Source organism: Macaca fascicularis, chromosome 1 (genome assembly GCF_037993035.2).
Source record: "Macaca fascicularis isolate 582-1 chromosome 1, T2T-MFA8v1.1".
Lineage (NCBI taxonomy): Eukaryota > Metazoa > Chordata > Mammalia > Primates > Cercopithecidae > Macaca > Macaca fascicularis.
The window spans coordinates 19,384,097-19,440,938 of record NC_088375.1 but is presented as its reverse complement, the minus strand read 5'-3'; the positions used below and the strand labels follow the sequence as shown (position 1 = coordinate 19,440,938).

At 42.2% G+C, this 56,842-nt stretch overlaps 2 pseudogenes; both read right to left on the bottom strand.

The window, feature by feature from the left end:
• Positions 1-14,356: 14,356 nt before the first annotated feature.
• LOC102129863 (putative monooxygenase p33MONOX pseudogene) lies at positions 14,357-15,661 on the bottom strand (annotated as a pseudogene).
• Positions 15,662-31,460: 15,799 nt separating this feature from the next.
• Positions 31,461-31,978, bottom strand: LOC102129489 (high mobility group protein B1 pseudogene; annotated as a pseudogene).
• Positions 31,979-56,842: the final 24,864 nt, after the last annotated feature.

Below are 56,842 nucleotides of genomic sequence, written 5' to 3'. Positions count from 1 at the left end.
ATGATAGCATGAATGTCCAAGGCTGGTGCCTTACGTGTGCATGCAGCAATTGCTAATGGTTTCCTCCAGCTTCTTGAACGCATATTCATCACAGATGGGGCATCAGTCTGGGGGATTCTTCTTCCCTCCTTAGAAGACAATGGGGAGAAATGCCAAGATTCCTTTCAAGGTCTCCAAAAAGGCAAACGTTTCTGTCTTTGGAATACTCACTTTGGAATGCTTTATGGAAAACTGTCCAAATCCCAGGTGGTATTTTCTTTTGCTGTGTGGTGGGAGCAGGTGCAGTGATTCAGATGGCTGCATGCATTGGACAGACACCTGCAGCAGGGCAGGCAGAGCTGTGAGCTGGGGAAGTAAATAGCTGTTCTTGCCTGTGGGCTTCTGGAGTTCGCAAGGTTTTGTAATTAACCTTTTGTTTATCTTTTGGAGCAATTTTGTTGCTTCTTGCTAAGATGCAAAGGACTTTTTGTGAAAAGACTGTGTAAGCAGAGGTTAGGAGATGGCTGCTTAAAACCCAGAGAGTGGTGGGGGTGAAATGCCCTCTCTCATCTCAGAATGCATTTTAAATCTTCATCTAGTTCTTCAGTAATCTGACGGCTGCCTCACTCTGGCCAGGCTTGGGCTTCTGGCGAGTGTTTGAAGGCTGCTGTCTGCTGTGTTGAGCTCCCTTCTCCATGCTTAATTCTTGAGCTCTCTCAGAATCAGCGACCTGGGGTGCGTCCAGGAATAAGAAAAAGCTAACATGCTTCTACTGAGGAACTGTAACTTCTCCCTTTCTCCTCAAGGCTGAGGTTTTAAAACTGGCCTTCAGGGGAGCCACAAACCCACTGAGACCCCATGTCAGTTTCTGCTTGTATGTATACTTTTCTGGGTGGGCCCCTGGCTTCCATTGATTCTACCTTAGTGTAGGCTTCCAGAAAACAAAGTGAGATACGGAGGACATAGGTGCTATTACTTTATTATGGAGTTCAATCTCAGAGAGCAGGAGCGAGGGGCGTGGGGCACCAAGCGTAGAAAGAGCTAATAGGAGGGCATGTTCTACCCTTGCCCTGTGGGCTGCACCTGCATTGTCTGGGTGCCTGGTGGGGGAGTGGGGAGGAGGCCTCCGTCAATAGAAGAACGGGGTAAGAGGTTTGGTGCAGTCAGGTTGTGTCTGTAGGAGGTCACAATCCACACAGCTGGAACGAGAGACAGGTGAGGTCCAGAGGCTCTGCAGTGGGACAAAGAGGTATCTGATGCAAATTCTCCAACTGCCTGCTTAACTTCAAGTCTGCTTCATACAGTTGTATGGTTTGTGCACTGCCCAAAGGTTCCTGGCTGAGGGAACAAGTTGGGACCAGAATCTGACCTGAGCTCTCTTTACAGAGGCTTGTACCTTTGTCCACCCAGAGCAGGTGCCTTTTCCAAATTAGCTCAGGGGGAGCTCTCTTCAGCTGGTTTTCCAAAGTGGCCGGTCAGGGGTAGGTTGCCCCCTGTATTAGTCCATTTTCATGCTGCTGATAAAGACATACCCAAGACTGGCCAATTTATAAAGAAAAAGAGGTTTAATGGACTCACAGTTCCATGTGGCTGGGGAGGCCTCACAATCATGGCAAAAGGCAAAAGGCACATCTTACATGGTGGCAGACAAGAGAGAAAATGAATACCAAGCAAAAGCACGTTCCCTTTATAAACCATCAGATCTCGTGAGACTTATTCACTGCCACAAGCACAGTATGGGGAAAACTGCCTCCATGATTCAATTATCTCCCACTGGCTCCATCCCACAACATGTGGAAATTATGGGAGCTACAATTCAAGATGAGATTTGGGTGGGGACACAGTCAAATCATATCACCCCCTCCAGCCTCTTTTTTCCTTAGCTCCCTTCACATTCTAGTTTCTACCCGTGCCATCAGGCCCTGTGGCCCAGACCAGGCGTCTTGGACAATACCCCAGACCCTCCTCACGAGCAGAATCATTGTTCATAGGTGCTCCTTTTTCCACCTGCCCTGCGCTCTCGTCTGGATTCCGATTTCTTGTGGTGAGTTGGTGTTGCCTTGGATTTCTTGTGCCTGCTCAGATCTGTGGATTCAGCCCTAGGTCCTTTTTCTTTCTTCCTGTTGGCCTCAGCTCCCTCCCTCCTTTCTGGCAGGTGCTCCCTGCAGTCCTCAGCATCAGGGCTACCTCTATTGACAGGGGATCCTTGGGCATTGAGGCCGTAGGTTTTCTTTGGTGAATAAATATGTATGGCTTATAAAACATACGTGTTTCTAAATTTATGAAATTATATGTATGTGTATACATTCATTCATGCTTTCATTTAACCAACATTTATTTTTTTTACATAGCAGAAACCACTTCATAACTGTGAGACTCTGGATAAATCATATAGTTTCCTGAGTGTCATTTTCTTCTCTGTGAAATGGAGGTAATAACGATTGGCTCCAGTGTGGTCCTGCACCTTGAACAAGATAGTGAATTTTAAAGGGCTTCATCAGATGCCAGCCCAGAAGGTGTCCAGTGGGTATGAATGTCCCCCCTGACGCCATCCCCACACGTGGTTCCTAGTGGGGAATATGATGAAGCGGCTGCTACCCAGGAGCTCATGGCCTTTCTGCCCAGTTCCAGTGCACACGAGCTCCCTGGGGATGGCACCTCTCACTCTGCCATGGAGTGGTGAGAAGTAAGTATTCTGGAATTGTTTTATCTCAGCACTACATACTATCTTCAGCATCTGTGTTTCATTTTTCTTCTGGAACATGCCTCCCAGAGTTGTTGAAAGAATTAAGCTAGGTGCTGTATGAAGAGAACTTAGAACAGTGTGTGGCACATAAACAATAAGGGTTCAGTAAATAGTGGCTGTCGTCATCCTTGTCATCCTATAGCCAATGAGAGAAGTGAGTTGAAATAAAACCTGGCTTAAGAGCCAGTCGTATTTGAAATTATTTGTGTTGGCCTGTTGCCTGTGGGTGGCTGGAGAAAACCATCGGTTCCAGTTCCTGGAAACAGACCAAGCCAGTGCAAAGGTTTCTTGATGTAAGAACACAGTGAATCTGGTCCTGCAAGTAGGCAGCTGCCTTGGACTACCGTCATGGTATGTGGCCTTGTCATCTGGGGTCTTGAATTAGGGTTTTCTTCTCTCTGGGTTCACCTCGCACTGCTGCTTGGTCTTTAGAATAAAGATTGAGGTTATCAAGACCTAGAAAAATGACTTTTCTGAACTTGAGATATTTCTTTTGAATGCTCAGGAGGCAATATACTTTTGTTATTCAGAACACGAATTCCAAGTTAGATATACTCAATTTGAATCTCACCTGTCATTGATAAAATTATCTGTGTAACTTTGTGAAAACCACCTAACTTCTCTGTACCTTAGTTTCATTGTCAGGAAAAACTGGGGTAATAATTATAACTACCTTGTATTGTTGTTTTAAGGATTAAATATGAAATGCACAAAAATCCTTTAGTACAGTCCTAGGTAGAGAATAAGCACTATTATTATTTAAAAAATTTTGTCCCCAACTTTTTATTGTGAAAATTTCAAAATTATAGAGGTTGAAAAAATAGTGTAATAAACATCTATACACTCTATCTATGTTAAAAACTTGTTACTATTTGACATATTTGCTTTATTTCTTTCTCTCCACACACACACACACACAATATGTTTTGCTAACGCAGTGTGAAAAGAAGTTGCCAACATATTTCACTCCTAAAAACTTCATCCTGCTCCTAGTGAAAAGGACATTCTCCTACATCCCATAATGCCCATCTCTTACCTAAGAAAAATCAAATTCCATAAAACCCTCTATTGTCCAGTCTATAGTCAATTTTTTTCACTTGTTCCAAAAATATTTCCATGGTACTAAAGAATTACCCCAAGGATTACTTGCTGAGTATGATTAGGGAAGAAAGTATCTTTATTATAGAAATATCGGTCCATGTTAACAATAAACACTACCGTTAAATAGTGGTCTGTGGCAGTATAACATGAAATGCATACCACCATCTAAGATGTATCACAGCCAAAAATTTTACCTGTCATCTAATCAAGCCTGTAGACCCGCACTGTTCAATATGGTAGTCACTAGCCATGTGTGGCCATTCAGTGTTGAAATGTAACTAGTCCAAATTGAGATGTGCTGTAGGCATGTAATATCTAAGTTTTAAAGACTCAGGATGAAGAAATAATGTAAAATCTCTCAGTGATTATTTATTTTGAGATGGACTTTCACTGTTTCGCCCAGGCTGGAATGAAGTGGCACCATCTCGGCTCACTGCAACCTCCACCCTCCTGGATTCAAGTGATTCTCCTGCCTCAGCCTCCCAAGTAGCTGGGATTACAGGAGCACACCATCATGCCCAGCTAATTTTTGTATTTTTAGTAGAGACGAAGTTTCATCATGTTGACCAGGCTGGTTTCAAACTCCTAACCTCAGGTGATCCACCTGCCTCAGCTTCCCAAAATGCTAGGATTACAGGTGTGAGCTACTGCACCCAGCCTCTCACTGATAATTTGAAAATGTTGTGTTGAAATCAGCATTTTGTGAGTTAATGTTAATAATTATTAAAATTAGCTTTACCTATTTTACATTTTTTAAAACGTGGCTACTGGATAATTTAAAATGTATGTGGTTCACAGATATTTTCTGTTTTTTTTTGACACAAGGTCTTGCTCTGTCACCTGGGCTGGAATGCATTGATGTGATCATGGATCAAAGGATCCTCCCATCTCAGCCTCCCGAGTATCTGGGACTACAGGTGCATGCCACCACACCTGCCTATTTTTTTTTTTTTTTTTTTTTTTACTTTGTACAGATGCAGTTATGCCATATTGCTTAGGCTGGTCTCGAACTCCTGGGCTTAAGCAATCCACCCACCTCAGCCTCCCAAAGTGCTGGGATTGCAAGTGTGAGCCACTGCACCGGGCAGGTTTACAGATTTCTATTGCACAGCAATGCTGTAGACCTAACTTTGAGAAAGTCAGGGGGTGGAGGAACAAGGCAAATGATATCACAAGGAATCAATCAGATAAAACCAGAATGTGGGGCATTTTGAAACTCTTCAAAACATCAATGTCATGAAAGAAAGGAAAGAGTGAAAGGGTTATTTTAGATTAAGAGATTATGAGATAAAACCAACAATATTTAAACCTTAATGGGAACCTTCCCCTCTCCACCATCACTAAATCAAAAGCCATAGGAAATGTTCTTAGAAGCTGTTATTATTAAAGATAAGCAAGAACTAGATGGTGAAGGTTAAGTTGTGCGCTTCAATGAGGACATTCCAGGCAGCTTAAGAGAGGGTTGTTAGTAGGTACGGTTCTTCCGGAGGTTTTGATTGGAAAGTGCGTTGTTGATGTCTTAAAATGTCAAGGTTGGAGTGATTCTAGGTAGTCAGACAAGCTCTATTCCGCCCACTTGGGACAGAGTGGCGCAGGAGAAGGACATTTGTGTTGAGACATCACAGAGCTTGAAGACAGGGTTTGGTGGGTTGTCTCTGTGGACACCGAAGTTGGTCTCAAAGGTCAGAAGTTGGGGTTTATAACAGAATCAGTGATGATAAAATACATAATGGAATTTAAGAAAAACCCCGACCTTAGCTACTATCCTTTTTGTGGTCTTTGCCATTGGTTCATTAAGCTTTAGTTGCTCTCCGTAGCTGTAGGCAATAAAGAATGTTTTGGCACAGGAAAAGAAAAGAAAAGAAGGGAAAAGAAAATAGAAAAGAAAAGAAAAAAGAAAAGGCTGCCTTTTGGAGTTTCTAATGTGGACACAATCCTACTGGAATCAAAATCTCCACCACCGAGCCTGGAAGCCAGAGGCTGATGATGCCGTACATGTCTCTGCAGGATTTGCAGGTGTTTCATTTTTATTTGCTACCTCTTTGAAACAGCTCACTTTCTCAGAGCTTTGAAATTGTTTCTGCTCTATTTCATTTTAGAAACATCTGAAAACCTACCGACAGAGATGAGTTTTATGCCAGCTCTGGGCTTTTCTCCACCCAAATTACACATTTATTGAGAATAGCTATGTTTATAATTTCCATAGAACATGAAAAGATCATTTAAGAAAATTGATAGGCAGGGTGCTGTACACCTTTTATTATATTTGCAATGTATTTCTGACTTGGGTTTTTGGTAAAGTTTCATTATTTTATTTTCAAGGTATCATGCTGGCATGAGATCTGTTTCTTTTTTCTCCCCTGGTCAATGAATTTCAAATCAGATGTTAAATCAGAACTACTGGAATGGTCCTATTTTTCAGTGCTGGGGAAAAGGCATTTGGGAATTCCTGTGTATTTGCCGTAAGAGTTTCTGTGATTCTTGGTGATGTCAGTAGTGCTTCCTATCCCAAAGGGATGCTGCTGTATGAACATGCTCTGCCTCTACAGTGCAGCTTCTGGTTGGAAATCATGCTGGTGTAGACATGTGTTTTCAGGCTATGAGGTTGCACAGTATGAGAATAACCTGTTTCTCTGAGACATGCCTGCAATAGAAACCACTTAGAGGGAAGTTAGCTGGCTGCATGCACAGGCAGGGCTCACAGTGTGGCAGGCCCCTGATTCAGAGTCCCTATGTCCTGGGGACTCGATTAAGCTTATTAGCAGCTTTAGAAACTTACTATATCAGTAAATCAGCATCAACTAGATACTTAGAGCTAACTTACAATCTCATGATAACCAAATAAAAAGAGTTTTCACCGTGGACAAGATTCATCAACAGTGACCGTGCTATTTAAGCTCTTAACTAAGGCACGAGCTCTACCTGGTTTCATAATCTTCGGGAAGCTGGACTCATCATCTGGGGGGTTGCTTGCAGAGGATGACGTTATGTGAAAGGAGCTGCATTGTTCTAAAGGGTATTTCATGTAGGCCTTTCCACCAAGATTAGGTTCATTTTCTCAAATGTGCTACCTGCAGCTCTCCTCTTCCTTCAAAACCATATCAAAATGAAACACGATGAAAGATACATAAATCGCAAATTGCAAAAAACCATTCACAAGCTTCAATGTTTTAACTTTTATTGGTGCCACATTACCTGGAAAACACCTTACAAATGATCCCAACATACCTGTGACCAATGCTACACACTGTCCCTGGATCTGTCCCCCTCTTCTTCCAGTATAATGAAGTTTAAGCCAGGCACATGGCTACCAAACATAAAGACTAGATTTCCTAGTCTACCTTGCAGCAAGTGATCATGTGGCCAGTGGGATGTGAGGTGAAGTAATGCACACACCTTCGGGGTCATTCCTTCAAAATGAAGGGAAATACATTGTCCTTCCTGCTTTCTGGAGTGCGGCCACCTTGGATCATACAGATGAGGCAAATGCTTGGGGGATGGTCGATGACCAGGGAGAAGGAGCCTGGGTCCCATGCCTTGAGCGCCATACCTGCTGAGGCACTGACATTGATTACAGTTTGCTAAACACCCTCGAGCTCCCCGACTCCCCTCCAGCAGTCAGGCAGAGCTATGTTCAGTTGTGACATACCATGGCTTCTGGGCTGCAGCACACACAACTCTCCAGCCTGATCCTCTCCTCTGAGACAGGTGGGGATGATGGAGATGCAGGCGTAGGTAACAGCTCCACATGACACCCCAGTGAACTTGCACTATCTACAATGACCACCTAGGCACCAGCTTGCCCTGCAGTGAATCTGAGTCTTGCCAGAATGCCTCATGGCCCTTTCAGAACACAAGAAGTTGACAGGCTTGTGTGAGCTGCTCTGAGCCCCCCACCCACAGCCTCCCTCTGCTCCTGCTCAGCTGTTATACCCTTTCCCATTGCCTCCTGGGTTCTGAGGAGGTGTGGGGCTTTGTGCACTATCTCTCTCAGAATAAAGCTGCAGACTATAAAACCACATGGTTAGAGGTGGGAATTAGCTCCTCTGCAACGGGGTGCCCTACAACTCGTGTTGTATTCACTGGGCCTCTTGTTTCAGAGTCATCCTTTTGGTGTGTGGGACAAGGACTTCTGGAGTGGGCACCTTTGGCTGTGTTTCGTTTCACGGCCTATGTACGTAGTAAACTGTCAAAATCAAAAAGGGGCTTCTTGTTGCTTTCCTGGCTGAATTTGCTAGGGGTTTGGCCATGTCTCTAAGCCTGGTGCTTGATAAAAAGGCGGCATCAATGTGAATCCTTGCACCACTATTGAATGAGCTTCCCAGAGGAGCAGTCAGATCCACAGCAGCCACTGGCATGAGCAGGGGAAGAACCAAAGAGTGTTTCATTGTTAAGACACTGAGATTTCAGGGTTGTTTTTCCCGCAACATAGCTTAACTTAACCTGAAGAGCACATTGACTCTTTGTGGAGTAACTTCATGGAGCAGAGCCACCATACTATTCTAGACATGCACACAGGAGAGAAATACAGTTCTACCCTCTTTAGACCACTCTTAGTATTGTTTTAATCACAGCCAACTGGTTCTGTATCCTAATGACCTCCCATGAGTCTTGATATCTCATTTGAGAACTATTCAATAGCAAGTGCTCAATAACTGTTTGTTAATAGAACCAAGGCACGGTAAAGTCCAATGACTTATCTCTCTTTTAAAATAGAGTATATCATTCTGGTGACCAGAGCCCTCTGCCAGATTTCATAATTTTCTCCTGAATCGTGCTGGATTAGCATGGGCAAGTTCTTTGATACATGAATAAATGATCAAATAAATCTCTGTTCATCCACTCATCCCTCCATCCCTCTTTCCCTTCACGCTTCTCTCCATCCACCCACCCAACCATCCATCCATCCATCCACCCACCCATCCACCTACCCACCCATCCACCCATCCATCCATGCATCCATCCATCCATCCAAACAGGAAAAAAAGTATATCTGCCTTCATGGAGCTTATCTGTTTACTAGTAAAGGAGCCAGGGAAATAAAAAAATTTCATTTCTTATTCCCTATTCCCCAGGACTCTTCCATTAGATATAGTCTTCTAACAACATGTAAAAAATTAGGCTTTTATTTTCTTGGTTGCAATCATGTTTATATCATGACTCACTGATACAATATCCCATATCTGATTATACTCAGGAGCCCTAAGTTTCCTTATTTTCATATATATAGATAATCTTTTAAATTATTTAATTATATATATAGATAATCTTTTAAATTATTCTTTTAAAGACAGATAGCTATCGTCTTTTCGTATGTCCTACTTGCTATGAGTTTTATTCTCAGGGGTTAACCTTATTTCCCAGTTTTGGGGACATTTTACTTCTGTGTCTAAATGGCATATCTTACAGAAAATTCACTCATTTATTTAACAAATACTTCTAGAGCAACAATTACGCACCATACTGTCATAGGTGCAAGGGGTATAGTAGTGAAGCAAACAGACGAATCTGCCTTCATGGAGCTTACATTCTAGTGATGCCATGAAGATTAATGTGCCATCCAGCTATGTAATTACAAAGGTATTATGTGAATGAGGCTATAAGGAAAGTATTTTGACTAAATTATTTTAATGCTAGTAAAACTGAATTTAAGGAATTCATCTAAAATCAACATCATAATTTTTTATTTTATTTTAATTTTTTGTGGAGTCTCACTCTGTTGCCCAGGCTGGAGTGCAGTGGTGCAATCTCAGTTCACTGCAACCTCCACTTTCCAGGTTCAAGTGATACTCCTGCCTCAGCCTCCCAAGTAGCTGGGATTACAGGCACCTGCCACCGCGCCTGGCTAATTTTTGTATATTTAGTAAAGATGAGGTTTCACCATCTTGGTCCGGCTGGTCTTGAACTCCTGACCTCGTGATCCACCTGCCTCGGCCTGCCAAAGTGCTGGGATTACAGGTGTGAGCCACTATGCCTGGCCAAATCAGCATCATAATTTAAACATAAATTTATAATTACCATACGCAACCGCAGTAAAAATGTTGCTTAAAAAGTTGATACAGGTTCACATTTTTCTTCAATGAACTTTCTCTGGTTTCTGTAATTAGTCCTATCAAGACGTCAGCCCATTCTCCCTAATTGTCATTTCATTTTCTTTCTCATTAAGATTTGCACTCAATATATTTCACTTTTGTGGAGCCCTTGGATCTTAGCTACCATTAATTTCAATCTATATTATGCAAACCATTTCATGAACAAAAATGATCATAGATGATTCTCAAATGAATTTAATAGTTTTGCTTTTATGTTGAAACCCAGGGATATCTTTTGATGAGCCAAATTGTGACTTTTTAACTTTTTGGTGGTAGGCTTATTAGTTATTTCTGACTTAAATAGAAACATCTGAATATTTTGTTCTATATTTCAAGCTGCATGATGAATATTACCTGGCTGACATTTCAAGTAATATTTTATTTGACAACTTCATATATTTTGATGTATGTATTACTAATACTTCTTTCTCACCAATCCCACTTTATTCCAAATTCTTTTTATTCTTACTGCTTTATTTCAATACCTAATAAAAATCTTCATTTATAAGGCACTTTATTTCCATTATAAAAAGAGAGAAGAGCATCTTTCAAACCACAATGCTGTATTGCGTAATCAAAGCTATAGTTTAAAGGGAGCCGTCTCATGTGCTTTTACCCATAATATGATTTCAAGTCCTGGTCATTATTCACGAGATTAAAATTCCTATTTACAATTAAACAGTAAGAGTCACTCCTCTTTATATTTTGAAAACAACAGAAGGAACACAAAATAGCACTGGCATATGGGTTCACATTTTACATATTTCTCTTAAAATTGGTTAGAATAGGTTAGAATTTTGCTTATTGACATTTAAAAATAATATTTATGAGATAATGTTGATTCATGTTGATCAAAAGCAAATTATAACATTTAGGTAGGATGACCCCATCCAAGTAAATTTTTTTTTTTTTTTTGGGCAATTTCTCAACATGTTAAATTCTTTAAAAAAATTTTTTTTTATTATACTTTAAGTTCTAGGGTACATGTGCACAATGTGCAGGTTTGTTGCATGTGCCATGTTGGTGTGCTGCACCCATTAGCTCGTCATTTACATTAGGTATATCTCCTAATGCTATCCCTCAACAGGCCCTGGTGTGTGATGTTCCCCTTCCTGTGTCCAAGTGTTCTCATTGTTCAGTTCCCACCTATGAGTGAGAACATGCAGCGTTTGGTTTTCTGTTCTTGTGTTAGTTTGCTGAGAATGATGGTTTCCAGCTGCATTTATGTCCCTACAAAGGACACAAACTCATCCTTTTTTATGGCTGCATAGTATTCCATGGTGTATATGTGCCACATTTTCTTAATCCAGTCTATCATTGATGGACATTTGGCTTGATTCCAAGTCTTTGATATTGTGAATAGTGCCACAATAAACATATGTGTTCATGTGTCTTTATAGCAGCATGATTTATAATCCTTTCGATATATACCCAGTAATGGGATAACTGGGTCAAATGGTATTTCTAGTTCTAGATCCTTGAGGAATCGCCACACTGTCTTCCACAATGGTTGAACTAGTTTACAGTCCCACCAATAGTGTAAAAGTGTTCCTGTTTCTCCACATCCTCTCCAGCACTTGTTGTTTCCTGACTTTTTCATGATCACCATTCTAACTGGTGTGAGATGGTATCTCATTGTGGTTTTGATTTGCATTTCTCTGATGGCCAGTGATGATGAGCATTTTTTCATGTGTCTGTTGGCTGCATAAATGTCTTCTTTTGAGAAGTGTCTGTTCATATCCTTTGCCCACTTTTTGATGGGGTTGTTTTTTTTCTTGTAAATTTGTTTGAGTTCTTTGTAGGTTCTAGATATTAGCCCTTTGTCAGATGAGTAGATTGCAAAAATTTTCTCCCATTCTGTAGGTTGCCTGTTCACTCTGATGGTAGTTTCTTTTGCTGTGCAGAAGCTCTTTAGTTTAATTAGATCCCATTTGTCAATTTTGGCTTTTGTTGCCATTGCTTTTGGTGTGTTAGACATGAAGTCCTTGCCCATGCCTATGTCCTGAATGGTATTGCCTAGGTCTTCTTCTAGGGTTTTTATGGTTTTAGGTCTAACATTTAAGTCTCTAATCCACCTTGAATTAATTTTTGTGTAAGATGTAAGGAAGGGATCCAGTTTCAGCTTTCTACTTATGGCTAGCCAGCTTTCCCAGCACCATTTATTAAATAGGGAATCCTTTCCCCTTTTCTTGTTTTTGTCAGGTTTGTCAAAGATCAGCTGTTGTAGATGTGTGGTATTATTTCTGAGGGCTCTGTTCTGTTCCATTGGTCTATATCTCTGTTTTGGTACCAGTACCATGCTGTTTTGGTGTAAATCTTTATTAGTTGCTCAAGTTTAACCTCTGTCTCTCTCTGGGGCTTTGTTTTTTTTGTTTTGTTTTGTTTTGTTTTTTGAGACAGGGTCTGGCTCTGTCATCCAGGCTGGAGTACAGTGTAACCTCTGCACTCCCAGGCTCAATCCGTCCTCCTACCTCAGTCTCTCGAATAGCTGGGACTACAGGTGGGCACCACCATGCCCCGCTCATTTCAGTATGTTTCATAGAGACGAGGTTTCACCATGTTGCCCAGGCTGGTCTCGAACTCCTGAGCTCAAGCAATCCACCTGCCCCAACCTCTCAAAGTGCTGGGATTACATGGCACTGCACCCGGCCTGGGACCGTGTTTTAAGTCAGCAATGTAGACTACCTGTACTCCAGGTTTTACCTCAGAAATCACAGCCATGGCCCTCTATATAATTCTTATTAAAATATGTATGGTAAGTTCTCCGAAGAAAATACAATCCATTTTTTTCTTACACAGACACACACAGCACAGAAACACATACATACACATACATACAACCTTGGTTCAAACCAGTTCTCCAGAGAGCTGTGAATGAGACGACGTTTGTTTGGCCTCATACAGAACTTCCTCAACTCACATTATTTGACTTTATACTGACTGTGATTAAGTGAGTGAATTGCAAATGCATGAGTATAAAACGGGTCATGGTATTTTTTTGTAAAGATGTTGTCAAAGACATTATCTATGACATCACATACTGTTCTCTTTATAAAGACTCATGGGGTACTGAGAGGTATCAAAAAAATTGGGGCCATCCTAAACTTTTATTAATCTTAACAATATCACAATTTTATAATTCATTTTCTTCCTTTTTTGCATTGGCCACTAGGAATCTTTAATTTTTTGGTATATTCTTGGCTTCCAATCAAGACAAAATGAGATATAATTCTAGAGGATAATCCGACTGTAATTTCTTTTTTTGGGTGGGGGGTGGGGGGATGGAGTCTTGCTCTGTTGCCCAGGCTGGAGTGCAGTGGCGTGATCTCAGCTCACCACAACCTCTGCCCCCTGGGTTCAAGCAATTCTTCTGTCTCAGCCTCCCAAGTAGCTGGGATTATAGGCGCACACCACCATGCCCGGCTAATGTTTGTATTTTTAGTAGAGATGGGGTTTCTCCATGTTGGCCAGGCTGGTCTCGAACTCCTGACCTCAGGTGATCCACCTGCCTCGCCTTCCAAAGTGCTGGGATTATAGGTGTGAGCCACCATGCCTGGCCCAGACTGTAATTTCTTAACCATGTTTTTTCTTCATCTTGACTTCTCAACTATTTAGCCTAACACTTAAGAGCTTAAGGCTATGGGCTCAGACGTAACTACTCTAGCTTTGTCATTTACTAGATATATCACTTTGTGAAATTACTAAAAGCTTTCCTTCCTTCCTTCCTTCCTTCCTTCCTTCCTTCCTTCCTTCCTTCCTTCCTTCCTTCCTTCCAATTCCTTCCTTCCTTCCTCCTTCCCTTCCTCCCTCCCTTCCTTCCCTTTTTCCTCCCTCCCTCCCTCCCTCCTTTCTTTCTTCTTTCTTTTCTCTCTCTCTTTCTCTCTTTCTTTCTTTGACAAAGTCTCGCTTTATTGCCCACGCTGGAGTACAATGGCCTGATCTTGGCTCACTGCAACCTCCGCCTCCTGGGTTCAAATGATTCTCCTGCCTCAGCCTCTAGAGTAACTGAGATTACAGGTGTGTGCCCCACATGAAGAACTGGCTGCAGGACAGTGATCCATTAGGTCTACCAAAAAGCAGGGGGACTCAAGGTTCAGCCTAGAAAGAGGGGTCCCTGCCAAGTCTGGCTTTTACCTGTACCCAGGTCCCAAACAGATCTTGGGTTCCCTAAGTGACAAGGCTGGAGCCCAGTACCAGCCATCAAGAGGGCCAGAGTCATCTCAGCGAGTCAGTGAGCACCTCTTAAAGTTCTTATCTAGGGTAAATGATGAAAAACTAGGTAATGAGGTCCCCCATACATCCCTGCCGAGATGATTTAGTCTAGCTTTAAAGCAGTACAAAAGGGCTTCCACACAAAAGCAAGCTTTGTACTAATGTTTCTCAAAAACCAATAATGTCTCCAGCTCTAGCCTCTAATTAACAGGTTTTTAAAAATATACCTTTCCGGCCAGGCATGGTGGCTCATGCCTATAATCTCAGCACTTTGAGAGGCCAAGGGGGGCGGATCACCTGAGGTCAGGAGTTCAAGACCAGCCTGGTCAACATGGTGAAACCCTGTCTCTACTAAAAATACAACATTTGGCCAGGTGTGGTAGTAAGCACCTGTAATCCCAGCTACTCAGGAGGCTGAGGCAGGAGAATCGCTTGAATCTGGGAGGCAAAGGTTGCAGCGAGCCAAGATTGCACCACTGCACTCCAGCCTGGGTGACAACGCGAGACTCCGTCTCAAAACAAAACAAATATATATATATATATGAAAGATATACATATATATTTCCTGTGTCAGAGCCAAGTTAAAAGGGGAATGGGGCAAGAAACCATCTTTACCAGAGGACTGGAAGAGAAAGCACTCCAGAAGCCGGTAGGTGTGAGCACATTCAAGTCACCGGGTTTGAGGTGATGGGTCTGTGTCAGCTGTGTATTCCCTTCCGTCTCTGGGATGTCCATCTTCAGTGGCTTCAAGGTTGCTGGATCTCTAGTCATGTGGTTGGTCTGGGCACGGATCAGTTCCACTGGAGAGGGCTTATGGGCTCCTCGGTAGGCCTGGGTGGCAAAACTTGCAGAATCATCCTTCTGAAGGGATCTCGGTCCAAAGAGGCTCCACTTATCTGACAAGTTTCTGTCCTTATCTCCACTTCCAGAATCCATGGTGCTGGGATCTGGGCCAGGTAAAGCTGTGGAAGAACCAGAAGTGAACCAGCCTTTGGGCCTCTGCTCAGGGGAACAGTGAGGAGTGCAGCTTGGGGCAGACTGGGCCGATACAGGCTGCCTCTCTTGTCTTGTTCTCTCTCCAGTCTGTAGCTTTAGTTGGTGGAGCACTTCTGCCATTCAAAGGTGTTTGGTTTCCTCCGTGGTGAGGCCCTCGTAGGGTGTGTAACCAGCACCTCTCAGCCCTGCCTGTCGCCCAAAATGCTGAGTACTTTCCTGGGTCTGTTTTGTGAGCAGAGAATTCGTGGTGATATGGGTAGCTTTAGACTTCACCACTGGGACCGTGCCACACTGTCATGGCAGGGGCGGGTAGGCTGGCTTCTCCTTCCTTCTCCTCGGTGAGGGACTGATACTTGCACTCTGGAATCACTGCCTTCCAGTGGATGCTGCCCATGTCCGATGGAGGAGGAGTCACAGACACAGGGTCCTTGAGGGCATTATCATAGCTGGATGCCCAGCAGTTTATCCTGATGGGCAGGGACATCTTGCCTAGAGGCCCACCAGCCTCAAGAGCAGGCACTTCTGGTTGTGTTGAAGCCAATAAAAGACTGGGACCCAGGTGCTTTTTCCATATAGAATTCCGAGCTGGGTCCGTGCCACCACAGTGAAATGATGTAACGACTAAGCTGACAGACGTTAATGAGGAACACGGTGCAGCGGCGGCAAATTAGCAAAGCTTCCCAGGAAGAGTGCATCCAGAGGTTCTGTTATCCTGCTGCTGCTGCTGCCGCTGGGCTGCCTGCGGCCTGGAGTCCATCGCTAAAGAGGTTCCGAGGGCCCACGTCTCCCGAGAGGCTGTGATGCAGTCTGGACCCAAGGCATGGTGAGAGCAGCGTGGACACCAAAGGTCTCCAGGACCCAGCAGACAACACTGCCCTCCTGCTACAGTTTTGAACGGTGTTCTTCTGGACTCAGCCCTTTACATGGTTGCTATAAACATTAGATTATTTTTTAAAGCAGTTACAAATGCTGTTTTTTTAATTTTGAAAGTTTCTGGGTTTTTTTTTTTTTTTTTTTTTTGAGACGGAGTCTCGCTCTGTTGCCCAGGCTGGAGTGCAGTGGTGCGATCTCGGCTCACTGCAAGCTCCGCCTCCTGGTTCAAGTGATTTTCCTGCCTCAGCCTCCCGAGTAACTGGGATTACAAGCGCCACCACCACCCCCCCGCCGCCCACCACGCCCAGCTAATTTTTGTATTTTTAGTCGAGACAGGGTTTCACCACATTGGCCAGGCTGGTCTCACACTCCTGGTCTCAAGTGATCCACCCACCTCGGCCTCCTAAAGTATTGGGATTACAGGCATGAGCCACTGCAACCTCCACCTCCTGGACTCAATAAAAACTTTTTTTTTTTTAAGTTTCTGCTTCAAACTTTAAACTTTAAAAAGTTTAAAGCAGAAACTCCAGCCTGGGTGACAGAGTAAGACCCTGTCTCAAAAAAAAAAAAAAAAAAAAGAAAGTTTCTGTTGGGGGAGAGGAGATTGGGGCGTCATACTCTGCCATTGTGCTGACGTTGCTCTATTTATTTTTACATTCAAACTTTCTTTTGTAATAAAATATATCTTGAAAGGCATCAGTGGTGGTGTGGCTTTCTTCATTTTTAGTTTGAGAATGTGCACATTTTCTTCCTGATATTTGGCAACTTAAAATTATCAAAAGGCTTAGGACCCAGTTAAGGGAGTTTATTCAAGTGCACTGTGAGGGTGACCATCACCAAAGAATGGTGATCAGTGTTCCTAGTGTCTTTGTGTGGGGAAAAGTGAGGGTCACTTATGAGATCAAAAATGGAGGTGCTGAACAGAATCACATTTTCCATACAGAGGCTAACATGCAGATATAGGATTTGATTGGCTACTATTGATTCCACACTAAGGGGGTAACTTAACCTCTTATTGTAAGGATATAACAACCACAAGGTCTCCAGCATCATTTTGTGTAGGTTTGAATGAAGAATGGGAAGTCTGGTTGACATATAACATCTCAACACCAAAGTCAGGAAGCAGTGGTCATACACCAGAGGAAAAGAACGGTCATGTTACATGACTCAGTTTGCAAGGCTTAACTTTTCTTCTTAGCACAGTACATTTCGAAGATCCTAAAATTTTATCTCTTTTCACATATGGCAGGTGGATACATCAGTGTCCCAGGTGGGGCTGGCTATGCTCTAGAGTACTGGCTGTCCCTGTGGTCTCTACTGTCTATCAAGTGGTACCCAATCTCCTACCACAACGGGCTCAATGTTTTCAGCCAGACAACAGTGTGTGTGCCTTTATTTGCAGTTCAGATAAATATCTTCTCACAATCAGTTCACCTGAAAAACATTTATTGAGTACTATCTGTCAAGTACAGCGGAAAGCATGGGGGTATAACTGAGGACATAGAGGCTCCATGCTAGAGGAATGTACTTCCAGTGAGAGAGACAGATAGTAGGCAAACCATTTTAGGACAATGGGAGCTGCCATGATGGAAGTATGTAGATGGTCCAGTGGGAGCCCAGAGCAGGAACTTGCTGGAGCTGAGCATTTTTGTTTGTTTGAGACAAGGTCTTACTCTGTTGCTCAGGCTAGATGCAGTGGTGTCATCATAGCTCACTGTAACCTCCAACTCCTGGGCTCAAGCGATCCTTCTGCCTTAGCGTCCTGAGTAGCTAGGAATACAGGCATGCACCACCACACCTAGATAACTTTTAAATTTTCTGCAGAGAGAGGGTCTCGCTATATTGCCCAGGCTGGTCTCAAACTCCTAGGCTCAAGAAATCCTTTTACCTTGACCTCCCAAAGTGCTGAAATGACAGGAGTAAGTCACTGGCCTCAGCCCTGGGAGCTGAGTCTTGATTAGAAGTTAGCTAGATGAAGAAGGAAGGGCCACCAAACGAAAAATTCATAGCAAAGCCTGAATGAAAACTCAGGATTTCTGAGTCCTGGTCCAGCATTTTTCTTTCTTATTTAGGTTTTCAGAATCTCATCTAGAAGAGACTCATATTCTTGTTTAATCTGGCAGGGCTTTTTTTTTCTTGTAAGGTTTGTTGGGAAATGAGGTATTTTGCCCTGCTTGACAGATTCACCTACTAAAAGGATTATATAGTCACTGCTCTCGAAACCACTTCCTCAGTGAGAATGTGGTCCAGTAGATTGTGTGTCCTGGTTTTTCACACATTATTATATATCATTCTTTTTTTTTTTTTTTTTTTTTTTTCAGACAGAGTCGTCTCGCCCAGGCTGGAGTACAGTAGTGCTATCTTGGCTCACTGCAACCTCCGCCTCCCAGGTTCAAGCAATTCTCATGCCTCAGTCTCCCAAGTAGCTGGGATTACAGGCATGTACCACCATGCCCAGCTAATTTTTAAATTTTTAGTAGAGACAGGGTTTCACCATGTTGGCCAGGCTGGTCTGGAACTCCTGACCTCAGGTGATCCACCCACCTTGGCCTCCCAAAGTGCTGGGATTACAGGTGTGAGCCACCACACCTGGCCTATTATTTATTATTCTAACCTGTGTTCCAACATACTTTGATGACTTGCTTGTTGAGTGGCTTTCAGAAGGGAGGCTTTGCCTTTCTTCCTGGGATAGAGTCATCTGAGTGCTTGTCTTGGCTCATTTCTAAGTGACTGGTCTCTTTACCTGTCATCCCCATTGCTGGGTTAGATCTAGGCAGCATCCCATGAGACTCAATCCTCCCTGGAATCAGAGGAGTGGACAGGGGGGTGGGCCCTGCCAGCCTAGCTGAACAGTCAGATGCTCTCCCTGAGAATCTGGAATAGGGATGCTTCTGATTCTGGGGACTGACTTGGTTATCTACAGGTTCCAAGTACAGTTATGTGGAGTCGAGTTTCATGATGACGCTTACTTAGGCAAAGCAATAAGCAAACTGAAGTTGTGAAGGAGCAGAAACCCTGAACAGCGAGGGGAAGCCAGTCCATAGGGAGGATATGGGAGCAGGTGTACAGAGAGAAGCCAAGATGAGAGATGATGTGGCTTGAGAAACGGTTGCCATTCATTCTCTTGGTTCCCTGGAGACCCAGCTGCACTTCCTACAGCTGGGTTGTTAGATCGCTCTGTATCTTGTACAATAAACCTTTTGCTTGAGTTGGCTTGCACGGGTTTCTGATCCTTCAGCAAAAACTTCCTGCGATTCTAGCAGTCCCAAATTGATTTCTCCCCAGATCTTTCAGCTGACGTGATTTCTTCCCCTTTTGTTACCTAGTCTGTGAGAATGAAGGAGATTCTGTGGCATCAGTGATTTTCTTTTTCCAGCTGTTGCAAAGGTATTTTACATTTGCTAGGGGTTAGAGGCAATGACTCAGTAGTTTCTCAGACAGAGGGGGAGCAGATTCATTGGTGAAGTCAACGATGGCCACTTACAAGCAGTTCCACATAAGCGGTGCATTGCAACACAGAAGTATTGAATAATTGAAAGCATGACCACACTAATAGGATCTATGCCTGGCTACATGATAGGCCATGAAAAATATCAGACCAGGAGCCAGGGAGGCAAGGTGCATAGTTCCAACCCTGCCTCTAATTGGCTGCATGATTAAAAGCATCAGGGGCGTTCAGTGCACCTTGGGGTTTCGGTGGCCTCCTCCCCTTGCTCACAGGCTCAAATGAGACAAGGTATATGAAAGCACTTTGAAAAAGTACAGAGTGCCTTACCCTGAGATATGTGAAGGACTATATTTGGTTGCTGGGAGCTGCAAGGGGCTAATATCTTTCCCACATGTCCTATCAAAGACACATGTGCAGGACAGCTGGCAAATACAGATCGGTGAAGCGTTGACCATGGCTGTACTTTGGAATCGTAGTGGTGCTTTACAGATAGAGAGGGGCTGCCTTACCCAGTCTCTCTGAATCCGAAGTTCCTTGAGCAATGCTTGGCAGCCAGGACTGAGAATCTCTTCTGCTGAGCTGTCTCCCAGTTAGGCACAGAACTCTGGGAGGCAGCAGGCCTATGTTGGCTTCTGGCGCTTGGCTGTCCCACCGGGCCCCTGGAGGTCAGAGCCCAATAAAGAGACAGCAGGAACCAGAGCACCCAGCTGAACACAGACGCTTACTCATCCTCCCCCTCGCTGGTCACACTAATGGGACTGGTTAGGAGAGAAACTCTTCAGTGCTAACAGGCTGCAGCTGCTGTTGTGGCAGCAGCCAGGTGGTGAGTCGGCACAGTGGATGCCTGGCTTAATTTGCAGTGGGAAGCGGGGCTGGGGACGGTCTGCTTCGTCTGCCTCTCTTCGTCCCCAGCAGAGCCCTGCCTCCTGGTGAGCGGTGCAGCTGGCAGAGGTAATTGGATTTGATGAACATCTAGTCCTATGGAGACAGAACACTTTAGGTTTTCCCATGAAGGTCAAAGGCAGGCCAGATGGTTTTAAGATTCCACCTCTGGCATCTGCAAAGACAAATAATGGAAAGTTTTTTTTTTTTTTTTAAATGAGTTTGTGGTTGAAAGTTTGGCTATTTCAAATGGCTAGGAGGATACACAAAATGACTGAATTTAACCCCTGAGAATAAATTCTGGACTGCTATAGAATCTTCTAGAGACTGGCCTGGGCCTTCCCACCTCTCTAGCCTCATGTCTTTTTTTTTTTTTTTTTTTTTTTGAGACGGAGTCTCACTCTGTCGCCCGGGCTGGAGTGCAGTGGCACGATCTCAGCTCACTGCAAGCTCCGCCTCCCGGGTTTACGCCATTCTCCTGCCTCAGCCTCCCGAGTAGCTGGGACTACAGGCGCCCGCCACCTCGCCCGGCTAGTTTTTTGTATTTTTCAGTAGAGACAGGGTTTCACCATGTTAGCCAGGATGGTCTCGATCTCCTGACCTCGTGATTCGCCCGTCTCGGCCTCCCAAAGTGCTGGGATTACAGGCTTGAGCCACCGCACCCAGCCTCTAGCCTCATGTCTTACACCTCACAGATACACTGGCATCTTCCAGGCATGGGCCCCCCCACATTTCCACTTCTGGAAATGTGTTTTTTTCTCTGCATAGTTTGACTTTATCCTAACTACCCGTTTTGCTGGGCCAACCGCTGTTATCCTTCCAAACTCAGTTTGAGTCACTTTTCCAGGCAGGTGCTCTGCCTCCTCCTCGTGTGAATTTCCATCGTAGAACATCCTGTGTGCAGCTTGCTTGGATCCCTTCTGCCATGCACTACTGCAGAGGGGGCAAATACTGAGCCTCTCCAAGCCACATTCTCTTTGCATGTAAGATTGGACTAGTAATATCCATCCCTTAATGATGTGGCAAGGATGAAGTTGGCTCATTTGTACCAAGTGTTTAAAACGCCATCTGATAGTAAACGTTCAACAAATGATTGCTACTGTCCCTCTTCTGTGACGGCAGGTTTCCACATCTGCCTCCGGGGACTAGCTCAGGCCCTGCACTTAGTGTGGGTCCAGTAAGTGTCTGGCAAGGAATACTTGAGGGAGAAAGAGGAAAAACTAAGAACCTGATAAGCTTGTTAAAATGATCAGTAATGATAATCGTTTTTTGAGCTGATTGTCATTTCTGCCTAATTATTAGGCAGTGCTATAATGTATGCAAACATAACATTTACATAATACTTCCTGTGTAAGTGGCATGTTCCAGGTAGAGTAACTTACTTAATATAGTAACCCTATGAGCAAGTCTTATTAACTTTAATTTCATCATTTGCATTTTGCAAATGAGGAGCAGCCTGGCTCCAGAATTGGTGGCTCTAGTTGCTGCACCACACTGTAGTTGCTAGAAACACGATGAAAGCTCATCCGAGTGAGAAAGGCCCAGCCAAGCTTAGGCCCCTGGAGGCCAGAGTGGAGCGGTCTTAGATGGGAAACACGTCTGTCAGAGAAGGCAGCACAGTTCAGGAAAATACCCCCGGCCACATTCTCAGATGAGGCCCCTCAAAACAGTCAGCCTAGGAAGGTCACAGGGCAGAGGAACAGGTGTGCGGGTGGATAGGGCTGGGCAGGGAGAACAGAGCATTAGTGCCCTCCCCTGGAGGAGGCACAGAAGTTCCCCACACAGTCCTCCCTGGGCCTCGGTCACCAGCTGAGAGCACAGCCTCTTAAAATTGCACCCCCTGCCTGCCTTTGTCTCCCATTTTGGGATCCCGAGAAGTCAGGCATCTCCCTGACAATGTCAGTGTGGCTTTAGAAACGCTGTTTTGTGTACTTGTTGTTGTTGTGTGCACTTTTTATGGAAACATATGCACTCGAAGGTGCCCCGGTTGCATGTTGTATTAACTGTGTCTTTTTATTTTCTGTATTCTGATGCTTTGCTGTTTTAGGGCCTTGCTATCTTGGCGGGACTCCCCCTCCCAGGGCTAATTAAGACAGAAAGTCAAGGGCTGGCCTGAGAGTGCACCTTTCATATGCAAACCAACCAATCTAGAATGCCCATCAGTGACACTTCCTCTATTGCACTTACACTCCCGGCCAGGCCATGATTCCTTGCCCTCATCACCCCAGGGCTAGGTAGCAAACAACTAGGCACAGTCCCTATACTCCAGAAATTACTTGCTGAAATTACTCAGACAAGACAGTCCTCAACCTGCTTGTCCTGTTTTGCATGCTCTTTTCCTTGGAAACCACAGTAGATAGCCTTGCTCACGGTTTTCCCCTCTCCCTCTGTCTTCAACCAACTCTAGTGCTTGCCTGTGTGCCCCATGTAGAGGAGTGACAGCCTCTTCCTCTCAGTAATTGCAACAAAGCTACCTTATCAATGGCAGTCTTCTGATCTGTTGGCTCCATCAGACCTGAATAATAATAAAATCTGGGTTTCAAAACATGTGTGTATTGCCTTAGAAATGCATCTGGGAAAAACTCAAACTTTCTTCTCTCTTACATCACAACAATCTAATCTGACCCAATGTGGAGGGGATTTCCTCCCACCACCAAGCAAACAGTCGGTTCTGTAGAGGACGCCAGCTGGGTGTCCTCCAATTCAATTCCCACACTGTCTACCTGGAGAGAGCGTCAGACCCCACAGGTTGAGGGCTCAGTCCCCAAGACTGCCCCCCACCCCAGATACCAGTCTCAAGTTTGGGCTTCTGGAACTCTGACCCACCAGCTTCAAGTTGGGGTTCTCATGACACCCCTTTGAGTTCAACTAATTTGCTGGAGCAGCTCATAGAATTCAGGGAAATACGAACTTATGTTCAGCAGTTTATTATAAAGGATATCACAAAGGATACTGACAGAGAGATGCGTAGGGTGAGGTATGGGGGAAGGGGCACAGAGCTTCCATGCCCTCTCTGGGCATGCAACCCTCTAGGAACCTTCACGTGTTCAGCTATCTGGAAGCTCCTAGAACCCTGCCCTTTTCGAGTTGATGGAAACTTCATTAGGTAGGCATGATTGATTAAGTCATTGGCCACTGGCCATCAGCCCCTCTCCCCTCTCCAGAGGTTACGGGGTGGGGCTGAAAGTCCCAGTCCTCTAATTATGCCTTGTTCTTTTTGGTGACCTGACTGGGCCCATCCTAAAGCTATCCATCAACATAAGCATGCAAAAATACATCACTGTGGAGATTCCAAGGATTGTAAGAGTTAAATGCCAGGAAATGGGATAAAGACCAAATATATATTTTACAATGTCACAAGTTGTAACAGCACCAAGGCCAAAAAACATTACCAGCCATTTCCAGAGCATTTTGTTCTTTTACAGTCCAACGAACATGTATTAAGTGCTTTCTATTCCTCATACCTTCACCGATTCACTACACATTTGCCAATCATCTACTGGGTGTCAGACTGTGCTTGGGAGTCACTGAAGATTCACCGGCGAGCAAAACAGACACAGTCCCTGGCTTCACCAAGCATGTCTTTTAGTGAAAAAGACAGTTATTAGTCAAATAATCACACAAATGAATATGCAATTGCAAATGATGGGAAATGCAAGGAAGAAGAATCAAGATAGATAATATTTATCATGCATTGCTCTGTGCAGGCTGCTCTGTGGATTATCTCCCTTAGTCCACTCACTCCCTTAGGCCTATTAGGTGAATCTTGTTAATATCTACTGCCTACACTGGAGGAAACTCAAGTGAGGCCTTGCCCCAAGGCCCCCAGCAGGAGACGCAGAGCTGGAATTGAACTTGACTGGCTGATATATGTCTCTGCATATCTTCACCGCACTACAAAACTGCCAAGCCCTGCTGAGCCACCAGCTCTGAGGGTATCACACACACCAGGGCCAGGCATGGTGGCCTGTGCCTGTAGTCTCAGCTACTTGGGAGGCTGAAGTGGGAGGATCACTTGAGCCTGGAAAGTTGAGGCTTCAATGAGCTATGATGACATCACTGCATTCCTTCCTGGGTGACAGAGGGAGACCCTGTCTCAAAAAAAAAACGAAAAACGGCCGGGCGCGGTGGCTCAAGCCTGTAATCCCAGCACTTTGGGAGGCCGAGACGGGTGGATCACGAGGTCAGGAGATTGAGACCATCCTGGCTAACACGGTGAAACTCCGTCTCTACTAAAAATACAAAAAACTAGCCGGGCGAGGTGGCGGGCGCCTGTAGTCCCAGCTACTCTGGAGGCTGAGGCAGGAGAATGGCGTAAACCCAGGAGGCAGAGCTTGCAGTGAGCTGAGATCCGGCCACTGCACTCCAGCCTGGGTGACAGAGCAAGACTCCGTCTCAAAAAAAAAACAACAACAAAAAAAACCAAAAACAAAAACCGAAAAACATGCCAGGCGTGGTGGCTCAGGCCTGTAATCCCAGCACTTTGGGAGGCTGAGGTGGGCAGATCACCTGAGGTCAGGAGTTCGAGACCAGCCTGGCCAATATGGTGAAACCCCGTCTCTACTAAAAATACAAAAATTAGCCAGGCATGGTGGCAGGCGCCTGTAATCCCAGCTACCTGGGAGGCTGAGACACAAGAATTGCTTGAACCCAGGAGGCAGAGGTTATAGTGAGCCGAGATTGAGCCACTGTACTCCAGCCTGGGTGACAAAGCAAGACTCCATCTCAGAAAAAAAGAAAAGAAAAACATAAGGAAGAGAAAATATATTTACTATTCATTAAGTGGAATAGATCATCATCATCATCAAGGCCTTCATCCTTATGTTGCTGAGGAGGACGAGGAAAAGGAGGGGCTGGTCTTGCTGTCTCAGGGGTATTGGGGAGAAGGGGTGAGGAGGTGGAAAGGGAGGCAGGAGAGGAAGGTGAACTTGGTATAACTTTTATTGAAAATAAATTCACATATAAGTGGACTTGCACAGTTTAAACCCATGTTGTTCGACAGTCAATTGTATTCTGCTTTTCTACTTGTCAGGTAGAGCTGCTTCCCAGGGTGAGGGTGGACACACCCTAATTCAGGATGTGTCTCTTTGGGGGCAGTGTGGTGCCCTCAAAAAGAGGGAAGGCTTTCATGGGGTCGAATCTTTGCTTTGCTACTTACTGGCTGTGTGACCTTAAACACGTTACTTAACCTTTATGAGCTGGTTTTGGTATTGGCCCAAGGGGATACAATATTAATCTTGCTGGGTTGTGTTAGGATTCAGGTTCATGTGCAACTAGACCTTGGCAGAGAGCAGGCCCTCTCTTCCTCATTTACAGGGCATGTGTTCTTCCTACAGGCACTGGACCAGAACTTGAACAGCGAAGCCGACTTACTCTGGGCAGCAGCAAGCAGACCCTTCATGACGTCACAGGGATGCCGGAGTCTTTTCTGTATCTTCTTTGGCCTGCTTTTCTTGCTCCTCTGGGACTCCCGTGCAAGGCCGGACTTAAACAGGCACAAATAAGGAACCAAAGACGCAGCCTCCAAATGATTGCTGTGCGCAGATCCAAGTGACCTCTAATGCCCTCATACTTTGCTGCCCTCAATTTTGTAAACATATGTACAAGATCGTGTATCCCTCAGGACTTCTGTGAGAAGACAGTCTTCCTAGTGCGAGATATTTTCAGCAGACGCGTTAAAGATAAGAAAACAAAAAACTTTTCACACCGATGGGAGAGAAGCACGTATTGGTTTTATCCAGCTCCCCACCCTCCAACTGTGACTTGTAGGAGAGGAGTGAACTTGGCAGAGACTAAACTTGCTCTTTCATTTTTGATGCTGTTTCTTTGATTTTTTGACTTGATCCAACAGCATCTCAGGAGTTCTAACAGAAGAAACAAACAAAAAACCCACCATGTAGAAATTCCTTGAGATCATGTAATACCTAAAATCGTTCATATAAGTTTTAGTTAGTTTTATTAAATATGTCAAAAAATAACATAAACGGATACCATATAAATGAATAAATTGTTCTTATACACAGGCTCAGCCCAGACTCAAGGGATGAACACATCTTCTCCATATATATGTAGGGCACTGTTCCTGGTCTTGACCGCTGCTCCACAAACCACTTTATGCTGGTTTTGCCCAGGGTGAGGAGTTACATTTGGAGTTTCTTCCAAGTCTCCAGTTCTGTGACAGAGACAAATCCCTGCCCTTTGAAGTATTGAACTAGAAACATGTTTTATCTCCATTTAGGGCAAGAGACAGGACCCAAGGAAGATACCTTCCTTTTCCCCCTAGACCTTTGGATTGATTTTGCTAGCTCCCAATACATATTGCCCTTTATTGTAAATGCTGGAGTTACCCTGGCCTCGACCTTCGGAAGGTGGTGGTGTCCATGGTGGTGGGAAGGAGAAAAATGTGCTGTGTTAATCTCTGACCGTATTGTGCCAATGACTGGTAATGGAGGTCAGCTGAGCTGAGGGTACCCCAGAGAGCATTTATTTAGCTTATCAGATGGTATCAAATATGCCAATTTTTGTGAGGGCCTGGGGATGCTTTAACCAGGAATCATATCTTTGGACATTGGCTTTTTCTGTTTTTAATCAAAAAGTTAAAAAACAAAGCCCATCACAGGTCTTATCTTTCCCTCTATGCATTTGGATGTCTTGAACCAACTTCTCAGTTATATGACTAGCAATTACCCTCACTCATCTCACAATCAATAATATTCTCTCCTGTTTTCCTTGTTTCTTAAAAAATGCTTTTATTAAATATTAAGTAGAGTTTCCACAGTTGCTTAGGATACTGCAAGAACATGTCACTCCTACCTGACAAGAAAATCCAGGTAATCTACAAAATAATAATTTTTTCAAGTTTGTAAGTTATAAAGCAACCAGGGGACTGAATTTCAAATGTGCTAGATCAAAGATGTGGCTGCACAGTCTTGTGCTAAGACCTCAGAAAGAGAGAAAGGTTAGAGTACTCAGTCACGCAGAAAGCTCTTTGAAGAGGTTGAGGTCCTCCAGGTTAAGGCTCTTGTGCTGGGAAGAGGAGCCTGGATTATCTAGGTGGGCCCAATCTAATCACATGATTGCTTAAGAGTGGAGATCATTTCCTGGCTGCTGAGAACCAGAGAAATGGCTCCACAAAAAAGACTCTGCCCACTGTTGCCGGCTTTGAAAATGGTAGAAGGGAGCCACAGGCCAAGGAATGTGGATGATCCCACCTTAAATATAATGACATATATAGGATAAAAGTAAATGGATGAGAACAGTAAACAAAGCAGGAGTGCTTATATTAACATCAAAGTCAAATTCCAAACTAGGAATTTTACTAGGGATGAGAAGAGCCTTTCTATAATGATGGAGGGGCCAATTCCTTAATGAGCTGTAACAACCCCAAGTGTGTAGATATGGAAAAACACAGCTCCAAAATACATAAAGCAAAACATGATGGAACTAAAGAAGAAATAGATATATTCACAACCACAGCTGGAAACGTCAACATTCCATTCTAAGTGATTGATAGAACAAGTTGGTAAAAAGATTCAATAAGAATATAGAAGACTTGAATGACACAATTGTGGGAGCTGGCCTCCAAGATGGCTTTCAGTGGTATTCATACGTGTGTGTAGTACCCTTCACATCATATTTGAAATTCTTGCAAAATTTCTTTTCTTTTTTAAATTAAAACATTTCTTCTATTTTTAAACATTTATTTATTTGTGTTTCTTAATTTTTTTTCGAGATGGGATCTCACTATGTTGCCCAGGTTGGTCTGGAACTCCTGAGCTCAAGGGATCCTCCCATCTCAGCCTCCTGAGTACCTGGGACTATAGGCATGCACCACCGTGCCTGACTCAAAATTTCTATCTCTTGTTCTTTACACCTTATTCTATATAATTTCTTCATAGTTATTCTTTATTCCATGAATTCTCTCTTCATCTGTGTCTCATCTGCTGTTAAACCAACATTGAGTTTTTAATTTTGATTATCATGTTTTGGCTGGGTGTGGCGGCTCATGCCTATAATCCCAGCACTTTGGGAGGCTGAGGCAGACAGTTCACTTGAGGCTAGGAGTTCGAAACCAGCTTAACCAATATGGCAAAGCCCCATCTCTACTAAAAACACAAAAATTAGCCGGGCATGGTGGCACACGCCTGTAGTCCCAGCTACTCGAGAGGCTGAGGCATGAGAATCATTTGTACCCAAGAGGCAGAAATTGCAGTGAGTCGAGATCACGCCACTGCACTCTAGCTTGGGCTCCAGCCTGGGCGACAGAGACAGACTCTGTCTCAAAAAAAAAAAAAATTATGTTTTTCATTTTTCCAAATCTTGCCCATATAACATTTTTATTCTTTAAAAATATTGCACATATTCTTTTATATTCTATGTCTAATTTAAATTTCAGAAGTCCTTGTGGATTTGATTCTGTTGTTTTTCCTGGATCCATCTCATGGAGATTTGTTTTCTTGATATTAAATGATATTTTTTGTGACTTCATATTTGTTGGAATTTTATTTGTGGGAATTCTTTGTGTCCCCCGTCGAAAGCAGTTTTCTTCAGGAAGGATTTGTATCTGCTAGATGGGCACTATTTTCTTTTTCTTTTTCTTTTTTTTTTAGGTAGAGTCTTGCTCTTGTTGCCCAGGCTGGAGGGCAATGGTGCAATCTCGGCTCACTGCAACCTCTGCCTCCTGGGTTCAAGCAATTTTCCTGCCTCAGCCTCCCAAGTAGCTAGGATTGATTCCAGGCACCAGCTACCACGCCCAGCTAATTTTTGTATTTTTAATAGAGATGGGGTTTCTCCATGTTGGCCAGGCTGGTATTGAACTCCTCTCCTCAGGCAATCCATTTGCCTCAGCCCCCCAAAGTGCTGGGATTATAGGGGTGAGCCTCAGTGCCTGGCCTAGATGGGCACTATTAACTCAGAACCTGGTTTTTAAAAAGATTCAGTCTGAAGTTTTTCTAGGCATAAAAATAGTATGGATTTGGGCTACAAAACTATCTGAGAACTACCATGAGGTTATGAATCCCTGAGTTTTTTTCCCCCATCCATATATGCCAATTTATGAGACAGCAATTTTCTTCATAGTCTACTCTGGCTGAGGACAAGCTTACTTCAGATTTGCTCTTGTACTGAGAGTATACCCCTTTGGGATCTTAGCATTATGAGGGTATCTCTCTCTCTCTCTCTCTCTTTTTTTTTTTTTGCTGTTTAATAACAATAACAATAATAATAATAATAGTTATTTGAGAGTAGTTTGAGGTTTACAGAAAAGTTGCAAAGCTGCAGACAGTTCCTGCATACTCAGTTTCCCCATTAAGATCCTCGCATTATCTTGCACAAGTGCTTTTAAGTCATCTTTCTCTCACTTCTTTTTCTTTTTTTTTTTCTGAGATGGAGTTTCCCTCTTGTTGCCCAGGCTGAAGTGCAGTGGCGTGATCTTAGCTCACAGCAAACTCTGCCTCCCGGGTTCAAGCGATTCTCCTGCCTCAGCTTCCCAAGTAGCTGGGATTACAGGCACATGCCACCACACCTGGCTAATTTTTGTATTTTTAGTAGAGACAGGGTTTCACCATGTTGGTCAGGCTGGTCTCAAACTCCTGACCTCAGGTGATCTGCCCGCCCTGGCCTCCCAAAGTGCTGGGATTACAGGCGTGAGCCACCGTGCCTGGCCATAGCCATCTCTTTCTTTTTTTTCCTTTTATCTTTCTCTCTCTCTCTCTCTTTTTCTTTCTTTTTCACAAGAACAGTAAGTCTTTTATTCATTTATTTAGGTTACATGAGTAAGTTCTTTAGTGGCGGTTTCTAGGATTTTGGTGCACCCATCACCTGAGCAGTGTACACTGTACCCAATGTGCCGTTCCCTATCCTTTACCCGCTCCCACCCTTCCCCAAGACTCCAAAGTCGATTGCATCATTCTTATGCCTTTGTGTCCTCATAGCTTAGCTCCCAAAGGTATCTCTTAGTGCATTTCCCACCCTAGGCAGCCCCTGGTCTTTCTCTCCTGTGTCTTATGTCCCTTGGGGTGTAAAAACAGGAACTTTGGTAAGTTTCTATATTATTATGATGGTTTCTTATTTTTTGTGTATTTTAAAACTTTTTATTTAAGCTAATTTCTTACAAAAAAATCAGAGAAAATTACCATATACCTTTTCCCAAATTCCATAAACATTAACATCTTACATAATTAATTATGATGATCAAAATCAAGGCATTGCTGTTTACATAATACGATTTTCTGATGTATATGCCATATTCACATTTTGCCAGTTGTCCTACTCATGTTCCTTTTCTTCTCTAGTATCCAGTCCAGGATCCCATGTTCTACTAAATTATTGTCTCCTTGGTATCCTTTAATGTGGAATATTCCTTACTCTGTGCCTTTCACTTTTCGGTTAAGATGTTGATTATTTTGTTATTTTTAATGACTGATTTGTATTTTATTATTAGAAGTTTACTTCAGTGGGTCTGTATGTCTGAACTCTTCCTAGATTCTTTTCTTGTCTTTTCTTCCCTTTCTTCTTTTGTTTTGCTATTACAAACAATGATTAAATGAGTGAATACATAGGTAAATGAATCTTATTTTATTAATAAAGAAAATTGTATTTACTTAGAAGCATTTAGAATGTCAACAAAACAACTGCAACTTTTTTTTTTGCAACTACAAGGTGGTATTCAGTGAACAGAACAACAATTATTTCATATAAGCTACATCAGAAACAACCGAAGATGAAAAAACTACCATCCCCTTTCATTACTAACTTATGCTGTGCACCAACAACAACCTGTTTAAATTTCCATGCCGATTTACAACCCCATACTGTACCAGGCAAGGTTAGTGGCTATTGAACATACCACCAGGACAGGGCTATCTAAAGACACATTCAGTAATGTGTTAACCATACAAAAAAGACACGGTACAGTTAAAAATAAATCTTACACAGCCTCCCATTCCAATGTGTTTCTTTAAAAGGGGTGAGTTGTGTACAGGGGGGTTATATGCTTTAAAGACAAGAAAAAGAAAACTGCTAGAACCAACTTCTTCATCGTCATCATCTTCTTCATATTCATCTTCATTTTCTTCCTCCTTGTTCTTTTCCTCTTCCTTCTTTTTCTTACTCTTTCAGCTTGACGACTCCCTTCTTTGCTGCATCAGGCTTTCCTTTAGCTCAATATGCAGCAATATCCTTTTTGTATTTTTCCTTCAGCTTTGCAGCCTTCTTTTCATAAGGCTGCTTGTCATCTGCAGCAGTGTTATTCCACATTTCTCCCAGTTTCTTTGCAGCATCACCAATGGACAGGCCAGGATGTTCTCCTGTGATTTTGGGGTGATACTCAGAACAGAACAGGAAAAAGGCTGATGGAGGCCTCTTGGGTGCACTGGGATTCTCGAACTTATTTTTTTCTCTCCCCTTTGCAAGGGATATGGCTTTTCATTTCTCTTTCCTAGCAGGTCTTGTCCACCTTTCCCATGTCTTCAATTTTCCTTTCTCTTTAGCATGTATGGTCTTCCACCGCTCTGAGCACTTCTGAGAAAACTCTGAGGAGTTGACTGGAGCAGCGGGGTACTTCTTCCTATGCTCCTCCTGACAAGCTTGCACAAAGAATTCAGATGATGACATTTTGCCTCTCAGCTTCTTAGGATTTCCTTCGACCATGCTTAGTTATCTTTCCTCAGCAAGGCACAGAGCTGCCCAGTGCCTGTCTGGCAAGTCCAGCTCTCCCTTGCCCCAGTGCTGTCTCTGTGGAGCTCAATGTACTGCAATGGCTGTGACAGTGGGAACCAGACGCAGCCTCTGTACTTTCTCTGCTCTGTAACCAGGTACCTGAATCTTTAGGTACTTGTAGAAACTTACTCATAGGGTAAATTTGTAGAATGATATTACTGGGTTAAAATGCTCTTACATAGATAAATATTGCCAGCATCATCTTTTTATTTTAATTTTAAAAACTTACAGAGAGTAAAATCTACTTTTTTTGGTGTAAAGTTTTATGTGTTTTACATGTGCATAGAGTCTTGAACCTAACAGCACGGGAGGATACAGAACAATTTCAACAACTTAAAGAATTCCCGGCCGGGCTCAGTGGCTCATGCCTGTAATCCCAGCACTTTTGGAGGCCGAGGCAGGTGGATCGCCTGAGGTCAGGAGTTCAAGACCAGCCTGACCAGCATAGTGAAGCCCTGTCTCTACTAAAAACACAAAAAGTTAGCTGGGCATGGTGGCAGGTGCCTGTAATCCCAGCTACTCAGGAGGCTGAGGCAGGAGAATGGCATGAACCCGGGAAGCAGAGGTTGCAGTGAGCTGAGATTGCACCATTGCACTCCAGCCTGGGCAACAAGAGAGAAGCTCCACCTCAAAAAAAAAAAAAAATTATCTTCTGCTTTCCCTGTATAATCAGACCCTCTTGTCCCTGGCAACCACCTGTCCATTCTCCATTCTTATATTTTTGCCTTTTCCAGAATGTCATGTTGTGGGAAGTCAGGGACCCTGAACGGAGGGACCGGCTGCAGCCATGGCAGAGGAACATAAATTGTGAAGATTTCATGGACATTTGTTAGTTCCCCAAATTAATACTTTTATAACTTCTTATGCCTGTCTTTACTGCAATCTCTGAACATAAATTGTGAAGATTTCATGGACATTTATCACTTCCCCAATCAATACTCTTATAATTTCCTATGCCTGTCTTTAATCTCTTAATCCCATTATCTTCATAAACTGAGGATGTATGTCGCCTCAGGACCCTGTGATGATTGCGTTAACTGCATAAATTGTTCGTAAAGCATATGTGTTTGAACAATATGGAATCTGGGCACTTTGAAAAAAGAACAGGATAACAGCAATGTTCAGGGAACAAGGAAGATAACCATTAGGTCTGACTGCCTGAGAGCTGGGCAGGACAGAGTCATATTTCTCTTATTACCGAAAACAGGTAAGAGAAATATCGCTGAATTCCTTCCCCAGTAAGGAATATTAATAATTAACAGCCCTGGGAAAAGAATGCATTCCCGGGGCAGCTGTGGTGGGGGGCTCTAAAATGGCTGCTCTGGGAGTGTCTGCCTTATGCAATTGTAGATAGGGATGAAACATGCCCTTGTCTCCTGCAGTGCTCCCAGGCTTGCTAGGATTAGGAAATTCCAGCCTGGCAAATTCTAATCAGACCGGTTCTCTGCTCTTGAACCCTGTTTCCTGTTAAGATGTTTATCAATGACAGTGTGTGCACAGTGGGACATGAAACTTCCTCAGCAATTCTAGTTTTGCCCTGGCCTTGTGACTTTTCCTTGCCCATTTGCCTTGTGATATTTTGTTGCCCTTGAAGCATGTGATCTCTGCGACCCACACTCCCTCCCCTTTGAAAATCACTAATAAAAACTTGCTGGTTTTGTGGCTCAAGGGCATCACGGAACCTGCCGACATGTGATGTCTCCCCCAGACACCCAACTTAAAAATTTCTCTCTTTTGTGCTCCTTCCCTTTATTTCTCAGACCGGCTGACACTTAGGGAAAATAGAAAAGAACCTACATTGAAATATTGGGGCTGGTTCCCCCAATAATGTCACATGAGTAGAATCATACCATATGCAACTTTTTGGATTGGATTTTTTCACCTAGCACAATATATTTGAGATTCATCCATATTGTGTGTATGAATAATTTGCTCTCTTTTATTTATTAGTAGCATTCCATTGTACACATGTAAAACAGTGTGTTTACTCATACACCCATTGAATAACATTTGGATTTTTTGAAGCTCTTGGCGATTATAAGTAAAACTGCTACGAACTTTCATAGATGAGTTTTTGTGTGAATGTAAGTTTTCATTGTTGTACCAAAAATGGTATTTTAAGTACCCTGATTTGATCATTACACATTCTATGCATGTACCCTGTAAATAAGTATGTCATAAATCACATGTAGCCCATAAATATGTACTATTACATGTTTGTAATAGTACCCCATAAATGTACCCCAAAATAGGTACTATTATACATATATACACACTGCTATGTATCAAAAATTAAAAAATTAAAAAAATATTTTGAAGTAGATTTGTTGGTTGATACAGCATATATACATATAATGTTTTAAGTAACCACCAAACTGTCTTCCAGAGTGGCCGACCATTTTGCATTCTCATCAGCAATTGGTGAGAGTTTGTATTGCTCTGCATGTATTCCAACACTTGGCATTATCAGTAATTTTTTTTTTTATTTTGGCCATCTTAATAGGTGTGTAAGTCAACCTTTGATGATATTTTGACCAAGCATGGAAGAGTCCAATTCTGTTAGTGGTATTTACGAACACTTCTGAGGGTGCTTCAGAGCTCAGTAAAGCTTCAGGATGTTATCAGGGATCATCTAAAAAAGGGATTCCATTATCAATTAAGTTTAGGACGCAATAAGTTTTTTTTTAATTAAGTAAATTTCCATGGTACGAGACTACCCAGTATCTTTAATATACCTATGTGCATAATGACTGTCCACAGGAAGAGACAGTAGGCAGTGTTCCCTTGAAATTTGAAGATGGAACTCTTTGGCTTATGGAGCATCCCAAAGGTTGAATATTGGGCAAAACTCATTTGGGAAATGCTGCTGTCATTCACAGAGAGAAGAAAAATAATCTGTGGATACTCAGTAACCATGTATTAACTGAAAACAGCTTTTCTTCTCTACAAAGTGAATTTTTTCATTTAAGAAGGTCTCCTTCTTAATTTATTGATCCTCTTAAGAATACGGTTTCTGTGACTCTTCTGAGATATCCCACCACAGAACTGTGATTAACTTAAAAAGACCCAAGACATTGAGATTTCTTGACTTCCTGCACAGAAGGCTGGTCCTTCATTGAAATGATATTTTCTTTCTCCCACACCTGTCCCTCTAAACAGAGCCATGTTTTGGCATTGTGAGCTGTTCTCAATCACCAAAGACCATAAACTAAGCCAGGAAGACTTTGCCCCATTGTTTTACCTCTGTTCTCGTCCTCTTTACTGTCATTAATTAACTTGAAAGTTCCATGTTTTCTCCTTCCCCACCGGTCCAAGTGCATGTCCTGCCCTGAGGGACAGTGCAGTGAGCCTGCTTGTCAGAGTACACATTCCCTTTCTCCAAGGACGCCTCTGGTGTATTTCCTTTATCTGGAGTTCAACATCTTCTCTTTGGGCTTTAAGCCCTAGTGGCGGTTAGCAGGCTTGGTCGGGGTAGAAAGATTTTACTCTTGCTGGTGATACATCAAGAGGAAATTAATAAAGGATTCTGAACAGTGCTCAGTCGACCTGAATCTAGAATTCTTGCTGAGATTGGGCTTTTAGGAACCCTGATGAAGAGATAAACTCAGCTCTCTCTGTTTCAACTGAGCTCGTCAATACAGCACTAAGGCAATTTGGCCAATGTAACAACCCACCGTGAATCACTACAAAGCTGAAATTGTGTCCCTATAGAGCTCACTGAAATGGACATGAGTATTTCATGAGAAAGACTAGATCACTGCAAAAGGTTCATCTAAATCAGTGTTTGTAGTTGCTGTTATGCAGCCAGCAAAGTGAGGTTTTCATTCTGTTTTGACTCCAGCTGTTTTCCTTCAGGGCTGCTCTTGCTCATGTGTCTGAGGCTTTCCCTGTTGGAGGCTTCTGCTACCTCATCCCAAGGTGCACCTTCCATAGACGGTCTATGCACCTGGCCAAGGGAAAGCAATTCTTGTACCCAAGACCCTGTCACCTCTTGCTCTGACTCTCCTTATCCCTTGCACTTCTACCTGGTCCTGAAGGCCAACTGCTTCCTCTCTGACATCTCTTTTCTCACTCCATAATGATTCCTCTTCTAGCCTTTCATGCATATAGGGGGCCCTACCTGTGTGCCTGAGATGGAGTTGTCTGGGTTCATATGAGGATTCCCTACCTAGGATCCTCAGCTGGTATTTCTTCAAGAATGGCCAACAGACCAACTGCATCAGTACCACCTTAGGGCGCCTGTTAAAAATACAAACTGGGGGGGCCCATGGGATCACTTGCAGGAAGCATAGAATCTGCCTTTTAACAAACACCCAAATGTTTCTCTTTGCATTTGACTTTTAGAACAGTTAGCCCAGCCCTTCCCACCTATAGATCTGCCTGCTGGACATCACCTCAGCTCATTTCTGCTTCTCTTTATAAGAAAGTCTTTTATATATTTGCAGATTAGCCCCATCTGTCTCAAGCCTACAAACTCATACTAATAAACAGCTTGCTGTAATTTTCTTTACCACACTCGTATCCCCAAATAAAGTCCCATCAACTTATTATATCTCTGTTTGTTTTTCTAGTTCTCATTGAAAGGGACTTACACTTATAGGCATGAGAAAAATAAAATAGTACAAAATTACCTAGAACACTAGAAAACTGAACAAAACATGTGAAACAACAGTGTTCAGACACTGAACTACGGACAGTCCAGGTTCCAGATTGTGGAAATCTCACCAAATTGAGACAAAATAAATCAGAGTTCAGGGAGGTCAAACAGCTAGAATGTGGGGCAGAGAACAGGCAGGAGAGGACTCTACAGAGAAAGAATTCCAGAAATCTGAACAGGGGTCCCTTGAGTCTGAAAAACCAGTCAGTATATGGTTAGGATAAAACTCCACAAGGTGGGGCAAAGAACAATTTCCAGGAAAAGAACAATTACCAGAGAGCTGTAAGCCAAAAAGTTTCCAGAGCTTACACAGAAGTGGGAATCATCTGAATGTCCACCAGCCATAGGGTAGGGAGACTTCCTTGAGTTACAGAGATCCCACTCAGCAGAGACCCCAGAAGGATCATGTCTTAGGAATGTGACTAAATTAGTCCTAGAGTAAAGGCTAGTCTAGTTCTGCTTTATAAGAGCTTAAAAACAAGCTTTGAGTGGGCCAGACTGATCCACAAGTAATTTAACTGTCTGCCAGAACAAACTCCAACTTGTAAAGGAATAAAATAACATCCAGCACTCAACAATGAAAGAAATGCCTACATCAATAAAAAATTACTAGATTTATAAGAAATAAAAAAGTGCCACATAACCAGTAAAAAAATCAGTCAATAAAAAACTTTGAAATAATAAAGAAGATGAAATTATCAGATGAAAACATTAAAACAGGTATTATGAATGGGATTGAGATGCTAAAATATTTAAAGGAAAACATAAATATAATTATAAGAGAAATGGAAGCTATAAAAGAGAAGCCAATGAAAAGAATAACATCTGAAAATAAAATTTTACTGAGTGGAATTTACAGATCAGACACTCCAGAAGAAAAGAGCAATGAACTTGAATCCAGAGACACAGAGAGAGAAAGAGAGAGAGAGAGATGACAAACAAAAACAAAAACAAACAAACAAACAAAATATAACACTAGAAGAAATAGTCCCTGAAAATTTTCCAAAAATTGATAAAAACTATAAACCCACAGTTCTAGGAACAAACTCCAATTAGCAGAATAAACACAATTAAAACAACACCAAGGCACATTATAATCAAATTGCTGAAAACCTGTGATAAAGGGAAAAATCCTAAAAGTATTAGATAGCTGGAGAAAAAAGAGGCACATTATATCAGAGATAAATAAAGATTAGAATTATTACAAACTTCTTGTCAGAAATTATGTAAACCTTAAGACAATGAAGCAATATCTTTTAAGTACTGAAAGAAAAAAAGAGAAAATTATCAATCTAGAATTCTATACCCAGTGCAAAAATAAAGGTGAAATAAAGACTTTCAGATAAGTAAAAGCTGAAAGAATTTCTCAACAATAGGCCTTCACTATAAGAATTACAATTCTTCATGAAGTTTTTCAGACAGAATGAAGCCAGATATAACTTGGATCTACACAAAGAAACGCAAAATGCCATATATAATTAGTATGTAGGTAAATGAGACATTTTTTCTTATTTTTAATGTTCTTAAAAGATAAATTGACTATTTAAAGCAAACTGTAGTCATGCATTGCTTTGCAATGTGGATATGTTCTGAGAAATGCATCATTAGGCAAATTCATCATTGTGTGAACATCACAGTGTATACTTACACAAACCTCAGTGGTATAGCCTACCACATACATAGGCTGTATGGTATAGCCTATGTTCCTAGGCTACGAACTTCTACAGAGTGATACTGTACTCAATACTGTAGGTAATTATAATATGATGGTAAGTATTTGTGTATCTAAACATAGCTAAGCATAGAACAGACGCAGTAAAAATAAAGTATAAAAGATAAGAAATGGTACATGTGTGTAGGGCACTAACCCTGTATGGAGCTTGTAGGGCTGGAAGTTGCTCTGGGTGAGACAACGAGTAAGTGGTGAATGAATGTGAAGGCTGAGGACGTTACTGTACATTACTGTAGACTTTGTAGACACTATATACTTAGGGTACATTAAGTTTATATAAATATTTTTTCTTCAATAATAAATTAACCCTAGCTTACTGTAATCCTTTTACTTTATAAATTAAAAAAATTTTTAAACTTTTTGACTCTTTTTTAATAGTGTTTAGCTTAAAACACAATCATATAGCTGTACAAAAATATTCTTTCTTTATATCCTTATTTTATAAGCATTTTTCTATTTTTAAAGATTTTAAAATACATTTTAAATGTTTTTGTTAAAAACTGAGATACAAACACACACATTAGCCCAGGCCTACGACAGGTCAGGATCATCACTGTCTTCCACCTCCATACCTTGTCTCACTGGAAAGTCTTCAAGGCAAAAACACGCATGGAACCATCATCTCCTATGATAACAATGCCTTCTTCTGGATACCTTCCAAAGGACCTGGTCAAGGCTATCTTACCATTAACTCTTTTTATAATGTAAGTAGAAGGAATAAACTCTAAAATAACAATAAAAAGTATAGTATAGTAAATACGTAAGCCAGCAACATAGTCATTTATTATCACTATCAAGTATTACATATTGTATGTAATTATATGTGCTATACTTTTATATAACCTACAACACAGTTCATTTGTTTATGCCAGTATCACCAAAACATGTAAATCATGTATTGTACTACAACGTTACCAAGTGATAGGAATTTTTCAGCTCAATTACAATCTTATGGGATCACTGTTTTGTATGGGATCCATCATTGACCAAAACATTGTTATGTAGTGTATGACTGTAGTAACCATCTATTATGGGGTTTATAACATATGTAAAAGTAAAAATCTATTAAAGCAATAGCGAAAAGACAGAAAGTATACTCTGGAAGTATAGTGTTACAGGTTTCTTTTCTTTTTTCTTTTTTAGACAGAGTCTTGCTCTGTCACCCAGGCTGTAGTGCAGTGGCGCGATCTTGGCTCACTGCAACCTCCGCCTCCCAGGTTCAAGTGATTCTTGTGCCTCAGCCTCCCAAGTAGCTGGGATTATAGGCACATGCCACCGTGTTGGCTAATTTTTGTATTTGTAGTAGAGATGGGGTTTCACCATGTTGGTCAGGCTGGTCTCGAACTCCTGACCTCAGGTGATCCACCTGCCTCAGTCTCCCAAAGTGCTGGGATTACAGGTGTGAGCCACTGCACCTGGCCTACAGGTTTCTTAATTATACTTGAAGAAATATAATATTGTTTTTGTTGTTTTTAGAGAGACGTTCTCAGCTATGTTTCCCAGGGTTGGAGTGCAGTGGCTACTGACAGGAGTGATCATTGCATACTAATGGCTTGAACTCCTGGGCTCAAGAGGTCTTCCCACCTCAGCCTCTGAAGTAGCTGGAACTACAGCCTGCCTGGCTAAAAATTCGTATGTTAAGTCTTAGAACAACACTTAAAAATAAAGAAAACAGAGAAATAGCTAATAAGTCAATATTAGAGATAAAATGGAATCCTAAAAATATTATCAGTTATCCAAATAAGGCAGGTAAAGTGAAATTGCTACAAAGAAAATATGAGGATAAATAAAATACAAATAGCAATATGGTAGACTCAATTCCAACCATATTTGTAATTATAATAAAGAATCTAAACACTACTATCAAAAGTCAGATATTGCCAGACTAGATATAAAAATTGAAACCCAATTATATGAAGTCTACAGATATGCTCATTAAATATGAAAACACAGGTGGATTAAAAGTGAAAGAATGAGAAAAAATATACCATGAAAACACTACCCATTTAAAAAAAAAAGCTGATGTGGCTATATTAATATCAGAAAACTACATCTCAGAACAGGAAATATTACCAGAAATAAAGAAGAATATTTTATATTGATAAAGGGGTCAGGAAGACATCATAATTCTAAATATGTAAGCACCTAAAAACAAAGCCTCAAAAAAATCAAAACTGAAGGAACTGAAAGGAGAAACAGACAAATGCAGAATTACAGTTGAAGATTCTGTTACTCTTCTTCCAGTCCTTGATAGAACAGATAGACAGAAAATCAGTCATGGAGATATATGAGACTTAAACAATACATGATATTGGATGTTTAGTAGGACTGTTGTCCTGGAATTAGCCCTGGGGGCTACAGATAAAAATAACAGGCTTTAAGTACCCTATATTCTGGAGAAAGCTGCCAAACTTGGGGCCAGCACCTCCCTAGTAGAAGACCATCAAATTAGCCCTACTCCTCCCTACAACTCCAACAACTCCAACAACTCCTCCAACAACTACCTGCCTTCCTGCCCACCCATATGAGTAAACAATTGGGAGAACGAAAGTTGGAAGTCTTTGGGACTTGGGAAGTGTCTAAAGTTCATAGCAACAAGCCTTTGAGGTTGGAGACCAGCTAGACTTGCTTTCTGGTCACAACCCTGCTGATCCAAACAGGATCTGGTTCAGATAGGATGAAGTAAAAAAACCGTCAGGAACCAGCAGATAGTGACAAAAGTGATCCCTAGGTGCCCTCATTGCTCATTAGCATGAGACACTCCCACCAGCACCATGGTAGTTTACAAATGCCATGGCAACGACCTGGAAGTTAACAATCCTTTCCTAGAAAGTTTTAAATAACCCATCCCTCAATTTGCATAACCTGCCCCTTAATTTGCATATAATTGAAATTGAGTATAAACACAGTTGCCAAGAGCCCATGCGTTGCTGACTCTGGGCATGCTGCCTATGGGGTAGTGCTGCTGTACAAGGAACAGTACCATTCAGTAAAGGATTGCTGTCTAACACCACTGGCTCACCCTTGACTTCTTCCCTGGGTGAAACCAAGAACCCTTCTGGGCCAAGCCCCAGTTTGGAGGCTTGCCTGTCCTGTGTCAGTTTCCTAAAACGTAAACTTTGGAAGGGGCCCATAAGAAAATTCATTGTAAAGCTTGAGGGCACCTGCCTAAAGCAAAGACTACTACCTCTCTCCAGGTGGGATCCTTGCTGAATTACTATAAACCAGCAGTCCCGTAATGATACTGTCAGCAGGAGAAACAGCAATTGGGGAATTGTTGGAAAAGATTGGTCTGTAGTTCTTGGAGTTGTGCAGCACTTGTGAATTTATAAAAAGGCACTTTATTTTCTGGAAATTTCTGGAAGTAAAAAGCTTATAGGAGCAGGTAAAGGTGGAGGGGGAAGCAAGGCCTTGGGTAATGGTTATTAGTACCCCTTCCCAGCGTTGGAGGCAACTCACAGAGTTGGAAGGGGATAGCATAGTTCCTGTGACCCCACGTACAAGGAGCCAGAAGATGGAGGAGACAGGAGACAGAGGCCGCAGTGAGGCCTGGGGGCAAGAGAGGCCACTCTCAACACAGGGTCCTGAACTCTGCCTCTCTTCCTCTTCTGGTCTTGAACACCACAGGAATTAGGCCTTGAGAATAAGTGAGATTCAAGAGAATAATAATCCTCAAATCAGACCCCTGCCCCCCCTCTACACCTTCCTTCTACGATGCTGCACTGAGGGGCCGGTGAGAGCAGCCCACATCCTCCCTCCTAACAGGGCCCTGAGCTCTGCTGAGCTGTGGGGGAGGGATGAGCTCAGGTTGAAATCCGACCTGAGCCTGGAATTTGAATAATTCAAAGTGACTGGAAACCCACGGCTCTGCCAAAAATGTTGCTGAGGTAAAGAAAGCGGGGAAAGCACAGTGATTGGAAAAACATTAAACTATTTCAAGCTAATATCCCACTGAGCTGAGAGTGCTTAACAAAACCAGACTATTACCACGTATCCAAATTGTGCACATATTTGTCATGGCTGTCACCATATTGGTATGTATTACATTATATTTATATGAAATAGTGTGCTTAATAATGCACCCATTGTTGAGCATTTGGGTTATTTCCAATATATTCTTTTTTTAGAAATAAGCTTGCTATAATTGGTATAAATTGCTCTATTTTTCTTCTTAGCTATTTCCTTAGTTATATGCCTCAGCTCTCAACTAAAATGACATTTACTAATGGAAAGCCTTTGCTCCCCTACTAGAGTCTGGGTTAGACTTCTCTCCTACACCATCCTTGGGCTCACCACTTCAATGCGTGTCACTCTATTGTGATATCCCATCCGGACACCAAATGTGTATAAGTTGGTTTTCCTTCTTTGTAGGTGACAGTGTGCTGTTCATACTGGTTTATACACAAAAGGGGCCATATTGGCTCACACAACTGGAAGTCCAAGTGTAGCACAGCTGACTACAGGCCTTTCAGTCCTGAGACTCAGAGGACACCATCTGGCCATTTCTCTAATGCTTTTGCGCTGCCTTTCTCCAGGAGTTATTTCATTTTTAGGCTGACACAGCCCAGGAAATGGAGATGCTTACAGCAGCCCTAAGCCTCATACCTTTATACAATACGGCAGAAGAAAATGTATATTTGCCACAAGCCCAAGCAAACATCTTTATTCATCTCATTAGCTCCAAATGAGTTCTGTGTCATCTCTGAACCAATCCGAGTGACCAGGCGGTGAAATACAAATATTGACTTAAAATAGGTGTAGCTGGATGAGTGGACCATCCATTCACAGGGTGGAAAATGAGGAAGGGGTGTTTCTTTTTTTATCTTTCTTTTTTTTTCTTTTTTTTGAGACGGAGTCTTGCTCTGTCGCCCAGGCTGGAGTACAATGGCACAATCTCGGCTCACTGCAAGCTCCGCCTCCTGGGTTCACACCATTCTCCTGCCTCAGCCTCCCGAGTAGCTGGGACTACAGGTGCCCGCCACCTCGCCCAGCTAATGTTTTTTAAAATTTTTTAATTTTTTAAAAAATTTTTAGTAGAGACGGGGTTTCACCGTGTTAGCCAGGATGGTCTCCGTCTCCTGACCTCGTGATACGCCCGCCTCGGCCTCCCAAAGTGCTGGGATACAGGCGGGGTGTTTGTTAAAGAAGATTTGGAGTACATTTAACACAAAGAGGAAGCAAGTATCACCGGTAGAGGGTCGCGACTGCAAGTTGTCCAGGTTCTTAGCGTTTTGAACAAAGAATTGGACAAAATGTTCTTCAAAGCAAAGAAAGAACAAAGCAACAAAAGAACGAAAGCAGGGATTTATCGAAAACGAAAGTATAATCCACAGTGCGGCAGACCCGAGCAGCGGCTCAAGGGCCCAGATACAGAATCTTCTTGGGTCCAAATGCCCCTAGAAGTTTCCCATTGGCCCCTTCATGCTCACCTCATGTAAATGAAGTGGTAGCCTGCAATCAGTCTGATTGGTTGCAGAAAGCAGCCAACCAGAGGCTGGAGTGAAGTTACAAAGGTCACGCTTCTGTGCAAACATCTGCTTGGTTGCAAAAGGTAACCAATGAGAGGCTAGGATGAAGTTACAAAGTTATGCTTCTATGCAAACAAAGACTTGGCCTGCAACCAGTCTGATTGGTTGCGGAAAGCCAATTTCCCTTCTGCTGTGCAGAAAAGGTGGGGGGTTTGTAAAGGGAGTAGACTCTGGTCTTTTTGTCACTTAGGCTGGAAAGTTAGCGTTTTCCTTTCAGTTTAGTTCTAGGAAGGTGGCTTGAAATAGCCTTAGGTTCCCTGCCTCCAGATCCTATTCTCCTGCCTCACCTGGATTGTGAGCATGGAAAATATATATTCACTCCATCAGTAAATGTGTTTCTTTCCCTCTGTAGGATTGTAAACTCTCAGGGTGGGGATTATATGGACTTCACCACTGTATTCACAGTCCTCAAAACAGTGCCTAATGCATAAAAGGAAAATGCTTAGTGACTATTCATTGAATGAATAAATACACCAAAGTGGAATAACCAGGTTGGAAGAGCTAAACATTTTTTAAGACCTTATTACACGTTGCCAAATTGTTCTCTAGGAAAAAAGTACCAATTTATAGTAGAATTGTGGTTTTAAAAAAAACTATAATAGTAGTGTGTGCTAGGATAGCTATTTATACAAAATATTGCCAACAAGGAATTTTATTGTTTTAATTAATTTTTGGTAATACAATATGTTTTTAAAGTAGATTCTAATTTTAATTTTATTTATTTATTTTTGTAAAGATGGAATCTTACTATGTTGCCCAGGCTGGTCTCCAACTCCTGGGCTCAAGCCTCCCAAAGTAGCATGATACAGGTGTGAGCCACTGTGTCTGCCCTTAGCAGATTTCTAAAGCTGCTATCTTCTATATGCATTTTTCCATTAACAAAATCGATCATCTGCCCAGTACTAATATTAATTATAAAATTTGCCTGTATGTTTTTATTTTTAATTTTTTTTTGAGACAGGATCTCACTTTGCCATCCAGGCTGGAGTGTGGTGGTGAGATCTTGGCTCAAGATATCCTCCTTCCTCAGCCTCCTGAGTAGCTGGGACTACAGGTGTGCACCTGTATGCTCAGCTAATTTTTTAAAAAATAAATTGAGATGGGGTCTCACTATGTTGCCTGGGCTGGTTTTGAACTCCCGGGCTCAAGTGATCCTCCCACCTTGGCCTCCCAAAGTGCTGGGATTACAAGTGCGAGCCACTGCACCTGGCCTACTTTTTTAGTTTCTTGTAGAGACTGGACCTCATTATATTGCTGAGGTTGATCTTGAATTCCTGGGCTCAAGTGATCCTCCTGCCTCGGTCTCCAAAAGTTCTGGGACTACAGGAGTGAGCCACCATGCCCACCCTGCCTATATATATATTTTAAAGACACTCAATAGTATTTTATGAATTTTTTTCTCTAAATTACATCTTCCAGTACATTTCCATGGTGATTGGTCTCTGAGGACTTTTTTTTTTTTTTTCCCCTTTGTTGAGACAGGATCTCACTCTGTCAGCTAGGCTGGAGTGCAGTGGCACAATCATGGCTCAGTGCAGTCTTGACTTCCTGGATTCAAGTGATCCTCCCACTTCAGCCTTCATGAGTAGCTGGAACTACAGGCATGAACCACCATGCTGGCCTAATTTTTAAAAAGTTTTTTGTAGAGATGGGGTCTCACTATGTTGCACAGTGTTTCTGAGGATTTTAAAAACTGATAAAATACATGTAACATAAAACATAGCATCTTAACTATTTTAACTGTGCAGTTCAGTAGTGTTAAGTACATTCACATTGTTGTGCAACCAATCTCCAGAACACTTTCATCTTGCCAAACTGAAATTGTATTGCCATTAAACAATAACTCCTAACTTCTCTCTCCTCCTCCTATCCCCTGTCAACCATTATTCTACTTTTTGTCTATTGTTTGAATAATCTAGGTACCTCATATAAGTGGAATCATAAAGTATTTGTCCTTTTATGATTGGCTTATTGTGACTTAGTATAATGTTCTCAAGGTTCAACCAGGTTGAAGCATGTGTCAGAATTTCCTTCCTTTGTAAGGCTAAATAATATTCCATTGTATAGATATACCACATTTTGATTTTCCATTCATCTGTTAATGGACATTTGAGTTGTTTCCACCTTTGGGTTATTGTGACTAGTGCTGCTATGAACGTAGGTTTCAAATACCTGTTCAAGGCCCTATTTTCCACAGCAACTATAATTTTACATTCCCAGCAATAGTGGACAAGTGTTCCAACTTCTCCATATCTTGGCCAGTGCTGCTGTTGCTGCTGCTGCTGCTTCTGCTGCTGCTTCTGCTTCTCCTTCTCCTTCTCCTCCTCCTCCTCCTCCTCCTCCTCCTCTTCCTTCTCCTTCTCCTTCTCCTCCTTCTCCTCCTCCTCTTCCTTCTTCTTCTCCTTCTCCTTCTCCTTCTTCTTCTTCTTCCTCTTCCTCTTCTTCTTCTTTTGAGATGGGGTCTCACTCTGTCACCCAGGCTGAGGTATAACAGCACAATCTTGGCTCACTGCAACCTCTGCCTCCTGGGTTCAAGTGACTTTCCTACCTCAGCCTCCCGAATAGCTGGAACTACAAGTATGTGGCGCCACACCTGGCTAATTTTTGTATTTTTAGTAGAGACAGGGTTTCACCATGTTGTCCAGGCTGGTCTTGAACTCCTGACACCAGATGATTCACTGTCTTGGCCTCCCAAAGTGATGGGATTCCAGGTGTGAGCCACTGCACCTGGCCAAATATGTGAAAACTTAAAATGCACTTATGCATTATAAGAGGGGAGGGTTATAGTCTCAAGGAGCTAGAAAAAATTGTAAAATTGCTCTTTATGCCTTTTGACTTGAAATTTGATGACATGCTTTTCGAATTCTTTAATTGTGTTCTTTTTTTCACAGTTGAACCCAGTCTCAACCAACTTAATTCCAAAGAACACCCAACCAAGGTTAAAATTTTCCACTTTCAGCATACCTAATGTTTTGCATCATGATTTCAACCATGTTAAGTTTATGAGACCTATTCTTTTTTTTTTAATCACAATTATTGATACTTTCATTTTTCTTTCTATTTTTATAAGACAATAAGGGACAAATGCAATAAAATGTTTAAATGCCTACATTATTGTACAGATGAAAATGATGCCACTGCCCAAACATTGCTGTTGGCTAGGCAAGGCCACTTGAAACTGTAGATCAAAATGCTCACCTATTAGTGGAGTATGATCATCTGAACTTACCAAAAGTAGTTTCAAGTTGTATACTTTAAGAAAGTGCAAACTATTTGGAAGTCAGATACATGAAAGCCAAAGATTTCCAAAAGTGGGTTTCCAAAGATCAGACACTTTAATACTAATTTCATTACTTTTATTGAGAACCTACCATGTGAAAAGCACAAAGTTTGGTTCTTGGGATGGGGTGGACTGTACGAGGAAAAGGGAAAATAAGGATACTTACTTAAAATCTGGTGGTGGAAAAAGAAGCATACAAAATAATTTTAAAACAAGGAAGACTACAATAAACCCTTCTCAAATTCTTCTAATAAATTGAAGAATGGAATACTTTCTTTTTTAAATTACATATCATCCTTTTAATACAAGCTTTAAAAAATCTGGAACAATAGAAACTACAGATTTGATCAATCTTTTTGTTTTGTTTTTAAACTAAGATCTCTAAACACTCCAGTGTCCCATTCCAAAATACTGCACAACGTTCTGAATACAAAACTCTTGCTTGTATTCCTCCTTCATGAAAGAAAAAAGTTCATGACCCTGCTGCCCAGGCTCCTCTTCAGGCTTGCCTCAATGCCCTCTTCCCATCCCTAGGGAGAAAACTAGAGCATCTATAGCTCACTGCACTGAGAAAAAGACATCCTTCTGGACTAACAGTTTGAAGAATGGAACACTTTCTAACTCATTCTGTGGCCAAAGATACTATAAGAAAAGACAGCTACAGACCAATATATTTTGTGAATATTGATGCAAATATTCTTGACAAAATACCAGCAAACTGAATTCAGCAGCAAATATTAAGAGAATTATTCACCGTGACCAACTGGGATTTATTCCTGGAATGCAAGTATGGTTTAACACATAAAAATCAATCAGTGTAATATACCACATTAACAAAGTAAAAGAAAAGAACATACGATCCTCTTGATGCAGAAAAAGCATTTGACAAAGTTCAAAACCTTTTTGTGCTAAAAACACTCAACAAACTAGGAACAGAAAGAAACTTTCTGAATATAATAAAGGCCATATATGAAAAAAACCACAGCTAACATTGTACCCAATGGTGAAAGACTGAAAGCTTTTCCCCTAAGATCAGGAATACTTTCACCACTTCTTTTTTTTGTTTTTCTGTTTTTTTTTTTTTTGAGATGGAGTCTCACTCTGTTGCCCAGGCTAGAGTCACCACTTCTATTGAATATGATACAGAAGTTTTAGCCAGAGGAAGAAGGCAAGAAAAAGAAATCAGAGGCCTCCAAATTGCAAATAAAAAAGTAAAATCATCGTTGTTTGCAGATAACTTGACTTCATATATAGAAAACCTTAAAGAGTCCTCAAAAAGAAAAAAACCAAAAAAGGAAAAAACCAAAACCCATTGGAACTAATGAATCAGTTCAGCAAAATTGCAGGATACAAAATCAACACTGAAAAATCACTTTCACTCCTATAAACAGCAGTTATCAACCTGAAAAGGAAATTTAAAAAACAATTCAATTTATGATAACATCAAAAGAATAAAAACTTAAGAATACAAGTAGCCAGGCAGTTGAAAGATAGCTACAGAACATTACTGAAAGAAATTCTAAAAGATTTAAATTAATGAAAAGACATCTCTTATGATCTGAATGTTTATGTGCCCCCCAAATTCCTACATTGAATCTTAACCCACAATGGGATGGTATTAGGAGGTGGCCCTTTGAGAGGTGATGAGGTCATGTGAGTGGAGCCCTCATAACTGGGATTAGTGTCCTTACCAAGAAAGTTAAAGGGAGCTCATTTGCCTTTCCACCATATGAGGACACAGGGAGCAAATATCATCTATGAGGAAGCAGGGCCTCACTAGACACTAAATAAGATCTTGGCAGCCTCCAGAAGTGTGAGAAATAAATTTCTGTTGTTTATAAGCTACCCAGTGTATGGTATCTTGTTATAGCAAAATGAAATAAGACAACATCCTATGTTCATGGATTAGAAAACTTAATATTGTCAATATGACAATACAAACCAGAAGAATCTAGAGATTCAATGTAATCCCTACCAAAGTTCCAGTGGCATTCTTTGGAGAAATAGAAAAAGCTATCCTAAAATGTATAAGAATCTCAAAGGACTTCCAATAACCAAAACAATATTGAAAAAGAAGAACAAAGTTTCAGGTCTCACACTTTCCAGTTTTAAAACTTGCTACAAAGCTACAGTAATCAAAACAGTGTGGTACCAGCTTAAGGACAGATATATAGATAAATAGAATAGAATAGAGATACCAGAAATAAACTCTTATGTTTACAGTTAGTTGTTTTTGACAGGGTTTTCAAGATCATTCAATGGCAAAAGGACAGTCTTTTCAACAAATGAGGCTGGTAAAAACAGATACCCACATGCAAAAGGATGAATTGGACTCACATCTTATACCGTATAAGAAAATTAACTCAAAACTGATCAAAAGTCTAAACTTGACAGCTAAAACTATAAAATTCTTAGAAGAAAACGTAAGGGAAAAATCTCATGACTTTGTGTTTGACAATGATTTCTTGGATATAACACCAAAAACACAGGCAACAAAATAAAAAATAGATAAGTTGTATTCATCAAAATTTAAAAGTTCTGTACATCAGATAATACTATCAAGAGAGTGACAAGACAGCCTACAGAATGGGATAAAATATTTGCAAGTCCTATATCTGATAAGGGAATAATATTTAGAATATATAAAGAACAAATGAAACTCAACAACAACCCAAAAATAAAACAACTCAGTTTAAAATGGACATCAATAGTTATAGCTATTATTCACAATAATAGCTATTAATCACAATAATATAGCTATTATTCACAAATATTATAGCTGTTATTCACAGTAGCCAAATATGGTAATAACCGAAGTGTTCACTAACAGATAAATAAACAAGTTTAATATATATATACAATGGAATATTATTCAGCCATAGAAAGAAAGAAAATTCTGATACATATGACAACATGGATAAACCTCAAAAACATTATGCTAAGTGAAATAAGCCAGTAACAAAAGAACAAATATTGTATGATTCCACTTATTGAGGTACCTACAATAGGCAAATTCATAGAGACAGAAAGTAGAACGGTCATTGCCACGGTGTCACAGGAGGAGGGAGTGGGAGCTATTGTTTATTATTTATTTATTTTTAAAAAATTTAATTTTATTTTTTCAGATTGAGTCTCACTCTGTTGCCCAGGCTGGAGTGCAGTGGTGTTATCTCAGCTTACTGCAACCTCCACCTCCAAGGTTCAAGTGATCCTCCTGTCTCAGCCTCCTGAGTAGCTGGGACTCTAGGTATATGCCACCACATCCAGCTAATTTTTGTAGTTTTAGTAGAGATGGGTTTCAACATGTTGGCCAGGCTGGTCTCGATCTCTTGACCTCAAGCGATCTGCCCGCCTCAGCTTCCCAAAGTGCTGGCATTACAGGCGTGAGCCACCACACCTAACCCTGGAGTTATTTAATGAGTATGGAGTTTCTATTTGTTATGATGAAAATTTCTGGATCGTGGTGATAATTACATAACATTGTGAATGTGTTAATGCCACTGAAGAGTTCACTTAAAAAATGGTTAAAATGGTAAATTTTATTAGGCATACTTTATCACAATATAAATAAAAATAAAGGGAACAATCCAAGCAAAGAAATGGAAGCTGATGCTTCTTACCAGGACTGTAAAGAATACAGTTTGTTTGGATGACTCCGTGAGCAGCAGATGCAGTTCCCTGCTTGGCAGTGGGAGAAGATCTTCAGGAGTCTGTGGAGCAGGCTGCTGGCTGGGCCAGCTTGGAGCATCAGGACCTGGGCAGTGGTAGAGAATCAGCTACATCGTAGAATGTAAGCTCCGGGAAGTCAGGTGCCCTTTCTGCATTAATCGTTTGTTAACCGGCCTCTGTCACACAACGGTCAATAGGCATTTTTTCCAATGAATGAATGAATGAATAAAACATACAGAGCAGTGGGTCTCAATACGTATCATAATATATAATATCAGAATGTATCTGCACATATTGGAATCTCTGGAGAGCTTTCAAAACACAGCTTGCTGGACTCAGAGCTCTGATTCAATAGATCAGGGATGGGGCCTGAGAATTCGCGTTTCCAACAAGCTCCCAGATGCTGCTGCTGCTGCTGGTCAGGGGATACACGTTGAGAACCACTGATTTAGAAGAAGGAACAATCGTCACAGCTGAAGGACCAGGTTCCTGCTCACATTTCCAAGTCAATATGTAAACTTGTATATTCTTTCAAAAATCCGAGGCTGCAGGTGAAGAGATCACTCCCTAAAAGAACCTTAGTCCTCAGTGAGCCTGCATATGGGCCCAAACAGATCTGGATTGACATTCCAAGTTCACTGCTCTCTAGCTGTTTGACTTTGGGTGCGATATCCAGCTTCTTTGGACTTCAAATAATGTATCTGTAAAATAGAGATGATAGTAGCAAACTCATCATAAGGATTAAATGCAGTAGAGTAAGTAACAAAGAGAAGCTCTCTTTACCCAATTTCTACCTAACCCACTTGCCATTTTAACCATCTGTGTCTCCCTGAGTGAGGCCAGGTAGGGGCCCATGGCCCCCGTGCCCTTCCTACATGCCCTCCTTCACCTGCTGAGACAGAGGCATTCCAAAATTAGGTGCATCTGTTATCAAACCTGTTTTGCTAATTGTAACTACAATATGTAATATGTGATTTAATTAAACATTACTTAAATCCATGAAATACGAGCGCAAAAGAAAGAGCATTGTTGTTTCTATGACACAGTAACTTAAATGCTTTGGAGAGTCTCCATAAAGGCAAGCAGTTAAAATAAATTACTATCAGATTACGTGCATGTGAGACAACTGTAAAAGAGTGGGGGAAACAGCAAACATCGAGAAAGACTGTCCATTGCTCACACGTATCTGTAAGTTCCTGCTCCACTTTAAAGAGTCTTAAACTGGAGATCTTAGATGATGGATTGCAGATGTGGTTTATGGAAGAATAATGATTTGGGACACTGGTCACGGACTTATACTTAAAGGCAGGGTTTTGAGCTTTAATCAACAGATCGGCAAAGAAATGTACAGATCCATGTCTTAAGTTAAAGTAAAATGCTTAAGGTATGGGTATATCACTTTGTGCGGTTCCCCGCTTCCACTGACTTTTCAGCAGACCAAAATGCCAGTTCTATTCACACTGGATAAGGAGTTTTCACAGTACTTGGCACTGGCTAAATGTTATCTCCTTCTCCCATCACCAACCTACCACCACCTTGAAAGTTCGATTTCACACCCAAATGCCATTCCTGTTCTTTAACATTTTATCTGTAAATACACGCTGTTGAAGTGCCTCCACGTTGCACCAAACCAGTGCTATTTGCAGAGAACATTCACTTAACCTCAGAGCACGGAGGCCTAGGACATTTCCATTTTACACATTCCAGAAACAGCTTCACCCCCTCACTCAGCAGAATCCAGAGAGGCCTGGGGAAGGTGGCAGACAGAGCTCAGGAGTAGTCATCCAGCTTTTTAATAAAAATAACAACATCCACCCTTTACATAGCCCTCTAATGATCATGAGCCCTTTGAAGATGTAGGTTAATCTACTGACACTCCTCTGAGCTGGGTCCATGTTGTTCTTTTCTGCTTAGAAGATTAGGGAGTGGAAGGAAAGAAGGTTAATTGACTTGTTGAAGGCAGCAGTACAACTTCATAGAAATGATAGAGTGAGACTCCAGGGCTGCAGGCATTGCCAGCTGTGTGCCCTGCTCTCAGGTCTTTTGGTCTAGCTTTTTCCCCAGGAACTCATGTGTGTTTTCTGATCACAATACTTTTACATAAAGTGTGCATGTGTGCATATGTGAATGTGTGTATGTGTGTATATGTATATGCATGGGCATGTGTATCTTTCCTCCTTCATGAGAAAACCTGGAAAAGAAATATTGTGGGTAATGATTCATCACACTTCATTTCTCCAGTCCCTCAATTGGTTAAAATAAAGAACTCAGCCCACAGGAGAATCGCTTGAACCCAGGAGGCGGAGGTTGCAGTGAGCTGAGATTGCACCATTGCACTCCAGCTTGGGCGACAAGAGTGGAACTCCATCTAAAAAAAAAAAAAAAAAACCCCAAATCGGCCATCCCCAGCTTTGTTGCATTGACTGATAACTTGTTTTGCTGAGAAAAAAGCCAGTGCCAAGGCCACCTGCATACACCTTCCCTGCCAACCCCAGCAATGGGAAAATCCTAGAGAAAGCCTGATCTAGTCGAAGGATTGAGGCCTAGAGACGAACTCTTCAGAAGACCCTGCTGTTCTTGCCCTCAGCAAGTCTTGGATATGGGACAGGCGTCCTACCCATATTTGGCACATCCCATCATGTTAGAAAAATAGGATTCCTTGGTCCTGAGGAATCTCTTCCATTTGCTTCCTTCCCATCCATCCTTTCCCATGTTCCTGAGATGTGGCCACAACTTAGCTTGGTTATAAATCATGACTGTGGCGTGTAAGTCATTTGCACGTATGGGGTTGTTGTTTTGTGTTTTGGAGGAAAAGTTATGTAAACATCAGCTCCATCTGAGGAACAAATACAGGTTGACCACAGACAACATCAACAGGGAAGATGATGAGATCCTGTGGTCTCTTCTGGGGCCAACCTGGAGAGCCTGTGGGGCCAAAATGCCATCTACCAATGTCTATCAGGCGGCTACTGTGTACTCAGTGCCCTTGGAGTGGTCTGGGTGATGGTGCTCAGGATGAAACTCCAGGTGACCAGAGGGAGGAGGGGAAAGGGGGTGGGAATAGAGGCATCAATGGGATAGAACTGTGTAAACGAACGAGGAGACTGAAGGTGACACGCAGACTCTGTCCCGCAAAGTTGCTGCTGCTGCCTAACTCCACGGACACTGTAAGTGGATAATTCACTGCGTGCTGCAGCAGGAACTTTACCCAAACTCCTGCGGCACTTCTTCCTCCTCCTTTGCTTCCCGCTTCCCTCCCTAAACCACAGGGGCCCACCCAGGGCAGCCTGCCTTGCCCCACAAGGACAGCAGGGATCTGTGTCATCCAAAACCAGCAGGAACATCATAAAATTCCTCCTTCTGATCCTAGCAGGGCAGCAAATTGGGAATGAACTTCAACTGCTTTGTTTTCAATTAACTTGGACTTTCTAGGCCAAACCTGGACCTAGAAAACCCTCGGGTGGGCCTTCTCTACTGGTAGCTTGAGATGGATTTAAAGTAAGCCACAGCACAGGAAAACTCACATTTGCAAATGAGTCCTTCCTCATTCTTTACAAAATAACTTTTTTTTTTGGATACATAGTTTTACTCTGTCTCTCAGGCTGGAGTGCAGTGGCACTATCACGACTCGCTGCAGCCTTGGGCACTGAGCCTGGGCTCAAGTGATCTTCTTGAGCAGCTAAGACCACAGGTGCGCACCACCACTCTTGGCTAATTTTAAAAGTATTATTATTTTGTAGAGATAGGGTCTCACTATGTTGCTGGTCTCAAACTCCTGACCTCAAGCAATTCTTCCACCTTGGCCTCCCAAAGTGCTGAGATTATAGGCGTGAGCCACTGTGCCTGGCCAAATAACGTTTTTTGTTTGTTTTTTGAGATGGAGTCTCGCTCTTCACCCAGGGTGGAGTGCAGTGGTGCAATCTTGGCTCACTGCAACCTCCACCTACTGGGTTCAAGGGATTCTCGTGTCTCAGCCTCCCAAGTAGCTGGAATTACAGACGTATGCCACCCAGATGCTTGCAAACACACACTATGCTCTCTTATCTGGTCGTTTATTTCCTTAGAAGCCTCAGGAGTCGGATCCTAATAGGGACCTGACACCTCCAGACTTCTCTCTCCAACAAAAGATTACTTCAAGGCCGGAACCCGCTCCTGGCTGAAGACTGACTACAAGATTGAGTGTGATTAATTTATAACCTGGCAGGATCTACAGTGGCACCAGCTCCTTCACCAAATGGAACAGTGACTCAAGATGAGCCACTGGAGCAAGTCACGCCACCTGGCACCTCCTCGTACCACTCTTCTCTCTTCTACATTCTAAACCCCTCTTTAACAACCCCTATGTTCCCTCCACAAATGGATGAATGAAATTGCTTTCTACCCTTCCCCTTCCTAGCATGGATAATAGAAAAAGAGAGTGAGCTCTCTTTGATCATAACGCATTATTCTTTTGACTTCTTTCCACAAGTGGCAAGCAGCCAGGCCCTTTTGTTGGTTACAGGAACCCTCTCTAAACTCTGCTCTGGTCAGAAAGCTGACAGGTGGTAAGGTGGTGAGGTAATTATCCACTGCACTCTGGGCTACTTAAAGGGCCAGTAGCTGTAGGGCAGAAGCCACAGCGCCCTCCAGTTCTGCCTTTAGGTCAAGGCCAGCAGGCTGCTGAGAGTCCCCTCCTGAATCCCTCTCTGAGAATTTGGTTGAAGGAAGTGCCTAGGTACAAGGAAGTGCCCTTTCTTTGGGGACAGCCTCATTCAATGACTGGCCTGTGCTTGGTACAAAGGCCCAGCCCCGGCCTAATTCTAGGACAGCTTTGTGGGCTATCCCAGTTGCAGAGCCACTGTGAGGTCGAATGAGGCATTTGTTGCAACTGCATCACAGCTCAGTTTCCCCTTCTGTTCCCTCCCTTTCTTCCTTCTAGGTGCTGTTCTTCAGGGCAACCTCCTGCAGACAACCTCCATCGCAGAGGCTGCCTCTCAGCAAAAAACCTAAGGGGCTACCCACCAGCACCCACATACAGGCCTGCCTTAAGCAAGGCTCCGTTCAGATGCATCACAGCGACAACATCGGCACTTCCTCCCACACCCTTCCATGAGGGGATGACTATCCACTTTCCTGAGTTCTGTGTGTTTGTGTGTGTGTGTGTGTGTTTTAATTCATTCTGGAAGAACTGAGAACAAACTAGGTGATGTCCTATATGTAGCTGACTATGAGATTAGGTCAGGTTGGCTAATTAAGACTCATTCCCTTCCATCTCCTGAGATGAAAGCTATTGTGGGGCTGGCATAGAACCAATTAACCCTACTAGAGTTCAAAAGCTTATGTGAGCTGAGAGCCCATTCCCCACTCTGGAGCCATTCATTAATTATTCTATCCTTTTCCCCATCCTTTACTCCCATCCTAACTTCCTTTACTGGTGGCATCAATTGTCATTCTGTGCAATTCCCTGACTGACAGCACAAATGCAAATTTAGAGAGCATATCACAGGGAGAGGGCACACTGTGCCTGGGGAGGCTAACATCTGTTTCTGCAGAGATGGTCCTTTTGCTTGGAAGCATATCGCAGCCTAGCTAATGTGAGGAGCAGTCTTGAGAGACGCCAGCAAGAAACCCAGAGGCACGGAAAATCCTCACTAATATAAATGAGTGTGGTTTACATTTGGCAGGGTGAGGGGATGCATGTTTAAATGAGAAAACCTGCAGCATTGTAGGTGAAATGAGACGCCTCCCCTTGCAGGAGTGCATGTGTATCTCAGATCCAGGTGATGGATGGTCAAGGCTTGTAATTACCCACATCAACAGCCCTTTTGATTGACCTGGTTATTTGCAAATAAGGTTGCTGACATTTTTATTTGCACTGTTTCCAAAATAGCTGCACTACTTTCTCATAGTGCATTTTTTTTTTTTCTTAATCTTTGTGGTTGCAATCTTG